General features: G+C 49.7%; 2 protein-coding genes across 4 annotated transcripts; both read right to left on the reverse strand.

Annotated features, from left to right (window-relative positions):
- Positions 1-16,050: 16,050 nt before the first annotated feature.
- Positions 16,051-21,099, reverse strand: PNMA8A (PNMA family member 8A). Of its 3 annotated transcripts, none has more exons than XM_025369264.1 (3): positions 20,872-21,099; positions 19,477-20,649; positions 16,051-18,186 (listed from the first exon to the last, which is right to left on the reverse strand). In XM_025369264.1, exons 2-3 carry the CDS (start codon positions 20,566-20,568, stop codon positions 18,148-18,150), a joined length of 1,131 nt encoding a protein of 376 aa, XP_025225049.1. In that variant the 5' UTR covers positions 20,569-20,649; positions 20,872-21,099; the 3' UTR covers positions 16,051-18,147. The 3 variants fall into 3 exon arrangements, with proteins under 3 accessions (XP_025225049.1, XP_025225047.1, XP_025225048.1); XM_025369262.1 differs by having other exon boundaries at positions 19,272-20,649; XM_025369263.1 differs by lacking the exon at positions 20,872-21,099 and having other exon boundaries at positions 16,063-18,186; positions 19,272-20,670.
- Positions 21,100-43,411: 22,312 nt separating this feature from the next.
- On the reverse strand, positions 43,412-48,057 carry PNMA8B (PNMA family member 8B). Its single transcript, XM_025365762.1, has one exon. The coding sequence runs from the start codon at positions 47,031-47,033 to the stop codon at positions 45,129-45,131; it is 1,905 nt and encodes a 634-aa protein (XP_025221547.1). The 5' UTR covers positions 47,034-48,057; the 3' UTR covers positions 43,412-45,128.
- Positions 48,058-71,119: the final 23,062 nt, after the last annotated feature.

Raw genomic sequence — 71,119 nt, forward strand, 5'->3', positions numbered from 1 at the left:
CCCCAAGAAAAGCAAATGTGAAGCACATCAAAGTCTTTTCTTTTAATTTATTTATTTAGAGACAGAGTCTCGCTCTATCGCCCAGGCTGGAGTGCAGTGGCGCGATCTCGGCTCACTGCAAGCTCCGCCTCCCGGGTTCACACCATTCTCCTGCCTCAGCCTCCTGAGTAACTGGGACTACAGGCGCCTGCCACCGCACCTGGCTAATTTTTTGTATTTTTAGTAGAGACAGGGTTTCACCATGGTCTTGATCTCCTGACCTCGTGATCCGCCGTACCTCAGCTTCCCAAAGTGCTGGGATTACAGGGGTGAGCCACCGCGCCCGGCCATTTTTTTTTTTTTTTTGAAACGGAGTCTCACTCTGTTGCCCAGGCCAATGTACAGTGGCACGATCTTGGCTCACTGCAACCTCTGCCTCCCAGTTCAAGCGATTCTCCTGCTTCAGCCTCCCAAGTAGCTGAGATTACAGGTACCTGCCACCACACCTGGCTAATTTTTTGTATTTTTAGTAGAGACGAGGTTTCACCATGTTGACCAGGCTGGTCTCAAACTCCTGACCTCAAGTGATCCACCTGCCTTGGTCTCTCAGAGTGCTGGGATTACAGGCGTGAGCAACCGTGCCTGGCCCAAAGTCTTAATAGTTGTAATTGCTTTTGTTTAAACTTATATATATGTGTATACACACACTCATACATATATACACAAACATATATACATTTATATATACACACATACACAAATACAACACACATACTTATGTACATATGTATATATCCACGCATATATACACATAAATGCACAGATATATACACATATACATATGTACATACATATATTTACATAGACATAAAAGCAAACATATACATAAATTTACACACATATATACACAAACACATTATACACTTAGACACAGAATTATAGACATACATGCAAATTCATGCACACACCCATAGACACAGATATGCATATATACATGCATGTATATGTCCGTATGGAGAGATCTATGCTGGAATATACAATAACATTGTTTCTCTTTTGAAGGAAAATGAGAACCTTCTTTGGTTTTTGTGGGAGGTTGGGGAGAAGCCGACGGGGCACTTTCCGTTTCTAATTTGGTACAGCTGGAATGTCTAACACTCTGCATATCTTATTTTAAAATGTCCATGTGGGCTATTTTGGCAGCGGGACAGTACGTCATTTCTTGTTTTCATCTTTTTTTTTTTTTTTTGAGACAGAGTCTCGCTCTGTCGCCCAGGAGTGCAGTGGTGACACGATCTCGGCTCACTGCAAGCTCTGCTTCCCGGGTTCATGCCATTCTCCTGCCTCAGCCTCCTGAGTAACTGGGACTACAGTCGCCCGCCACCGTACCCGGCTAATTTTTTGTATTTTTTTAGTAGAGATGGGGTTTCACAGTGTTGGCCAGGATGGTCTTGATCTCCTGACCTCGTGATCCATCCGCCTCGGCCTCCCAAAGTGCTGGCATTATAGGCGTGAGCCACCGCGCCCCGCCTTGTTTTCATCTTTATATGGCTCTTTATTCAATAAAAACAAAACCACTGCCACCTAAAAATAAAATTTGTTAGAAGCCAAGACCATGTTATAGGTTACAGCCACAGTCATTCTTTTTTTTTTTTTCTCTGGGTCTGGTATAAAGCTTGCATTTAACCTGATTTACTCTTGCCAGTCTCTCGCTGAATAAGCCATTCATAGCCCTATCTGCCGATCCAGGCCTGGGCACGTCTTGGCATGTCAGATTGTCCAAGCCGGCAGCTGCCACGGTTCCCATTCCTCAGGCTTCAAGAAATGACAGGAGCATCTGCCAAGGGTTCATCCAGCAGTGGTGACCTGAGAGCTTTATAACAACAAGTGGGCCGGGCGCGGTGGCTCAAGCCTGTAATCCCAGCACTTTGGGAGGCCGAGGCGGGTGGATCACGAGGTCAGGAGATGGAGACCATCTTGGCTAACATGGTGAAACCTCGTCTCTACTAAAAAAATACAAAAAACTAGCCGGGCGTGGTGGCGGGCGCCTGTAGTCCCAGCTACTCGGAGGCTGAGGCAGGAGAATGGCGTGAACCTGGGAGGCGGAGCTTGCAGTGAGCCGAGATCGCGCCACTGCACTCCAGCCTGGGTGACACAGCGCGAGACTCCGTCTCAAAAAAAAAAAAAAAAAAAAAAAAAATTAAAAAAAATTATAACAACAAGTGATTGTCTAATGAGTTTGAACACAAGGGTTTGCTGTTCTAGATGGCTTCACAGTGCTGCGTTCAGGGTATTTCCCGTGTGGTTTTCTTATTTGTGATAAGAAATAAGAGTTGTGCAATTCCACTCAGAAATATTTAAAAAATCCTCCACCAGGCCACTTTGAATCCTTCTGGATCTGTGTGACCAGGATTAGAACAGGCAGCTGTCTAAATGCCATTACTAGGTCTCTTGAGCTATGACACCGCTGGAAAGAAAGGGAGACTAACTCATTGAACAACCTACCAAATCCAAAAAAGAAATACAGTAAGTAAGGCTGGGCGAAGTAGCTCACGCCTGTAATCCTAACATTTTGGGAGGCTGAGTTGGGTGGATTGCCTGAGCTCAGGAGTTTGAGACCAGGATGGGTAAAATGGTGAGACCACTGTCTCTACTGAAAAAAAAAAAAAAAAAATTGGCTGGGCATGATGGTCCCAGCTACTTGGGAGGCTGAGGTGGGAGGATTGCTTGAGCCTGGGAGGCGGAGGTTGCAGTGAGCTGAGATCATGACACAGCACTCCAACCTGGGTTACAATGTGAGACCTTGTCTCAAAAACAAAACAAACAAAAAAACAAAAATTTAAAATTTTTGAAAATGGATAAAACCGTATGAATGGAATGAGTTCAAATACACACATTCATGGTTTTTTGTGTTTTCTTTTTTAATGTTTTTTTTTTTGGTCACATACAAACTTTAAACTTTAAATGCATGGCTGGGCACAGTGGCTTGCACCTGTAATCCCAGCACTTGGGGAGGCCGAAGTGGGTGGATCACCTGAGGTCAGAAGTTCAAGACCAGCCTGAGCAACATGACAAAGCCCGTCTCTACTAAAAATACAAAAATTAGCTGGGCATGATGGCCAGTGTCTGTACTCCCAGCTACTCAGGAGGCTGAGGCAGGAGAATCGCTTGAATCCAGGAGGTGAAGGTTGCAGTGAGCTGAGATCACGCCCCTGCACTCCAGCCTGGGCAACAGAGCCAGACTGTCTCAATTAAACAAACAAGCAAACTTCAAATGCATGACACTTGTCCTTCATAGCTTCTGAGATATATTTTTCTGCTTAGAGAAATACTCTCTGGCCGCCGGGCGCGGTGACTCACGCCTGTAATCCCAGCACTTTGGCAGGCTGAGGCGGGTGGATCATGAGGTCAGGAGATAGAGACCATCCTGGCTAACACGGTGAAACCCCATCTCCACTAAAAAATATAAAAAATTAGCCAGGTGTAGTGGCAGGCGCCTGTAGTCCCAGCTACTCAGGAGGCTGAGGCAGGAGAATGGCATGAACCCAGGAGGCGGAGCTTGCAGTGAGCCAAGATTGCGCCACTGCACTCCAGACTGGGAGAGAGAGCAAGACTCTGTCTAAAAAAAAAAAAAGAAAAATACTCTCCCTGCTTCTAAGAACATAGATTCAGTCACCATATACAGGGGAGGCCCTTGATGTCTTCATGCTTTGCACTTACATCTTTCATCCATCTGGAATTTATCTCAATGAAAGGAACATTGGAATAGTCCAACACACTCCAAAGAAATGTTTGGCCACTTGATCCTTGTCTCATCTGCTGGCCTGTAATGCTGCCTTCATCAACACTGAAAATCTCATATTTAGGGACGCCAAACTGTCAGAAATATTATAGATTCTTAATGCATTTTAGTGCCTGATAGGGCATATTCCTGCCCCACTGTGCATTTCAAAGTTTCTGGGTTACTTTCATATGGTAACACTTTTTTAGCCCCTCATCTTGCATTTATATGTCAAACTCCAGAAGCTGGACAAAGAGGAGGTGGGATGTTTTACTTTTACAGTTAAATGACTGGGCTAGGCACGATGGTTCACACCTGTAATCCCAGCACTTTGGGAGGCCGAGGAGAGTAGATCACCTGAGGTCAGGAGTTCGAGACCAACCTGGGCAACACAGAAACCCTGTCTCCACTAAAAATACAAAAAATTGGCTGGGCGCGGTGGCACATGCCTGTAATCCCAGCTACTTGGGAGGCTGAGGCACGAGAATCACTTGAACCCAGGGGTGGAGGCTGCAGTGAGCCGAGATCATGCCTCTGCACGCCAGCCTGGGCGACAGAGCAAGACTCCATCTCAAAAAATAATAAATAAAATAAAATAATCAATAATTGTTCACATTCACCCAGCACTCATCCGCCATAGCACAAGACCACAGCCTTACTTTTTACACATTTGCTTATTTTTTGTTGTGTGCGGTTTTTTTGTTTTGTTTTGTTTTGAGACTGAGTCTCGTTCTGTCGCCCAGGCTGGAGTGCAGTGGCGTGTCTCTGGTCACTGCAACCTCCGCCTCCCGGGTTCACGTGATTCTCCTGCCTCAGCCTCCCAAGTAGCTGGCATTACAGGCACATGACATCATGCCCAGCTAATTTTTGTATTTTTTGTAGACATGGGGTTTCACCATGTTGGCCAGGCTGGTCTCCAACTCCTGACCTAAGGTGATCCACCCGCCCCAGTCTCCAAAAGTGCTGGGATTATAGGCATGAGCCACTGCGCCTGGCCACATTCACTTGTTTTTCTAGAACTATTATGCAGGGATTGGAGCTTTTCCAAAGCAGCCATGCCTGAAGTTTACTTGTCATTGGACCTGAGCGTGACAAGGCATGCACTTTGCAAAAATCAATGGTAGAGTTTTTCAGTCACAGACGTGCCTGTGCCAGAAAAAATTTCAAACAAACCACCACAGGCAGCAATCCACCTTCCAAAACAAGGACGCTTTGTATAACGCACAAATATTTGTCCAGAAATGGCAAGAAACGCTTCCAAGAACTGCAGAAAAATCTGGTTAATTTAGCAATATAGGTGAATGTAATTTGGGGTAATGTAACTTTTTAAATTTTGTGTTTAAGTATAATGTTGTTGCTTTAATGTAAAGAAGCACAAAGAAACTAAAGAATGACCTACTATGTCTCCTGTCCACATCAGCATTCTAAAATAGAATGTGTTACCAAGTGTGAGGGTTACAGATGGGGACGTAATACAGTCCTTCCCTCCATTCCCCTCAGTTCCCCACCTCAGAAGCAACCTGTTTTCCATTTGTTGTTTTTCCTTCCATAGAAAGGAAAAAGATTGATACATATACTACCATATATAATAATATAATGTTTTTCATTGATAAAAGGGTGCCCAATCATATGTGCCCCAGTGCACCTTGGTACTTTTCACTTCATAAAATAATAAAATATTTCTCTCTCTCTCTCTCTCTCTCTCTCTCTCTCTCTCTCTCTCTCGACAGGGTCTCCATCTGTTGCTCTGTCTGGAGTGCAGTGGTGTGATCATATCTTACTGCAGCTTCAAACTCCTGGGCTCAAGCAATTCTCCCATTTCAGCCCCCTAAGTAGCTGGAAATACAGGCATGTGCTCGGCCTAAATCTCCCTTCCCCTTCCCCTTCCCCTCCCCTCTCCTGCCCTCCCCTTCCCTTTCTTTTTTTCTTTCTCTCTTCTTTTATTCTTCCCTCTGTCTTTTTCTCTATCCTTCCTTCCCTTCCTCCCTGCCTCCCTTCCTTCCTTCCTTCCTTCCTTCCTTCCTTCCTTCCTTCCTTCCTTCNTCTTTCTTTCTTTCTTTCTTTCTTTCTTTCTTTCTTTCTTTCTTTCTTTCTTTCTTCTTTCTTTCTTTCTTTCTTTCTTTCCCTCTCCCTCCCCTTCCTTCCTTCCTTCCTTCCTTCCTTCCTTCCTTCTTTCTTTCTTTCTTTTAAATGACAGAGTCTTACCCTGTCACCCAGGCAGTGGCATGAACATGGCTCACTACAGCCTCAACCTCCCTGGGCTCAAGCAATCCTCCCACCTCTGCCTCCTGAGTAGCTAGGACTACAGGTGTGCACCATCACACCCAGCTAATTTTTATTTTTTGTAGAGACAGGATCTTACTATGTTGCTCAGGCTGGTTTCCAGCTCCTGGGCTCAAGTGATCTACCTGCCTCAGCATCCCAAAGAGCTGGGATTACAGGTGTGGGTGACAGAGCGAGACCCTGTCTCTAAAACAAAAAAAAACCTAACCAAACACCCCACCAAGCATGAAATAAGGATGGGCATATAGATGAGTGCAATGGAGTTGATAGTCTAGAAAACAATCATGTGATACCATTTTCCACATTGCTGGCAAAAGTTCTAAGCTTTGTATAAAACCCTGTTCCAGGCCGGGTGCAGTGGCTCAGGCCTGTAATCCAGCGCTTTGGGAGCCGGAGGTGGGCGGATCACGAGGTCAAGAGTTTGACACCAGCCTGGCCGACATAGTGAAACCCTATCTCTACTAAAAAATACAAAAATTAGCCGGGCTTGGTGGCACATGCCTGTAATCCCAGCTACTCTGGAGGCTGAGGCAGGACAATGGCGTGAACCCAGGAGGCGGAGCTTGCAGTGAGCCAAGATCGCGCCACTGCACTCCAGCCTGGGTGACAGAGCAAGACTCCGTCTCAGAAACAACAACAACAACAAAAACTGTTCTGATGAGGGTGTGGTGAAACAATCTCACGCACTATTACTGGGAATGTGAACTGGTTTATGGGCAATTTGGCAGTAGCGGTGAATTTTATTTTATTTTATTTTTATTTTTGAGACAGAGTCTTGCTCTATCACCGGGTTGGAATACACTGGCATGATCTTGGCTCACGGCAAGCTCCGCCTCCCAGGTTCATGCCATTCTCCTGCCTCAGCCTCCCAAGTAGCTGGGACTACAGGCACCCACCATCACGTCTGGCTAATTTTTTATATTTTTAGTACAGACAGGGTTTCACCATGTTGGTCAGGATGGTCTCGATCTCCTGACCTCGTGATCCACCCACCTCGGCCTCCCAAAGTGCTGGGATTACAGGTGTGGGCCACTGCGCCCGGCCAGCTGTGAAATATTTTAAACGACTTTTGATTTTGATCCCTGGCATCCTGCTACTAGCAGTTTTCTCTAACGATATGCTCTCAGATGTATGCCGTGGTGCATGTTTGAGAAACATTGACAGTGAGTGTTTGTAAGAGTGAAAAATGAAAACCATCTAAGGGTTTGGAGCCTCCATCAGTATAGAGCTGGTTAAACAGATTGTGCTACAACCATAGGAAGATGAAACTCTCTAGAGACGATAAAAAGAGATTTGGTTGGAGGCCGGGCGCGGTGGCTCACGCCTGTCATCCCAGCACTTTGGGAGGCCGAGGCGGGCGGATCACTGAGGTTGGGAGTTTGAGACCAGCCTGACCAACATGGAGAAACCCTGTCTCTATTGAAAATACAAAACTTAGCCGGGCATGGTGGTATATGCCTGTAATCCCAGCTACTTGGGAGGCTGAGGTAGGAGAATAGCTTGAACCCGGGAGACAGAGGTTGTGATGAACTGAGATTGGCTCATTGCCCTGCAGCCTGGGCAACAAGAGTGAAACTCCATCTCAAGAAAAAGAAGTTAACTCAGGATGGTTGTGTGTGCCTGTACTCCCAGCTACTAGGGAGGCTGAGGTAGGAAGATCACTTGAGTCCAGGAGGTCGAGGCTGCAGTGAGCCATGATCATGCCACTGCACTCCAGCCTGGGCAATACAGCAAGACCCTGTCTCCAAAATACAAAAATTCTTCTGCTTCCAAAATTATAAGTAAACTCGTTCCTATTTTTCTTTAAATGATTATTGATTTCATTTTTCACATTTACATCTTTGATTCATCTGGAAGGTATCTGAGGACTCAAAGAAGGATCTAGGGAAACCAACTTTATTCTTTTTGTTCTGTCCAAATGGCTAGCCAGTTTTCAGAGCATTAGCTAAGTTTAGAAAATCTCTTTTCTCTCCTGCTGATTTAGAATAAATAGCACCATGGCTGGTCATAGTCTAAGTTCTCAGATGTATGAAGCTCTATTTCTGGATTCATGATTCTGTCCCACCGTTTTGTTGGCCTAGTTCCTCAACACAAGTAAACTACAGTGACATCGCATCCTCACAATTCATTCCTTGATCTATCAGTGGGGCTAATCTGCCGACATGAATTTTCATTTTCCAGAATATTCTGGCCATTAACAGAGGGTAGTTGATTTTTATTTTTTATTTTGTTTGTTTGTTTGAGACAGGGTCTCATTCTGCCGCCTAGGCTAGAGTGCAGTGGCAGGATCATAGCTGACTGTAACCTTGAACTCCTGGGCTCAAGTGAGCCTCCCACCTTAGACTCCCTAGTAGCTGGGATTACAGGCGTGTGCCACCATGATTTTGAATGCAGTAATTTGCTTTATAATGTCAGGATGTGGTTTGGTGAAACCAACCTAGATGCTTGTAAGTCAAGGATGAAAAACTTGGGTCACCTGGCATCACCAATATTCCCTAAGAGCTGAACACTTTCCCTCATAAATGTCAGGGTCACGGGATACAACAGGAAAACCTTCTCCAATGACTCTTCTGGGGTGGCTTGTTGCGCCCTCCCTCTGGACCACGCGGCCCCTAAAAGTCAGTCCCAGACCTTGAGCTCAGTGTAATGTCTAGATTCATGCTAGAGCCGTGAATCAAAGGCTCAATTTTATGAGAACGAATGTGTGGGGCTTGAATTTTAAACACAGAGCCAGGCTAGGCTGCAAACCGTCTTACACCACAGCGTGCTGATCAGAAGTGTAAATGAAACACACAGGGAGGGCAGGAGCACATTTATTACAAGATCCATAATCACACACAAGAAGTGTTAAACTGGGCCCATCGGTGACTGGCTTTGGTGTGCAGCATTGCTATAGCTTTGGCTCAGTGCACAGGATTGTATAGATGAAAATAAAATAGCCACCCCATTGCTTTTTATTTTATTATTTTTTTAATTAATTAATTAATTTGAGACAGAGTTTCATTCTTGTCGCCCAGGATAGAGTGCAATGGTACCATCTCAGCTCACTGCAACCTCCACCTCCTGGGTTTAAACCATTTTCCTGCCTCAGCCTCCCAAGTAGCTAGCATTACAGGTGTGTGCCACCATGCCTGGCTAATTTTTCTATTTTTAGTAGAGATGGGGTTTCACCATGTTGGCCAGGCTGGTCTTGAACTCCTGACCTCAGGTGATCTGCCCACCTTGACCTCCCAAAGTGCTGGGATTACAGGTGTGAGCCACCGTGCCCGGCCATTTTATTATTACTTTTTTAATAGAGATGGGGGTCTCGCCATGTTGACCAGGCTGATCCTGAACTCCTGGGCTCAAGCGATCCTCCCACCTCGGCCTCCATAAGTGCTGGGATTACAGGAACCACTATACCCGGCCCAGTTACTTTTTTTTTTTTTGAGATGGAGTCTTGCTGTGTCACCCAGGCTGGAGTGCAGTGGCCAGATCTTAGCTCACTGTAAGCTCCACCTCCCAGGTTTATGCCATTCTCCTGCCTCAGCCTCCCGAGTAGCTGGGACTACAGGCACCTGCCACCTCGCCCGGCTAGTGTTTTTTTTTTTTTTTTTTTTTTTTCGTATTTTTTAGTAGAGATGGGGTTTCACCATGTTAGCCAGGATGGTCTTGATCTCCTGACCTCGTGATCCACCCGTCTTGGCCTCCCAAAGTGCTGGGATTACAGGCTTTAGCCACTGCGCCTGGCCCCCAGTTACTTTTTAAAAATAGTTTCCATTCAAGTATAATTTGCATGCGGCGAAATGCGCGTATTTAAAGTATATGTACAATTTGATGATTTTTGACAGAAATTCATTTTGACACCTGTGCAACCACCAACCCAGACACAGAACCTTCCACCACTCCAAAAAGTTCCTTCTCAAAGTCCTTCTCCTTACTGAGACAACCGCTGTTCTAATTTTTGCCATCATGAATTAGTTTTTCCTATTCTAGAATTTCTTAGAAATGAAATCATACAGTATGTGGGCATCTTTTGCTCCTGGCTTCTTCCCCTTAGCATAAAGCCTTTGAGGTCCATCAATATTGGTGGGTTTTTGTTTGTTTGTTTGTTTGTTTTGGTTTTGGAGTTTAATTTGTGGCATATATTCCCAATCCCAATGATCAATAATGTCTGTATATCATTTATATTAGTACACAGATTCAGTGGTGGCTGTTTCGTGTGGTCTCTGAATTGTGCCTTTATATAGTGTAGGTTCTGTCCTATTTGGCTCGGTAAACTTACACAGAAAACAAGAGGTGTTAATTGCACACAGAGGCCTCCTTGTTGTATGGTTAGTACATCTAGAATGATGTGGTGGTGAGCACTGCTAAAACCAGATAATTAGCTTCTGCCTGGAGATTATGTAAGGAATCTAGAGTTGTATATTTGGACTGGACTCTGTTAGTCTGGAACTCTTTCTTTTACTGCCTACTTTTTTTTTGAGATGGAGTCTCACTCTATCACCCAGGCTAGAGTGCAATGGTGTGATCCTGGCTCACTGCAACCTCCGCCTCCTGGGTTCAAACGATTCTCCTCCCTCAGCCTCCCCAGTAGCTGGGATTACAGGCACCCGCCATCATGCCCGGATCATTTTTGTATTTTTTGTAGAGAGGGGGTTTCACCATGTTGGTCAGGCTGGTCTCAAACTCCTGACCTCAGATGATCCACCCACCTCGACCTCCTGGAGTGTTGGGATTACAGGAGTGAGCCACGGCGCCCAGCCACATCAATATTGTATCAGTACTGCATTCCTGTTTATTGTTGGGTAAGGGTCCACTGAAGGGTTGCACTGATGCAGGATGGGCAAGCCCCCAAATTGAGGCTTAGTCCAGGAGGGTTCTTGGCTTCACCCTTGAAATAATTCAAGGGCAAGCTGGTGGTGGTAGCAACTTTTCTTGAGGCCGCGGTGCACACCCACAGCAGAGGGACTGCCCCTTGCAAAGCAGGGCTACCCCATAGGCAGTGTGCCCAGAGGAGCAGCTCAGAGGCAGTGCTGCTGTCATATTTATACATACTTTTAATTATATGCAAATTAAGGGGTGGTTTCTGCAGAAATTTCCAGGAAAAAGGTGGCAACTTCAGGGTTGTCAAGAGCATTGCCATGGAAAGGGGCATAACGTCCAGGTGTTACCATGGCAACGGTAAACTGGCATGGTACAGTGGTGGCCATGTCTTCTAGAAAGCTGCTTCCACCCCAGACCTGTTTTAGCTTAGACAGTTTGGTCCCGTGTCTAAGCCCTGCCTCTAGAGACGAGCCCCACCTCCTACCACAGTACCACTCCTAGTTATATACAAGAGAAATCTATGCCCACACAAAAACTGGTACACCCATGTTCATGGTGGTATTATTCAAAATAGTCAAAAAGTGGAGGCAACCCAAACGTGCGTCAACCAATGAATGGATATATAAAATGTGGTACAACATTTGGACTGCTTCCATATTTAGGCTATTATGAATAAGTATGCTATTATGAACATTTGTGTACATATCTTTGGCGGATATATATTTTCATTTATCTTAGGCAAATACTTAGGAGTGGAATGGCTGGGTCATATGATAAGGGTATATATCTAACTTTTTTGTTTTTTTGAGACAGAGTCTCACTTTGTCACCCAGGCTCAAGTGCAGTGGCGTGATCGCGGCTCACCACAACCTCCACCTCCCAGGTTCCAGTGATTCTCCAGCCTCAGCCTCTGAAGTAGCTGGGATTACAGGAGCCCGCCACAATGACCAGCTAATTTTTTGTATTTTTTTTTTTAATAGAGACGGGGTTTCACTGTGTTGACCAGGATGGTCTTGATCTCCTGACCTCGTGATCCGCCCCCCTTGGCCTCCCAAAGTGCTGGGAGAGAAACACTAAATCTTACCCTGAGCACTCAGATGATGCCTCATGTCATGTTGCCAAGCTGAGACCTGCCACGCATTCTCTTGCTATTATGTGGCTATCAGGCCTGAACAAGAGCCAGGACCCAAGGGGTTTGCAAGAGTCACGCCTGAGTTTAATTAAGTGGGACAGATGTGCTCTTTAGAACCAGGACACCTGGGAGCAATTTTAAAAGTGCAGACATGCCCTGCCTGTGATGAACTTCAGCACAGTCCCCTAATCCTCTTAATTGTTCATATCATCACAAAAAGTGCAAATCTAAAAACAGAGATGAACTGAAAAAATTATTGCATTATCGTTAATCTGACCACAGTGGCTAATGTTGCTTGAATAATGCATTTGGGTGCTTTTAAAAGTCTGCAGTCAGCCTGGGCAACATGGCAAAACCCTGTTCCTACCAAAAAATACAAAAATGAGCTGGGCATGGCGGTTTGCAACTGTAGTCCCAGCTACATGCAGAGTGGCTGATATGAGAGGATGGCTTGAGCCTGGAAAGTCAAGGCTACCGTGAACCAAGATTGCGCCACTGCACTACAGCCTGGGTGACAGAGCGAAGAGATCCTGTCTCATAAAAAAAAAAAAAAAAAAAAGTCTGCGATGTTTTATTTTTTAATGTGAGAAAATATTAAAAAGTACATTGGCCGGGTGCAGTGGCTCAGGCCTATAATCCCAGCACTTTGGGAGGCCTAGGCAAGGCAGATCACGAGGTCAGGAGATCGAGACCATCCTGGCTAACACAGTGAAACCCCGTCTCTACTAAAAATACAAAAAAAAAAAAAAAAAAAATTAGCCAGGCAGGTGCCTGTAGTCCCAGCTACTCGGGAGGCTGAGGCAGGAGAATCACTTGAACCCGGGAGGCGGAGGTTGCAGTGAGCCGAGATCAGGCCATTGCACTACAGCCTGGGCAAAAACAACAAAACTCCCTAAAAAACAAAAACAAAAACAAAGCAAACAAACAAACAAAAACCACTATGCTGAGGAAAAGAAGCCAGACACCAAAAAAACCATATGCTATATGACTCTACTTATATGCAGTCCTGGGACAGACACACTGAGCTTTGGCTGGAAAAATCATTACAGGGCTCACCTCTGACAGCTGGGGCGGGGACCGACTGGGAAGGGGCACAGGGAGGCTTTCTAGGATGATGATATTGTTCTGTATCTTGTTGCAGGCGTGGGTTACACAGGTACCTGTCTATGTCCAAACTCATCAGACTGTTCACTTAAGATCTGTCCATTTCACTGTATGTAAATGTTTTATTTTACCTAAAAAATGAAAATGTAAAAAAAAGGAATAAATGAATAAGTAAATCAACACAAACCAGGTCTTTCTCCTTGGCAGCTCTGCTCACCCCAAATGGGTGGCTTTTTCTTGGGCCTCCAGGGCCTCCCGGGTCCAGCCACAGTCACCTCCCCACTAGGTTCCCAGCTGCCACCTCACCCTCTGCAGTCTGTTCCCCACCAGGCTTCCAGAGGGAGACTGGAACCAACCTACGTAGGATCATGACGCTGTGCTCAACACCCTCCCACAGCTGCCATCTCTCAAATTAAAGCCAGAATACATCCGGGCTGCACCTGTGGGGCCTTGCACACCAGCCTGCAAAGCCCCCGGCCTCTGCTCCTCACCTCCTCCTTGCTTTCTTCTTTTATTTATTTTTTTTGGAGATGGAGTCTTGCTCTGTTGCCCAGGCTGGAGTGCAGTGGCGCAATCTCAGCTCACTGCAGTCTCAACCTCTCGGGTTCAAGCAATTCTCCGGCCTCAGCCTCCCAAGTAGCTGGGACCACAGGCACGCACCATCACACCTGGCTAATTATTTTGTATTTTTAGTAGAGATGGGGTTTTACCATGTTGGCCAGGCTGGTCGTGAACTCCTGACCTCAGGTGATCTGCATGCCTCGGCCTCCCAAAGTGCTGGGATTACAGGCATGAGCCACCGTGCTTGGCCTTACTCACTTTCTCAAACAGATCAGAGCCTCCCTCCATGATGACTGCTCCCTCTGCCCAGGAGGCTGTCCTTGGCCAACTGCTTGTTTCACGCCTCACCCACTTCAGGTCTGTTCAGACATGGAGATCCCAGAGAGGCTCCCCCAACCGCTGTAGGCGACAGCCAGCTGCTCCTGCACACTCACCTTGCCTGCCTCTCTTCCTGCTTTATTTTTCATGGCAGAGCTCTCCGGCCCCTCCGCCTGTATCTACATAAGGTCTGTCCTCACTTGAACTTCAGATTCCAGACCAGGACTTGGTCTTGCTCCTGGCTGTCATACAGCAGATTTTCAATGAACCTTGCTTGAATGACAGCATGGGCGACCAGGACACTTTGCTCTCCAGCCCTGCTGGTTGCATCCACAGCTCTCCATCTCCCTGCAAACACTCCGGGCCAGCCTCTCCCCAGACACACCCCTGAACAGAACACCTCCACCCGGGGCGATGAGGTTTCCTTGAAGACAGCTTTCATGTGCCCCAACCTTGGATTCCCCCCATTTTTAGGGCACGTAGGCCTTTCATACTTTACTAACAGCCCGGGTGTAACCAGTGAGTGACTATTATTGTGGGAGGTACTTACATATCTTGGCCAAACAGGGCTTTTCCCATTGTGGGGTGTGGGGGCACCCAATAAATAAACCATCCAGATGCTTCTGAGTACACAGCAGTTCCTAACGAGCCACCTGTCCTCAAATCCCAGCTTCCCTTTTGATCTCTTTCGCATCTTTCCTCACAATCTCCATTCACTTTCACAAAACCTCAACCTGGACCCTGAAGGACACTTCCCTTTCCCCAAGCCTGAATTATTCCACCTGAAGCTCTCCAACCTGTATTATTATTATTTTATTATTTTTTTTTTTTTTGAGACGGAGTCTTGCTCTGTCGCCCAGGCTGGAGTGCCGTGGCCGGATCTCAGCTCACTGCAAACTCCGCCTCCCAGGTTCACGCCATTCTCCCGCCTCAGCCTCCCGAGTAGCTGGGACTACAGGCGCCCGCCACTTCGCCCGGCTAGATTTTTGTATTTTTTAGTGGAGACGGGGTTTCACCGTGTTAGCCAGGATGGTCTCGATCTCCTGACCTCGTGATCCACCCGTCTCGGCCTCCCAAAGTGCTGGGATTACAGGCTTGAGCCACCGCGCCCGGCCCAACCTGTGTTATTAATAGAATTCTTGGCTGGGCGCAGTGGCTCATGCCTGTAATCCCAGCACTTTGGGAGGCTAAGGCAGGTGGATCACAAGGTTAAGAGACCGAGACCATCCTGGCCAACATGGTGAAACCCCATCTCTACTAAAAAAAAAATACAAAATTATTAGCTGGGTGTGGTGGCACACACCTGTAGTCCCAGCTACTTGGGAGGCTGAGGCAGGAGAATCGCTTGAACCTGGGAGGCAGAGGTTGCAGTGAGCCGAGATCATGCCATTATACTCCAGCCTGGCGAGAGCTAGACTCCATCTCAATTTAAAAAAAACGAATTCTCAGGAGAAACTGTTTAAGATGGAGATTCCCAGGTACAACCCCCAAGAGATCCTGAATCAGCAGGTGGGAACACGAAATGGTACCTTGAACAGATTCCAAGCTACTGACGTAGTGGCCACCCTGGTTCAGGAGTTCTTGGAGAGGGGCAGGGAGAGCCAGAAGAAAACTAAATTTTTAGCGAAAAGACCTCAGCTTCTGGCCTGGCGCGGTGGCTCACGCCTGTAATTCCAACAGTTTGGAAGGCCGAGGCGGGCAGATCACTTGAGCCCAGGAGGTAGAGGCTGCAGTGAGCTGAGATCGTGCCACTGACCTCTTGGCTTCTGTGTGAGGGAATAGGAGGGGAGCGAAAGGTTTTCATCTTCCAGCTGTTTATAAAAATATAAACTGGCACTTTGAGGTAATTTGCATCACCCAATACCTCTTCTAGAAACCCCAAGATCTGTGGGACGTCCTTCCACATCGGTGGAAAGCCATTCGCAAAGAGGACAAACGGTTTCTCCTCTCGTGGATCATTAACAGTTCTCAAAGCTTGAACCCGTATCTGATAACCAGTCATGTCTGGCTGGGGGCACTGTTTGAAGGGGGAACCCTTTCCTCAAATTTAATAGTCCATGCAATCCCCACCTACAAAAGAGAAAACTTAACAGGACACAATTTGCTAAACTTTATTTTATACATACACGTTTACATTTACTAGTCATGGTGTCAGCCTGTTAACACAATGAAGCCGTAATGGACCCGTTTTGAAATTAGAAGTTGGACAGTTGCAGGCTTTGGTCTCTTCAAGAGTGCAGTTCACCCCTGGGTTTCGTTTGGCACACACCCCAGGAGCACCTCGATGCACACAGCTGCGTAGCTGCTCTCTTTTCTCTTGTATTTTTCAGTCAGACTCATTCAGGATTTTGAAATGAATCACCACGAGAAATGTGTTTTAAAGCTGAATCACTGAGAACATCTAACAACTGTTCACATTCTTTAGCACAAAAACTGAAGTCGGAAAAGATGCCCTGAAAACTTGCAAGGGCTAATACTCTATGATAGAATATTACTACTGTTCACCATGTTAACACGTTTACTTGCTACCATACAACTGAAGCATCACGGCAGAACAAGAGCATGTGAATGACGAAAGGAAACTTGCTTTCAGGGCGTCAGATTATAGGACATGCACAGGACTGAATTTCTTCCACTTCTAACCTCGCTTATCAGTCGCATTTACAAGAAACTCAATTTTAAGCAAAGAGATGCCAGAAATAACTAACTCAAGATGTGTACAAAAACAAGTTAGCCTATAAACACAAGGTAATATTCTGATAGTCTTCAATGTGACTGGTTTGCTTTCCAACATATCTGAGTAGTCACTTTTGAGTTTTTTAAACACGTGAAAAAAATAAATTCAGATTACATCTTTGTGGACATCTAGGATACAGTCTGGAAACCATTAACTCAGGAACCCTGCCCTCTCCCCTACACATGGGCACGCAACCACACACACACACACACACAAATAATGACACGTGGTGGTCTGGTCTAATATAGTGTGTCTAAATTCAGAGGGCAGACATTAACAGCCTCGATCTCTGATCTCTTGACCTGGTTTTGGTTGGTTGTTTGAGACAGAGTCTCGCTCTGCCGCCAGGCTGGAGTGCTGTGGCGCAATCTCAGCTCACTGCAACCTCCGCCTCCCGGATTCAAACAATTCTTCTGCCTCAGCCTCCTGAGTAGCTGAGATTACAGGCGCGCGCCACCACGCCCGGCTACTTTTTGTATTTTTAGTAGACGTGGGGTTTCACCATGTTGGTCAGGCTGGTCTCAAACTCCTGACCTTGTGATCCACCCACCTCGGCCTCCCGAAGTGCTGGGATTACAGGCGTGAGCCACCACGCCCAGCCAACAGCCAAGTTTTAAAATATTCTTTCCCCTCTTACTTATATATAACGTGAGCAGTGACCTTCTGCTACAAAGATGGTGACAGTTTGGTGCAAAGATGGTGACAGTTTGGTAGATGGATGGAATTACAGCTGAGGACCTAGGAATACCTGCATCCTTCCCTACAATCACCCCGCTTCCCCACAGGATTCCTGAGAGGGCTCATCCCAAATGGGAATCAAAGTGCCATTTTTACTAACAGACTCTAAAACTCAAAGACTTCGAGGTCTAAGCAGACATTCCTTTTCTCTAAAACTAACTCTTGGGACCTCCTGGCTAGATAACTGGAGGATGGAAGCTGGAGACTGAAGGGGCAATGAAGCCACGTTTGCAGTGAAGGTCCTGGCTTAACTTACCCCACTGGTTACACGAGAGAAAGGCGGGAGGGAGAATACGGCAGGGCCACCCAGCTCTTCCAAACGCCAGGGCCTGCAGAGGTCGCTGACCATTCCGAGTAGGGAGCGAGGCATGGAGGAGAAAGGCTGAACATGGATGAGTGTAACAGTGACCCTGCTCATGCATAAAGGGGAATGAATGTTCTAGAATTTTCCCAATCTTCTTACCAACTCTCCTGACTCCAAAGGGAAGGTAAGTAGAGGAGGTGGTGAAATGGCAGGCCTGGTAGAGAAAAGGGCATAGAGGTCTACCACCCTTCCCCAACTCCCTCCCACCCAAGACCTCACCTATCGTTTACCTCAGAGCCAGATCTCTATCAACAGGGTCCCTAAGAGAGTCCAAAGTCTTATTTTATTCAGTGACAAGAGAAAACTTGGTTGACTTGGAACTTCTTCCTTGTTCTTTCAACTCCTCAGTACTGGTGGTCCCCCAGATCAAACCTTTCTGGATTCTGCAAATAAATGAGAGAACAGCTCAAGAAGGGAAGCAGAGAGGTGTCATTAGGAAATGCATTACTTCCAAGAAACTTCTGGGTCCCTGAACATTTCTATTCCCCATCCAGGCCTCTAGAAAATTCCACCCTTAAAGCCACATACCCTGCAAACACCATAACTCCAAAGGATTTTTTTTTTTTTTTGGGGGACAGGGTCTCTCTCTATCGCCCAGGCTGGGGTGCAGTGGTGTGATCTTGGCTCCCTGCAACCTCCACTTCCCAGGTTCGAGCAATTCTCACGCCTCAGCCTCCCCAGCAGCTGGAATTACAGGTGCCCATCACCATGCCCAGCTAATGTTTGTATTTTTAGTAGAGATGGGGTTTCACCATGTTGGCCAGGCTAGTCTGGAACTCCTGACAACAGATGATCTGCCCACGTTGGCCTCCCAAATCATTAAATTCTTTTTTTTTCTTTTTTGGAGACAGAGTCTCACTCTGTCACCCAGACTAGAGGGCAGTGGCACAATCTAGGCTCACTGCAACCTCCGCCTCCCGGGTTCTAGAGATGCTCCTGCCTCAGCCTCCCCAGTAGCTGGGATTACAGGCGTATGCCACCACGCCCAACTAATTTTTTTTATTTTTAGTAGAGACGGGGTTTCACCATATTGGCCAGGCTGGTCTTGAACTCCTGACCTCAGGCGATCTGCCCACCTTGGCTTCCCAAAGTGCTGGGATTACAGGCGTGAGCCACCAAGCCTGGGCCCAAACCATTAAATTCTCATCAAGGAAGATGGGTCAGATGTAGTGGCAAATGACCACAGTGACACTCATTGATAAACAACCAGTCGGTGGGTTTGCTCTGTCATCTCCTGCCCACCGAATGTTCCCAGCATCAGCCTTCAGGGGCTCCTGGGAGGGCAGTCTGGGCTCTTACCCTCCTCAACTGGTGTGTCATCCGCCTCCCACCATGCACCAGGGTCCTCCTCATCACCCGCTTGACCCACCACCTCCTCAGGTTCCTCTGCCCCACCTGCCACTCCTAGCTAGTCCTGCCTCATCCACTTGCTGGATGACAGCCCAGTCACTTCTGCTGTCATTCTCACCATTGGTGGCATGCCGAGGAGAGCCTTCTGGCTTGGCCTTCAGATCCCTAGAAGTTGAGGCTGTTGCCCCGGCAGACTGCTGGCCTCGAGGGGCCTTCTGAACTGATGCCTCCCTTCTTGAGCCCGGCCCTTTCTTTGGCATCACCGGCTTCTTCCTGCCATCTTCCGAGTCGACCAAGACGTAAGAGACAGGGCCCAAGCTCACCTTCTTCTTCTTCCTCATGGGGTTCTTGGCGGAGACCCAGGCCATGGCCTTCTTCTTTGGTGGGCTTTCATGGCCACCATCTTGGTCTGACTCAGAGGCGCCTCCTGGGCTCTCGGCTTCTGCCCGGGCATCCTGAGGTGGCTCTCTGGGACCCTTCCAGGCACATTTCGCCATGGGCTTCTTCAAAGCCAACTCCTCCTGCTTCACACAGGGCTTTCTGCTGCCCTTGATCGGCTCTGAGATTGCCATGCTTTCAGCATCACCCGCCTCAGGATCCTCCAAGTCGGCTGTGCTGTTGGAATTGATGCCTTTGGGTTTTTTCCAGGGCACTGCTTCCTGCTTGGGGTTCTTCCTCTGCTTCTTTCTCCTGGAGCGAGTCTTAGCTCCAGCCTTGCGAACCAAAGGTTTGGGAGGGTCATGCTGGTCTTCCGTGGCATTCCAGTTGTTGGGGTTCTCCGTCTTTAAGGCAGAACCCACCTCTGCTGCAAGCCCCGGTTCTTTCTTGACCTTCCTCCCTGCTGCTAAAGCCCAGGCTGTCATCTCCTCGAACTCAGCGGCCTCGTGGGCCCTGGCTTCCTCCCGGCTGCGGATCTCAGCATCCATGCAGAAGATGATCTGTACCACCGCTCCCAGAAGCACCCCCAAAGCTTCTGCCCAGTTCTCTGGCGGCTGATGCTGGTTCTGGGACAGTGTGGGGTGGTTGAGCTGGAGCAGGCGGACCACATCCTCCCAGGTGCGTCCCTCGGCATCCAGGAATTCATTCAGATTTTTTAAAAACTCAGCATCCTGGGTAGGGTCTCTACAGACCACTCTCCAGACACCACCCCTTCCTGGGAATTCACGGGGGATGGTGCTCAGATTCACACCTTCACCAACCTCAATGAGGGCAGCTTTAACATTCTCTTCCCTCACAAAAATCTTGTTGAGCACGCGGTACGGGCCCAGTGGGGAGAGGACCCCATTCAAGGTCTCCTCAATTTCTGCGTGGCCACAGTCCTCTGGGATGCCTGTGACCAACAAGGACCTGTGGATGTCCACTTCCATTCCCCTGCACCAATCCTCCAGAAGGTTCATCGCCATGGTCTTGGACATTTAGCGGCTTTGACCCTACTACGTGTAGTAAAGAGTCTATTAGGTGGGCGTGGGCTGCAGCGGTCCCCAAAAACAGTAATCCTGCAAGGTGAAAAGGGAGCGAGGTCAGGTTTCCAGAAAGATGGCCAAGCTCACAGATCCTAGCTGCCCCCTCCGCGGCTGGCCTGCAGGAGGCCTCGCGCTTTCCCAACACCCTCCTCCCCAACCCAGACCCCGGTGCTCACACGTGTCCCAGAATCTGCAGCAAAAGGCTCTCGGTCCCTCCCCGGGGCCTGACGCTCCGCCTGCCCAGCCGGGACTTACTTGGCAGCCCAGCCTCTGACCGCCCAGCCAGGCCAAGGAGGGGCAGCCGGAATGCAGCTGTTTCCCAGTCGCTGGCTCCGGCTACCCCAGCGCCGCTGTTAGAGGCAAAAAGGACCAAGAAGGCGCCGTCCGCCCCCACTCAGGCCCGGGCGGGTCACGCGGCGTCCAGCCTCGATCCTGTTAGCTGCGCGGAGCCAAGGCTGGCGTCGCAGCGCGCGCCTGCGCACTGGCTTCCGCACCGCCGCTCGGGGGTCTTGGGCTGCGCAGGTGCCGACGTCTCCATGGCAACCGGGCGTGGGTTGCTAGCCCTCAGCCAGGCCTGTGTGCCGCCGCTGCAATTGGGCCTGGGGAGCCGGGTGCAAGAGTGGCCTTTTCAGGTTGCAGAACAAGGGGGTCTGGATACATTCCGGTGGCGCCTCCACGGAGGCCCACTCTTTCCACGCAACTGGCCCTCGAGAACGGGGATTAGGTCGCTGAGAAGCGCTAACATCTATGGGTGCACCCACTGACTCTATTATCCTCTGCTCCACTGTTGGATTCACCCAACGCAACTCTTGGGAGACACTAGAAATCAAGGAAGGAGGGAAACGAGGCTTTAATCTTCTTGGGTTCCTCTAAAAAAAAAGCCACAGCTCCTGTTGGGCTTGTAGCCTTCTCTGATACAAGCTCCTGAGTTCTTCTAGGAATTTCCAGAAACTTCTAGAAATTTCACTCTCCTCCCCGACCCCTTCTAGCATGAGGATAATGCCTCTCTTTTTCTTTTTCTTTCTTTTTTTTTTTTTTTTTTTGAGACGGAGTCTCGCTCTGTTGCCCAGGCTGGAGTGCAGTGGCCGGATCTCAGCTCACAGCAAGCTCCGCCTCCCGGGTTTACGCCATTCTCCTGCCTCAGCCTCCCGAGTAGCTGGGACTACAGGCGCCCGCCACCTCGCCCGGCTAGTTTTTTGTATTTTTTAGTAGAGACGGGGTTTCACCGTGTTAGCCAGGATGGTCTCGATCTCCTGACCTCGTGATCCGCCCGTCTCGGCCTCCCAAAGTGCTGGGATTACAGGCTTGAGCCACCGTGCCCGCCACCTCTCTTTTTCTTGTTTCCTCAGCGTGATGCAGGGCAGGTTCTTGGCGTCCTCCAGGCAGGGGACAATGTTACAGCTTAGTGACTGCCCCTACAGATAAGTGTTAGTCCAAACTGCAACCATTTTGTAAGCCCCCCACTATTTTGCAGGTCTTTGTCAAAGTGAAATATTCCACGAGGGTGCCGGCTGTGAGAAACATCCTGCCTAACCACCTGACCACAAGGTGGACAAAGGGCCAACTAAATAAACATCCCGATGGTATTCTGCCGGGAGAAAGTGCAAAGAACACCACATTCCACCAGAACAAGGGCCAGAACCTCCTCAACATGGAACCACCTTATCAATATCCTGCTGGGCAGCAAGCCATACTGCCCAGACCCCTCCAACCCATAACTATAAGTACCCCCAGCCTATAAGCAGGGGTGGGCTCTGGCGCTAGGCTCGTTCCCGACTCCCACAGGTGTCTGCAGTATACCTGGGTTGCTGTTGAGCCTCCTTCTGTCTGTGTCTTTCTTTAACCCTCACCTTCCCTCCAAAATCTAACGAGGAGGGCTACCCTCTAGGTAGTGTGCTGAGAATAGCAGCTCAGGGGCAAGGCTGCAGTCACATGTATACCCACTTTTAATGACATGCTAATTAAGGGGTGGGTTTTCAGAATTAGCTAGCAAATTGGCAGTAACTTATGGGTGTTGCCATGGCAATGGTAAACTGTCATGGTGCTGGCGGGCATGTATTATGGAGAAGGGCTTTTGGTGCCTTTTCAAGGTTTTGGTCAGTCTTCAGTGTGGTCCTCAGTGGTGTCCCCTGGGCCTCCTACCTCAACCTTGCTGCCCATGAGCAAGAACTTGGTTAATAGTATATTAAAGCCGGGCGCTGTGGCTCACACATGTAATCCCAACACTTTGGGAGGCTGAGGAGGGCGGATCACTTGAGCTTGGGAGTTTGAGACCAGCCTGGGCAGCATGGCAAAAGCCTGTCTCTACCAAAAACGCAAAAAATTAGCCAGGTGCAGATATTTATTTGAGAGCTTCAGCGTATGAGCAGTGAGTATTCAAAGCGGTGGGACTCCATGTAGCTACCTAGGGAAAGGCTTAGAGAAGGAGGTCACAGACAGTGCCCTGGGAACTCTGTGCTGAAGAAGAGAAGGAGGCAGCGAAGGAGACTGGGAAGGAGTGAACAAGGAGTTGGGAGGTGACCCAGGACAGTGTGGCTGGAGAAAGTTTGTCCAGAGGGATAGAGGGGTCAGCCATGTTAAATGCTACCAAGAGAAAGAGCAAAATGAAGTCAAAGATGTACTATTCACTTTGGAAAGATGTAGACCATCGGTGACTTGGATAAGAGTTACCATAGAGGGCTGGGCGCGGTGCTCACGCCTGTAATCTCAGCACTTTGGGAGGGCGAGGCGGGCGGTCACGAGGTCAGGAGATCGAGACCATCCTGGCTAATACGGTGAAACCCCCATCTCTACTAAAAATACAAAAAAAATTAGCCGGGTGTGGTGGCGGGTGCCTGTAGCCGCAGCCACTCGGGAGGCTGAGGTAGGAGAATGGCGTGAACCTGGGAGGCGGAGCTTGCAGTGAGCTGAGATGGCGCCACTGCACTCCAGTCTGGGCGACAGAGTGAGACTCAGTCTCAAAAAAAAAAAAAAAAAAAAAGAATTATTCTAGAGAAGTAGTTGGGACCCCCATGGGAATGGGAAGAGGAACCTCTGCATCCAGGACATCTGGGTCCAGGAATGCTAGTAGAAGTGAAGGTAGGAAAACGAAGACAGGCCAGGCATGGTGGCTCACACCTGTAATCCCAGCACTGTGGGAGGCCGAGGCAGGCAGCTCACCTGAGATCAGGGGTTCAAGACCAGCCTGGCCAACATGGAGAAACCCCGTCTCTACTACAAATACAAAAATTAGCCAGGCATGGTGGTGCATGCTTGTAATCCCAGCTACTTGTGAGGCTGAGGCAGGAGAATCACTGGAACCCAGGAGGTGGAGGTTGCGGTGAGCCGAAATTGTGCCATTGCACTCCAGCCTGGGCGACAAGAGTGAAACTCCGTCTCACAAACAAACAAAAAATAAGTACATTATTTTAAAAAAATAAATAAATATAGGTTAAAATAGTGAATTTTATGTTACATATAATTTACTACAAAAGTGAACAAATAATGCGTTACAGAATGGAGAGATGGGGGCAAGGTAGGGAGAGAAACGCCTTCAGCTTTGCCTCAAAAGCCAGGTGTCAGCTTCCTGCAGAACCAATACGCCTAACAGTCCTGGCTGCCCCTTGAGGAATGCCACTCAACCCCAGTGCGTGCACACAGAATCAAAGTTCTGGAACTTTCTCTTCGAGGAGAAAAGAAGATATCTCAGTGTGTTTGAAAATTCTGCTAAGTTGTTGTCAGACCAAAAAATAAATAAATAAATAAATAAATAAATAAATAAATAAACGAACCAATAAAAGAAGAAGAAAATCATCAATCTGGATGGGATGAAAAGTAAATTTGTACTAGCAGTGGATTGTAAAACGTCATAACTAAAATGAGATGGAATGGATGTTTGCTGAATCTCAGAGGCTTTTGCTATGTTTCCCAAGTAGTTTTACAAATGCGGGCGCTTGTTTGTGATGCAGGCGCTTGTTTGTGACGCAGGCTGCAGACAAAGTTGCTGCAGTGGAAACTGAGTCACACAGTGGGGTGTTGGAGGAGGAATGTGACCCTCAGGTACAGGGAAATTAGACACTCTCCGTTTTTTCTTATCTCTTTTTCAGTTATTTATTTTGGCATGCAAGGGAATGATAGACATTGAGGTTTGATAAATATTGGATTTTTAAATGCAGTGATCCTCAAAGTGACTACCTCTGGGGAGACGAAGAGGGCAAATCATATGGGAGGTAGGACACAGCCTGTTTAAACAATAATTTTGTTTAAAGATGTGTAAATAAATTTAGTATAGTATTAAGATTTGATAAAGAATGGCAAGGGATACATAAGGGTTAATTACATAAATCTCATTTTTTTTTGTTGTTCTGAGACAGAGTCTCACTCTGTCCCCCAGGCTGGAGTGCAGTGGTGCACTCAGCCTCCACCTTCCGGGTTCAAGCGATTCTCCTACCTCAGCCTCCTGAGTAGCTGGGATTACAGGCACGCACCACCACACCAAGCTAATTTTTGTATTTTTAGTAGAGATGGGGTTTCCCCATGTTGCCCAGGTTGGTCTCAAACTCCTGACCTCAAGTGATCCACCTGCCTCAGCCTCCCAAAGTGCTGGGATTGCAGACATGAGCCACTGAGCCCAGCCAATAATGCTAAAAAAAAAAAAAAGTGTAAATAAATTTAGCATAGTATTATAGTATTAAGATTTGATAAAGAATGGCAGGGGATGCATGAGGGTTAGTTATATAAATATCTTTTTTTTTTTTTTTTTGAGACTGTGAGTCTCACTCTGTCACCCAGGCTAGAGTGCAGTGGTGTGGGTAGCCTCTGCCTCCCAGGTTTAAGCAATTCTCCTGCCTCAACTTCTCGAGTAGCTGGGATTACAGGGACCTGTCACCATGCCTGGCTAATTTTTGTACTTTTTTTTTTTTTTTTTTTTTTTTTGAGACAGAGTCTCGCTCTGTTGCTCAGGCTGGCGTGCAGGGGCATGATCTCGGCTCACTGTAGGTTCTACCTCCGGGGTCCATGCCATTCTCCTGCCTCAGCCTCCCAAGTAACTGGGACTACAGGCGCCCGCCACCACGCCCGGCTAATTTTTTGTATTTTTAGTAGAGACGGGGTTTCACTGTGTTAGCCAGGATGGTCTTGATCTCCTGACCTCGTGATCCACCCGCCTCAGCCTCCCAAAGTGTTGGAATTACAGGCATGAGCCACCGCACCCAGCTTTTTTTCTTCTTGAGACAGGATTGCTCTGCCTCCCAGGCTACAGTGCAGTGGCAGGATCACGGCTCACTGCAGCCTCAACCTCCTGGGCACAAGCGAGCCTCCTGCCTCAGCCTCCTGAGTAGTTGGGACCACAGGCATGTACCACCATGCCCAGCTAATTTTTAAAATTTTTTCATAGGGACAGGGTCTCACTATGTTCAGTAAGATGGTCTCCAACTCCTGGCTCAAGTGATCCTCCTGTCTCAGCCTCCCAAAGTTCTGGAATTACAGGCATGAGCCACTGTGGCCAGTCAATTCTCTATTCTTGACTTTGAGTTTGGAATATTCCACAATTTTTATTTTATTTTATTTTATTTTATGAGATGCGGTTTTTTTATTTTATGAGGCTGGAGTGCAGTGGCTCAATCATAGCTCACTGCAGCCTTCATCTCTTGGGGTCAAGCGATCCTCTGAACTCAGCCTTCCAAGTAGCTGGGACTACAAGCATGTGCCACCACACCCAGCTAATTTTGTATTTTTAGTAGAGACGGGGTTTCTCCATGTTGGTCAGGCTGGTCTCGAACTCCCGACCTCAGGTGATCCGCCCACCTTGGCCTCCCAAAGTAGTGCTGGGATTACAGGTATGAGCCATTACACCTGGCTTCTTTTTTTTTTTTTTTTTTTTTTTTTTTGAGACAGAGTCTTGCTCTGTCTCCCAGGCTGGAGTGCAGTGGCACACTGCCTCCCAGGTTCAAGCAATTCTCCTGCCTCAGCCTCTCAAGTAGCTGGGACTGCAGGCGTGCACCACCACACTTGACTAATTTTTGTATTTTTAGTAGAGACGGGGTTTCTCCATGTTGGCCAGGCTGGTCTCAAACTTCTGAGCTCAAGTGATCCTCCTGCCTCGGCCTCCCAAAGTGCTGGGATGACAGGCATGAGCCATTGCACCTGGCCATGTTTTTGTCATTACTTTCAATGGCAAAAACTGCAATTAATTTTGCATTAGCCTAAATATTATAAAGGTACAATTATGTGTGTATATGTGTGTGTGTGTGTGAAGTGGAGTCAGCTGCCTGCCTGCTTTCCCATTAAAGAGCCACCGTGATTGCTAGCTGATTTAAAAATAGTTGAAGCACTCTTAAGAGGAATCATTACAGTGGTTTCCATGACAACATGAGGTGCTGTGGTTTCCAAGGCAACAGGTGGCACTGTGGTTTCCATGACAGAGCATCCCTGCAGCCCCAACCCTCCCCTCCATCTCTTCACTTCCAGTTTAGGGTTCTCCTTCCATCCTCTTCCGCTGTGTTTCACCTTTGGGTTTTTGTTTTGCCCTGCTGTGTATTTTCAATGAGAACCCACAGAGTTTCCATAAACACTGAATCCAAAGAAAGTCCAGGGGGCTCTAGATGTTTCCTCCTGAGTCAGTTGTAACAACCCACCATGGTGGTTCTGTGACCTACCCTGGCTGGCTCTGTCCCATTGGTTCTGTGAGAGCCCCTTCTTGCTCCAGAGTTTCCTTTTTTAAATTATTTTTTTCTTTTCTTTTCTTTTTAATTGAGGCAGAATCTTGCTCTGTCACTCAGGCTGGAGTGCAGTGGTGCGATCTCGGCTGGGATTACAGGTGCATGCCACCACGCCCAGCTAATTTTTGTATTTTTAGCAGAGACGGGGGTTTCACCATGTTGACCAGGCTGGTCTCGAACTCCTGACCTCAGGTGATCCACCCGCCTCGGCCTCCCAAAGTGCTGGGATTCCAGGTGTGAACTACCGCACCTGGCTTTATTTTCTATTATATATACGTGTGTGTGTGTCTCCTAGGTCACAGCAAAATGTATTTCTTGTCATGGATCATGATCAGACATGCATGACAGCCACTGCCATAGGTTAATTACCTAGTCCCCTATGGATGACTATGCTGGTTGTTTTCTATTTTCTGGTATTTCAAATGAAAAGCTGAAAAGGGCTGGTGGCTGATGCCCTATAAGGCGGCTATGTTGCTTGGATTCAGGTGTGACTTGTTAATTTGTTTGAAAATACAGCCGGGTGCGGTGGCTCACCCCTGGAATCCCAGCACTTTGGGAGGCTGAGGTGGGCGGATCACAAGGTCAGGAGATCGAGACCATCCTGGCTAACACGGTGAAACCCCTACTCTACTAAAAATACAAAAATTAGCCACGCCTGTAGTCCCAGCTACTCGGGAGACTCAGGCAGGAGAATCGCTGGAACCCAGGAGGTGGAGTTTGCAGTGAGCCGAGATCACACCATGGTAGTCCAGCCTGGGCGACAGAGCAAGACTCTGTCTCAAAAAATAAAAATAAAATAAAATAAGAAATGAAATGAAATGAAATGAAATAAAATAAGCCCGGGACGGGAGGATTGCTTGAGCCCAGGAGTTCAAGGCTGGGCAACATAGGGAGACACTCGCCCTCCCACCAACCCTGTGTCTATTTGTAAGATAAAAAATTAAGAACGGCCGGGTGCAGTGGCTTACGCCTGTGATCCCAGCACTTTGGGGGGCTGAGGTAGGCGGATCACGAGGTCAAGAGATCAAGCCATCCTGGCCAACATGGTGAAACCCAGTCTCTACTAAAAATACAAAAATTAGCTGGGCGTGGTGGCGGGCGCCTGTAGTCCCAGCTACTCAGGAGGCTGAGGAAGGAGAACCGCTTGAACCCAGGAGGTAGAGGTTGCAATGAGCCGAGATCGCGCCACTGCACTCCAGCCTGGGCAACAGAGTGAGATTCTGTCTCCAAAAACAAACAAACAAACAAAGGCCAGTGCTTTTATACCACAATCCTGGCAACTCTATCCTGGGCCATTCTGAGTTTGTTCTCTCTCTCTCTGGAAATAACCGGTAAAACCTTAGGATTATGCCACAGGAGGGGAGATGTGTTCTCATCTGAGCTGGGCGGTGGAGGGGGCGGGGTCGGGTTACAGCCACAGCTGCAGGCCCTGAATTTCTTTCTGACAGAAAAAACACTGGCAGCTGTCTCCACCCTCTGCAGTGAGGGAACAGCATTCCAAGTGAGGAATTGTGGCCAGGAAACCGAGAGGCCCCATGTCCTTTTTCTTTTTTTAATGTATTTTTTCTAAAACACACACACACACACACACACACACACACACACACACACAGCTAGAGCAATCCACCAATAGGATTGCATTCATGTTCAAACATAATCAAATCTACTGTGTTGAGAAATTCATAGTTGGTTAATAAACAAAACGGAATATTATTTATCCCTGGGGCAGGGAGGGATTTGGAATGGCCAGAACACGTGAGGGGCTTCTGGGAGGACAATGATTTCTAGATGAGATGACAGTAACGTGGGACTTGCTATGTAATTATTTGCCAAATCATATGTTTGTGTTTAGGGCACATTTCTGGATGCATGTTACGTGTTCTAAAATTGTAAAAAATGTTTTTTGAAAAAACACAGCTGCACATTCAGGGTTAGAGCGGTGAAATAAATGTTATCACTGTTTTTTCTAGAATATTCTATGGCTGAAAAGCTGAACCCAGCAGTACAAGTACATGTTTTTAAAAAGACTAATAAACCAAATGCACAGAACACAGTCAGGTGAAGCTTCTCTCATTTGTTATGGAGGTTGGTTGTATTTCTTCCTGGTGCCTGGAAGACATCACATGGTCAGAACACAGTCTTGGCTGGTGACGATTCCTGATTTTTGTCTGAAATCCTTGGCCAAAGAAAAGAAAGAAAACGAATGAGTCTCTTTATTTTTTTAAAAAAGAAGGTTTGTATCATATTTCTCGAATTCTAAATGTACATTTGTGTTTGACAAAAGTGATAAATATCTACTTAAAGAGATAACACAGGAGAAAAACAGCTGGCAAACCAAACCAAATTTAATAAACGTAATGAAGAGTTTACATTGCGTTATATGGGAGGAGATCATATTCTCTTGTTATGGGGGAATCATATTGTCTTGTGGGCTTGAAGAATGTCACACAAAGGAAATAAGAATCACATACATTTACAGACAGGCCTGACCAACATGATGAAACCCCGTCTCTACTGAAAATACAAAATTAGCCGGGCATGGTGGCAGGCCCTTGTAATCCCAGCTACTTGGGAGGCTGAGGCAGGAGAAACGCTTGAACCCAGAAGGCGGAGGTTGCAGCGAGCCGAGATTGCACCACTGCACTCCAGCCTGAGAGACAGAGTGAGACTCTGTCTCAAAGAAACAAAAACAAAACAAAACAAAACAAGAAAAGAATCACATAAATTTAAACCCTAAATGCAAGGAAATAGGTTAGGTAGGACATTAGGACCGAGGGGTCACCCTAATTAGGAACAGAAACGTATGATCCAAGAATAGAGAGATTTCTTTCCAACTGAAACAAGATTTCTGCAGGAATGAGGCCATCTTTCAGGCCCACCCACTCACCCTGGGGAAAGGTTTTTAGCTTAGAGTTGGAAGAGAAAAATGAATCATTTGGACATTGTTTCTCTTTTTCCTTCCCCTCGGCTAGAGCTGATATTTCCATTAAAATGCTCCACGTCCATCCCACCCTACTTCGTCTACTTGCTTTTTTTTTTTTTTTTTTTCCCCTAGCACCATTTATATAGATATTCCTTTTCTTTTTTTTTTTGAGACAGAGCCTCACTCTCACTTTGTCACCTAGGCTGGAGTGCAATGGCATGATCTCGGCTCACTGCAACCTCCGCCTCCCAGGTTCAAATAATTCTCCTGCCTCAGCCTCCTGAGTAGCTGGGGTTACAGGCATGTGCCACTACACCTGGCTAATTTTTGTATTTTCAGTAGAGACTTGGTTTCACCATGTCAGCCAGGCTGGTCTTGAACTCCTGACATCAGGTGATCCGCCTGCCTCAGCCTCCCAGAGTGGTGGGATTACAGGTGTGAGCCACCGAGCCCAGCCATAGGCATTCTTTATCTGACCACAAAAGTGATGTATGATTACTGTAGAAGAACTTGATAAATACGGGGGGAAATCACCCATCATTTTGCTGCACATACATCATTACCATTTCACTGTAGAACGTTTTGCTTATTAAAGTTAGAATATTGGAGTTCGAGGCTACAGTGAGCCATGATTGCACACTGCACTCCAGCCTGCATGACAGAGTAAGACACTGACTCGCACACACACAAAAAAGAATGTCATATCAGAAGTCAGACTCCCTGGGTGTCAACACTTCCTGGTGGTGTGGCTTTGGACAAGTAATTAACTTCTCTGTGCCTCAGTTTCCTCGTCTATAAAACGGTCATTGTTAGACTAGCACCAAACTCATAAGGCGGTGAGGATTAAAGAAGTTAATTAGAGTAAAGGTCTTAGAACAGCGCATCACAAGTACCCAATAAATGTGAGCTATAATTATCATCCATGTGAGGATGCTGTAAGGATGAAATGAGTTCATTCATATAAAGTGTTTGGAACAGCCTCCTATAAAATGGGACACCTCGTTGGCTCTCTGTAAAGATTCACTATTAAAATTAAGGAAAATGTTTTAATTGGGGGATGCAAGCATTTCATAGCTTTATTTCATATCGTTACAAACTTAAACTAAGGCTAGATACTAAAAATATGTCTGTTCATTCAAAGCACATAAAAAGATGCTCAACATCATTCATCATCAGAGATATGATTAAAACCATGATGAGCTGGGGGCCAGCCCCATTGGCCTCCTTGCTTTCTTTTAAACACAGCAACTCAGGCAGGACACGGTGGCTCATGCCTGTAATCCCAGCACTTTGGGTAGCTGAGGCAGGAGGATCACTTGAGGTCAGGAGTTCGAGACCAGCCTGGCCAACATGATGAAACACCATCTCTACTAAAAATACAAAACTTAGCTGGGCATGGTGGCACGCGCCTATTAATTCCAGCTACTCAGGACGCTGAGGCAGGATAATGGCTAGAACCTGGGAGGCAGAGGTTGCAGTGAGCCAAGATCACACCACTGCACTCTAGCCTGGCGACAGAGCAAGACTCCATCTCAAAACAAAACAAAACAAAACAAAAAACAAGAGAAAAGATAGAGAAGAACCTGAATGTCCAATAATGGGACTGATTTCAAATATGGTTGATTCATACAGTGTAATACTACACAATTGTAATTAAAAAAAAAAAAAAAAGGCATGAGGAAGGTCTCAATGTGCTGATAAAGATGTCCAAACTACAATGTTAAGTGGAAAAAGCAACGTAAGGATCATTATGTATAGGATGCTACTATTTGTGTAGAAAGTAAGGAAAAAATGCATATATTCATATATACTTTACATGCATCAAAAATACCTGGAAGTAGCGGGGTGCGGTGGCTCACACCTGTAATCCCAGCACTTTGCAAAGGAGGCCGAGGCAGGCAAATCACTTGCGGTCAGGAGTTCAAGACCAGCCTGGCCAACATGGCGAAACCTGATCTCTACTAAAAATACACACAAAAGGACCAGGCATAGTGGCTCACGCCTATAATCCCAGCACTTTGGGAGGCCGAGGTGGGTGGGATCACTTGAGATAAGGAGTTCAAGACCAGCCTGACCAACATGGTGAAACACTAAAAATACAATACTAAAATACAAAAATTAGCCAGGCATGGTGGCGTGTGCCTGTAATCCCAACTACGTGGGAGGCTGAGGCAGGAGAATCCATAGAACCCAGGAGGTGGAGGTTGCAGTGAGCCAAGATTACACCATTGCATTCCTGCCTGGGGGACAGGGAGAGACTCCGTCTCAACAAAACAAAACAAAACAAAAACAAAAACAAAAATACACACAAAAAAATCAGCCGGACGTGGTGGTGGATGCCGGTAATCCTAGCTCTTCAGGAGGCTGAGGCAGGAAAATCGCTTGGACCTGGGAGGTGGAGGTTGCAGTGAGCCAAGATCGCACCACTGCACTCCAGCCTGGATGTCAGAGCGAGACTCCATCTCAAGAAAAAAAGAAAAGAAACAACACCTACCCGGTAACAGCATCTCCACCAATCACACCAACTCTGGTTTTGAGCCTCTGAAATCAATAAACTCTGCTTTCAAGCAGCTTATGTGAGCTTCTCTTTTTGCTCAAAAAAATCCTCCCTTTGTCCCCGCTCCTCAGACGCATCTGTGGCTTGCCATAGTCCTGCATCCTGGATTACAATCCCTTGTGCTTGCTCCTGAATACATTCCTGCTATCAGAAGATATTTTTCTCTGATGTCTTTTTCTCAGGTTGACACAATAGATAGCTTATTTCTTTACCCCGTTTATTGTCCATGTCTTCTCAATAGACCATCAGCTCTGTGGGTGGGGACTTTCTATCTGTTCTGCTCCCTGGTGTGCCCCCAGCTTCTAGAACAGGGCTGTGCTGTGTTGAATTGCGTTCAATTGTGTCTCTCAAAGTTCATGTCCACTCAGAACCTCAGTGAAGATGAGATCATGCTGCATTGGGTTGGGCTGTAGATCCAATGACTGAGAAAAGGTACAACCAGTTGCGGTGGGTCACACCTGTAATCCCAGCACTTTGGGAGGCTGAGACGGGCGAATCACCTGAGGTCAGGAGTTTGAGGCCAGTCCGGCCAACATGGTGAAACTCCATCTCTACTAAAAATACAAAAAATTAGCCAGGTGTGGTGGCACAAGTCTGAAGTCCCAGCTACTCAAGAGGCTGAGGTCGGAGAATCACCCGAACCTGGGAGGCAGATGTTGCAGTGAGCTGAGATTGTGCCACTGCACTGCAGCCTGGGCAACAGAGTGAGGCTCTGTCTCAAAAGATAATAATAAATACTAATACAGACACCTATGCAGATACTTACATAGGTTGTTGGGAGTATTTTATTTTTTATCAAATAAAGGGGAACGGGTCATAGTGTATGAGCTTTTCTTGTATCTCACTGTGTTCACTCAAATGTCCCAGTGGAAACTCTCCAGTCCATCCTTTTAAGACTGCAGAAGATCCCTTGTGTGGTTGGACATTGGTTCACTTAGCCACTCTCCTGTCCGTGGACATTTGCAGGGCCCAGGCTCTTTCGCCAACACAGTGAAGCCGCCCTGATGCTTAAAACTTGAGCCTGTGCCAGCCTGTGGTGTGTGAGAAATCCTCACTTTTTTTTTTTTTTTTTTTTGAGATGGGGTCTGGCTCTGTTGCCCAGGCTGGAGTGCAGTAGCCGGATGTCAGCTCACTGCAAGCTCCGCCTCCCAGGTTTTCATCATTCTCCTGCCTCAGCCTCCCGAGTAGCTGGGACTACAGGCGCCTGCCACCTCGCCTGGCTAGTTTTTTGTATTTTTTAGTAGAGACGTGTTAGCCAGGATGGTCTCAATCTCCTGACCTCGTGATCTCCCTGTCTCGGCCTCCCAAAGTGCTGGGATTACAGGCGTGAGCCACTGCACCTGGCGGAAATCCTCGCTCTTTAACAACCCAATCATCTCGTGCACCACGGTGGTTATGTCGCTCTACATTTTGTGTGTATTAAAGCCATCATTTGCTAAATGTCACTGATTAAATTATACCACCGTTCAGTGGTGTCACTGAAATGCTGTGACACATCTTCATTTTTTAATGAACCAGGAGACTTTTCTAAAAAGCAGACTGGGCCAGGTGCGGGAACTCACGCCTGTAATCCTAGCACTTCGGGAGGCCGAGGCGGGCGGATCATGAGGTCAGGAGATCAAGACCGTCCTGGCTCACACGGTGAAACCCCGTCTCTACTAAAAATACAAAAAATTAGCCAGGCATGGTGGCGGGTGCCTGTAGTCCCAGCTACTTGGGAGGCAGGAAAATGGCGTGAACCTGGGAGATGGAGCTTGCAGTGAGCTGAGATCGCTCCAGTGCCCTCCAGCCTGGGTGACAGAGCGAGATTCCGTCTCAAAAAAAAAAAAAAAAAAAGCAGACGTGATTGTGAATTATCTGAGGGAACAGGGATCCTCTGTACAGAGAGAAGGCTACGAGCCCACAAGGGAAAACGTTCTCTGTGAAAACTGTAAGATGGAAGGGTTTCAGGCAGCACCTCTTTGTGGTCATGGAACCAAGGGAACAAAGACTGAATAAGGGTTTCTTCCCCTTCTTCACCGCCTTCCTCTGCCCAGATCTGAAATCCTACCTGTGTTTTCCTCTTAGAACCAACAAGGGATTAAAGAGACACAGGCTTGAATTCCAGCTGTGCCCACTACCAGGCATGAGTTTGGGCAGATGGTGTAGGGAGCTCCCCCAAGACCACCCAAGATTCACAGAACTCAGAAAAGCAGCTGTGCTCATGGTTACAGTCTATTACAGGGAAGAGTAGAGAAGGGAAGAGACGCATAGGGCAGGATCCAGGAGAGATCCGGCGCGAGCTTCCAGTTGTCTTTTTTCAGTGGAGTTGTGTGGACAGTGCTTACGTCTCCCAGCAATGACGTGTAACAACACACTTGGGCTATTGCCAGTCAGGAGGCTCACCCAAGCCTTGGCTTTTATTGGGGGTAGATCACATAGGCATGGAATACCTGGGGGCTGACCTTAGGTATGCAGTCTCTAGCCCCTCTGGAGGTCACACTGACATCACATGGCCCAAGGCACCCAGGCAAACAAAAACAGGCATTCAGCATAAATAAAATCATTCGGACAGGTGTGGTGGTTTACATCTGTAATCCCAGCAATTGGGGAGGACAAGGCAGGATCATCTGAGGTCAAGAGTTCGGGACCAGCCTGACTAACATGGCAAAACCCTGTCTCTACTAAAAATACAAAACCTAGCGGGGCATGGTGGTGGGTGCCTATAATCCCAGCTACTTGGGAGGCTGAGGCAGGAGAATCGCTTGAACCCGGCAGGTGAAGTTTGCAGTGAACTGAGATCACGCCATTGCACTCCAGCCTGGGCAACAAAGCGAGACTCCGTCTCTAAATAAATAAATAAATAAGTAACATTAGCCCAAACTACCTGGTGTGGCCCAAGGTCCCAGGTAAAGATATTCTTATCAGGCAGGATATTCTAGAGGTTAGAATATCCTGGATCTGGGCAAAGGGTTAGTATCCCTCCACCCCCACTTTTTTTTTTTGGACTGTGCAGGGTTTGATCAGTCCAAGCCCTTTTTTTTTTTTTTTTTTTTTTTTGAGATGGAGTCTCGCTCTGTTGCTCAGGTTGGAGAGTGCAGTGGTGCAATCTTGGCTCACTGCAACCTCTGCCTCCCAGATTCAAGCAATTCTCCACCCTCAGCCTCCCAAGTAGCTGGGACTACAGACTTGTGCCACCACGCCCGGCTAATTTTTTGTATTTTTTTTTTTTTTAGCAGAGATGGGGTTTCACCGTGTTAGCCAGGGTGGTCTCTATCTCCTGACCTCATGATCTGCCCGCTTCGGCCTCCCAAAGTGCTGGGATTACAGGCGTCAGCCGCCGCGTCTGGTCCCAGATCTTCTGAGTGAAGCCTTGACTGCACAGGTGATACGGCTTGCATTTGTGTTCCCTTCCAGATCTCATGTCGAATTGTAATCTCCAGTGTTAGAAGAGGAACCTGGTGGGAGGTGATGAGATCATGGGGGAGGATTTCCCCCTTGCTGTTCTCCTGATAACGAGTGAGTTCTCATGAATCTGGTTGTTAAAAAGTGTGTAGCACCTCCCTCCCCTCCCCCTGTTAAGCCCATATAGGACGTGCCTGCTTCCCCTTGCCTTCCTCCGTGATTGTAAGTTTCCTGAGGCCTCCCCAGCATGCTTCCCATGCAGCCTTGCAGAACCATGAGCCAATTAAAGCTCTCTTCTTTATAAATGACCCAATCTCAGGTAGTTCTTTACAGCAGTGCGAGAATGGACTAATACAGCAGGGAACATCTCTGGAGCCGTCTGTGGGGGAGGCTCTGGGTGCCAGGCTGAGTGTGGGAGGACTGCTTCCCATAGACCAAGGAGGCCTCATCTTGCTGGGGATCTGCAAGGTGGGAGGATATGGGAGAAGCGGAGATGGTGAGAGACATTAGGAGAGGTTCAGACAGCTGGGACAGGGGAGCCCTGTCTCAAGGGCTCAGTTAGGAGGCATGCTATGGCCTTTTCCAATAAATCCTGCCGGAAACCAGCTGAATGTATCTCTCTGTCTCTTGGTCCTGGAACCAGGGTGACTTGGGTAGGAAGGAAGACAGTGGGGGTAGGGCTGGGCCCTGAATGACGGAACCAAATCAGATTCAAAGTGAGGGGTGTGGATTTAATTCATATCTGCCCACCCCGTGAGAGGACTGTTCTCTCTCCCTCAGTGACACACACACACGCACAAGCCATGGCCCGTACAAGGGCTCACAGATGCACATACAGACACAGACATGCACACACATTATGGCCAGAGACTCCTCCCCATCAATTACAAACATACATGTGCTGGCATGCCACAGACACGTACATTCACAGAGTCACAGATACGCAGACACACAGCAGCACACAGAAAAGTTTTCACAGGCCGGGCACCAAGGCTCATGCCTGTAATCCCAGCACTTTGGGAGGCCGAGGCAGGTGGATCACCTGAGGTCAGGAGTTCGAGACCAGTCTAGCCAACATGGCAAAACTCTGTCTCTACTAAAAATACAAAACTTAGCCAGGCGTGGTGGTGGGCGCTTGTAATCCCAGCCACTCAGGAGGCTGAGGTAGGAGAATTGCTTGAACCTGGGAGGCAGAGGTTGCAGTGAGCTGAGATTGCACCATTGCACTCCAACCTGGGCGACAAGAGCAAAATTCTGTCTCAAAAAAAGTGTCTACAAACTCCTAAACCCACAATTTTAAACACCATGCTCCAAGACTCATCAGTCTAGATGCACACATGCGTACAAGCCTATGTACAAACACAGATCAATACAGACACCCACGCTGTGTGCAGACATATACACCTACTCATGCACACACACATTCACTCACACAGACACAGACACCCATATACACCCTAATGGCCGAGGGGCAAGCACACAACTGTGTGCACACTGGGACTCTCAGACATGGATTCACACACACACCCCTAAGTGTACACACACACATACTCTCAGAGACACGCGTGTCAATCACACACAAGGTTTTGATCCTCCCACCCCCTCTGAGTATCCGCGACACTTTGGGCAAATCTGTCTCCCACTAGAGCCTCTGTTTCCCCCTTGAGTGGACATAACATTTTCTGCACTCCATTCCCAGCATCTTCAGTGTGACATCCAGCAAGGCCCCAGGGGTGCAAGGAGCTCTTGGGTAACTTGAGGTGAGATGGTAACAGAGGCGCCAATATTTTCTTTTTTTTTTTTTTTTTTTGAGACGGAGTCTCACTCTGTTGCCCAGGCTGGAGTGCAGTGGCCGGATCTCAGCTCACTGCAAGCTCTGCCTCCCGGGTTCACGCCAGTCTCCTGCCTCAGCCTCCCAAGTAGCTGGGACTACAGGCGCCCGCCACCTCACCCAGCTAGTTTTTTGTATTTTTTTAGTAGAGATGGGGTTTCACCGTGTTAGCCAGGATGGTCTCGATCTCCTGACCTCATGATCCGCCCGTCTCGGCCTCCCAAAGTGCTGGGATTACAGGCTTGAGCCACCGCGCCCGGCCAAGGCGCCAATATTTTCAAATCAAGGGGGTTTCAAATGGAGTCTGCAGGGCCAGTTCCCCCGAGGTAGCCAGTTGATGCCTCTGGGGTATGGTTTCAAATGCCCCGGAAAACCAGAGACTTGACTCCAGGTCAGCCTTCATCTGGACCAGTCCAGCCACCCCTCACTGTCACTAAAGAGAAAAATGAGAGGCCACAGGTGATTCCAGAACACAGACATGAAGGGGAGAGATGCTACCCTGAGACAGGGATTGGGGGTGCTTTCTGGCTCTTCCTCCCAGGCTCACAGGGTGTGACAAGAGAAGAGGAAATGTGTTAGAGATGGGAGGACGGGTTTGGAGCCCCGCTGCCTGACTCCCCCAGCACTGCCCCTTGCAAGCTGTGTGACTTTGGGCTGATTACTTGACCTCTCAGTGCCTCCACATCCTCATGGGAAATGGGGATCATAGCAGAACTTTCCTCCCAGCACTGCCCAGGGGACTGAAGAGGGTGTGATGTGTTTGTGAGGTCATCTCGTCTTATTTTTGCTACGTATCAGCGGCGGCCAGCTCTTCACGGCACACCTCAGCCCTGACAGGGACCCCAGGGCAGCGGTCCCCACCCCGGCTGCCCCTGGAAAGACCCAGAGCCCATGTCCAGCCTGCACACGGGAGCCGCTCTCGGAATCTCTGAATGGTGCAGGGCACGGCTGGGGCAGCAACAGTCCCTAAAGCTTCCCGGGTGATTCTAAGCAATGGGCAGCCGGGACTGATAACCGCGACCCTAGGGGTCCTAGAGACCATCAAACCCCACAGCCGTGGTTCTCAAACTGGTCCCGCATCGCAGGCACCTAGGGGTCCTTTGAAAATGCAGCTTGCTGGGCCCCACCCCCAAAGGGGTTTTGTAGGTCTAGGGTGGGCCCGAGAAAGTGTATCTAGTTCCCAGGAGACGTTGACGCAGCTGGACCAGGACCTGACTTTGAGAACCGCTGTCCTGCAGGAAAGTCCGCTTTCCCCAGCCTGGCGTTCAAAGACCAGGGAGACCTGTCCCTTTAAGGCGCTGTGCCAGTGGCCAGAGCACCCCGAGCGCTGGGGAAGCGCCAAGGCCCGCACGATTTTAAACGGCGGAACTGGGGTGCCCCCTGGTGGAATCAGCGGGCACCGCAACTCGCGCGGATTCTTCGCCCGCTGGAGTCGTAGGTTGTGGGGGCAACCGGAAGGGTCGTCGTCTGCGGCCCCTCTTCCCTCCTGGCAGTTCTAGGACGTGGCCACATTCCCAGGAGTCTGGGGATCGCTCATCTCCCGCTTAAGCAGGCGGAGGGGCCAAGACACGTTCAGCCTCTAGAGGAAATGATCTTGACCCCAGGATGCTTCGCGGTGGGATGGGGCGGGGGGAGGGGAAAAAGGGAAGGAGTCAGGGAGGGTCTGGGGTCTGGACCCCAGGATACCTTGGCCTCACCCTCGGGGGGGGACCATTCTGTCCCTCCCCTGGGATCGGGAGGGCCGATTTTTCGAGGGGGCCGTAGAGTAAGACAAACGTGGGTTGGAGCTCCCTTCCTTGCCTCTCTGAGCCTTGGTTTCTCTATCTGGGAAATGGGGGTGAAAACCTGCCTTCATCCTCTTCCCTCCTTCATCCTGCCCTCCTCTCTACAGAGCCAAGTAAAGACGCACAGACATATACATTCGAATGTGTCCACCCCCAGATCCAGATCCACACAGACACACACACACACACACACACACAGACACAGACACACACACACACAAAACCTCAGCCTGCCAGTCACCTGGTCAGCTGAAATCACCCTCCTGAAAACTCTTCACCCACTTCCTGCCATCCCCACTACCCTGAGCCGGTCCAGCCTTAGGCCTGTCCGCCAGGTTCCTGCCCCAGCCTCCTCCTGCTCCAGCCTTGCACCCTGCACACGGCAGACCTAAAGCACAAACCTCTCCCTCTCCTGCTCAAATCCCTTCCATGGCTCCCCAGCGCTTAACGAGACCCTAAGGCCCTGCCAGTCTGCACGCCCTACTCCAGCGACCTCTTCATGCTCATTTGCTGCCTCAGGTGGAAAATCCAGCCAGACAGCACCACCATGGGGGCAGGCGGCCTTCTTTGGCGTCACTGCCTCCGCTCCACGGGAGGGGCAGTAATTACACGCTAATAACCCCCTATAGTCATATTCTTGGCCTGGGGTTTTTGCCCTGGCTCTTCCTACACCTGGGTCATGCACTTCCCCCAGGCAACCGCGGCCGCACCTCCTTCGGGTCTTTGCACCTCCTCCGTCTCTACAAAAAAACACAAAAAGTAGCGAGGCTTGGTGGCGCGTGCCTGTGGTCCCAGCTACTCCAGAGGGAGGCTGAAGTGGGAGGATCGCTTGAGCCCAGCAGTTCGAGGCTGCAGTGAGTCGTGATCGCGCCACACTTGTCATCTTCTCAGTGAGGGCTTCCCAGGCCACCCCGTTTATGACGACTGTAAACCCTCTCCTGTCCCGGTCCTCCTCGGGCCCCTGCTTGCCGGACTTTTGTTTCAGGTCTCATCCCCTAATGCATGGATTTCGTCCTCATCTAGGGAGCATAACCCCAACATCCCCACCGCATGCTCCCTGCGGGAGGGTCCTGTTTCCTACACCTAGAACAGGGCCTGGGACGCACCTGCCCTGGATAAATCTCATGGACTGCGCGGATGGCGCTGCGGGCTCCTCCCAGACTGTCGCCTTCTCTCCCAGGAGGGGGCAGCCGCGCTCCGCTCCACCCGCCGCCAGAGGCTCCACGAGCGGGACAGACCGGCTGCTGACGCCTGTGCTGGTCTCTGTGCGCCGGGACCCTTCCCTGCCGGACCTCAAGGCCTTTACGCAGCTGCTTCTTCGACCGCAAACGCTCCTCCCCATCCCCTCGGGAACACTCCCTCCAGGAATGAGGGAATGAAAACAATATTTCTTTCCAGCACATTCCCCACCAGGCGTGTCTGGGGTCTGACTCCCCCAGTCCACGTGGTTCATTCCGACCCTCAGTCATTCAACAAGGAACAGCAGCCGCCTCGTGCCAGGGCTGTGCTGGGGCTGTGGACATGAACGGGACAGGCCAAGACACACTTTCTCCCTACGGAGCTGGCCCTGAGCCGCTCTGCGGCGCCTCTCCCCGCCACGCCCACCTGCCCCCATGCCGCATAGGTCCCCACAGTCACAGCTCAAGGTCCTCTGCAGGGGCTGCGAGATCACGGGGCGCTGGGGGCAGTTGGAAAGCAGGAGGAAAGGGACGCCATTTGGGGTAATGTTAGGGCTGCAGTGGCCCTAACCAGACTCTGACCAGCAGCATTTCCCACGTGGCTCCTCCAGCCCTCGGGAGGGAGCAGCTCCCTGCATTGCTAATATTGGGACAAACCGACCTCCCTGTTTTTGCACTTCCTGATTGCAATACCCCAGTCACCAATTTCCTCTATTAACCTCCCTGACAAGTACAGTCGGCCCGCTACTGAGAAACAAATGAGTGTGCCGGGGGCAGTCACAGCTCTGAAAAATAAAGGGAGGAAGTGCAGAAAGGGTTACTTTTTTTTTTTTTTTTTTTTGAGACGGAGTCTTGCTCTGTCACCCAGGCTGGAGCATAGCAGCCCAATCTCGGCTCACTGCAACTTCTGCCTCCCGGGTTCAAGCGATTCTTCTGCCTCAGCCTCCCAAGTAGCTGGGATTACAGGTGTGTACCACCACATCAGACTAATTTTTGTATTTTTAGTAGAGACAAGGTTTCACCATCTTGGCCAGGCTGGTCTTGAATTCCTGATCTCATGATCCATCCGCCTCGGCCTCCCAAAGTGCTGGGATTACAGGCGTGAGCCACCGTGCCTGGCCTGCCAGAAAGAGTTACATTTTTATAGGTGGTCAGGGAAGCCCTCCCTGGGAATGTGACATTTGAAGAAAGGTCTGAATGTCTCGAAGGTGGGAGCCACGCCTATAGCCCGAGGAAAGGCACTCCAGGCTGCAGGAAGAGCAGTGCAAAGGCCCTGAGGCAGGAATATGCCTGGTGTGCCCTGGAGACCTGGGTGGCTGAAGCCACAGGAGACACAGAGAGGGCAGGGGGAAACGAGGCAGAGGGTGAGATGGGGGTAGAGTGTGTAGACCTGAGCTGTGCAGGAGAGCTGTGTGCAATGGTGGCAATGTCCCGCACCAGCACTGTACAATGTGGTAGCCACTGGCCACGTGTGGCTCTTGAGCACTTGTGACGTGGCTGGGAAGACTGAGGACATGCATGTGTAATTTTATTTAATCTTAATTACATTTAAATCCAATTTGTCCCGTGTGATTACCTAGTTGAACAAAGCATGGTTTTTTTTTGTTTTTTTGTTTTTTGAAATGGAGTCTCGCTCTGTTGCCCAGGCTGGAGTGCAGTGGCCGGATCTCAGCTCACTGCAAGCTCCGCCTCCCGGGTTTACGCCATTCTTCCGCCTCAGCCTCCCGAGTAGCTGGGACTACAGGTGCCCGCCACCTCGCCCGGCTAGATTTTTGTATTTTTTAGTAGAGACGGGGTTTCATCGTGTTAGCCAGGATGGTCTCAATCTCCTGACCTTGTGATCCACCTGTCTCGGCCTCCCAAAGTGCTGGGATTACAGGTTTGAGCCACCGTGCCCGGCCCAAAGCATGTTGTTGAACAGACCCCAGTTGAACAGACCCCCAGGTGTGACTTCTGAGAGGACTCCTCTGGCAGCCATGTGTGGTAGGGGGGTACACGGGATGGAGGGAGGCAGAAAACTCAGGTAGGATGGAAGGCTGAGGCTGAGGTCCAGGGCGCAGGCTAGGGGTGGAGGCTGGGGGGTGGGTACATGCAGCTGTGGCCTCGCAGAGTGTATCTGGGTGGAAGCTATGGTGGCGATTGGCTGGGCAGGGTCTCCATGGATGTCCAGGGGCTTCTGAGCTGAGGCTGAGGCCTGAGGCTGGAAGTGGGGAGGTGTCAAGGGTGGGAGTGGAAGCTGGCTCAGATCTGCAAGGGGTGAAATGCTGCTGCTGGGTAGGGAGAGTCAGGCAGGGAGCCTGAAGCAGCAAAGGACAGTGTATGTAAACTAGTGACAGGACAGTTCCCAGGTATTCTGGGCAAACCACAGTCAAGACCGTGGACATCTGTGGCCCACGCTCCCACATTCCCCCTGTCCCATCGCCCAGAGCACAGAGAGAGCACAGTGCTGAATTTCACTTTACTGGATGATCCAGGTGACACAGTGCACAGGGACAGAAGTTTAGGACCGCTACGGGAGAAGCACACCTGGGGCCCTCTCCACCCACAGGCAACACCACAGGCTGCTGTGCCCAGCTCTAGGCGCACCTGGCCTGGTCCTCAGTGGGTGGGTCGCCATCCAGGAACAGCCTCCAAGCAGGGAGGAGCACCCACGCCCTGCAGCAGGTCTCAGACAGCATCTGCATCTGGGTGTCCCTGACATGGGACTGGGACAGTCTGGTCCGGGCTCTGAGGTCACACCCAGGCCCCCCATTCCTTCCCAGGGACAAGCAGGGCAGGGCCCCCTGGCACGATGGGCTCCTCACTGCCAAGGGATAGAAATTGGGACGAGGAAACACACACATTACCCTAGGGACAAGAAGGCATGAACGAATGTGGGGTCCCGTGGAGACTGATATTTAGGGAAAAATCAAGCTCAGCAGGGGTTGGGGGAGCTGAAGCATATGGTACAGGACAGCACGGCGCGGACTCACACACAACTCAAGCTTGCTTGGGACAGCAGGTGGTGAAGCCTCACAGTACTGGCCGCCTACTCTGGAAGCTCCGGGGAAGGGCTGGGGTTTCCTCCCCAGGTCATTTCATCCCCTGTAAGGAGGGACACGTGGGTGGCTTCTGCACTGCCCAGGCGAGCCTCTGTCTCTCACAGTGCCCTTCAGAGGCCCCTCTGGCTTTAATTCACTCAGGGGGTGAACCCAGGCATTTTCAAGGCCTTTAGTAAGTGCTGCAAGGCCAGTGCTGAGCGATGGGCCAGCTCCAGAGGATAGAGAGGACCAGGGGAGCCACAACCTATGGGAGGGGGCAAGGGCCCACGCAGCCCAGAAGAGCCAAAACTCTGGATTTTATGTGAATTACCCCAAATGGAACACCTCCACAAATAATTAGAATGTTGGGAAACACTGCAGTTTGAGTGACAAATTCAACTTGTGGTCGGGGCAGGTGGCCTTGGCCTGGAGCTGGTTCCTGTGTGTCAGGGGCTTCCCGGTGGGCAGGGCTGGCATGGTCTTCCCTCTGCTCTTCCTCCTCCCACTCCTCCTCCTCCTTCCCTTCCCCCACCGTTCCTCTCCCCTTTCCTCCTCCTCCCCTTCCCAACCACCTTCTGTCTCTCAGCCTGTCCTTTCTGGAATCATCTCTTTCCCTGGCTGGGAGCTGGGGCCTCCCCTCGCTGAGAGTTGCGCCCTGGCACGCGCTGCGCAGCTGGTGACCAAGCCTCCACCACAGACCCAGGGCAGAGTCAGACTGGGGTAGGGGCGACAGCGGCCGACAGTCCCTGCCAGGCGCAGGCCCCGAGAGCGCCACGAAGAGCCCTGCTCGCCTCTGCAGGTGCCTGGCGTCCACACACACACCCTGCGGGGGCGACCCGGGCCCCCCAACCCTGGTCCACTCAGCGCGTCCCCATCTCGGCCCTGGGCTGCTGCCTCAGGGGCCCACTTCTCCTTCCTCCTCCCATTCGGGCTTCCTCCGTCGGGATCGCTGGCGCTCCGAGCCCACTAGGGCCCGAGAGGGAAACATGACGCCGGCAAAACGCGGCCCGGGCGTGCAGTGAAGCGAGGAGATCCCGTCTGCGGAGGGCAGGAAAAGGGAAGGGGAGGGCGGGGGCCACACTCGGGCAGGCGCCCTGCGGGGCCTGCTCGCAGCCTGGGCGGCTTCCTGGGGGGCCACTAGCGGCATTTGGGGGGCAGCCTCCGGCCCCGACGGGCCTTCTTCCCGCGTGCGGCCTTGGATCCAGTGGGCGCCTGGCCCTTGGCCTCGCCTGCCCTGGCATTGGCCCCGGCGCCCGCGCTCCCCTTCTTCTTCCGGCTTCCCGCGGCGTCGTCCTGGGCCGAGCCCCGGCTCCCGGCTTTCTTCTCGGGAGTGACGCCCCGGCCTCGGCCTCGGCCGCCCCCGCGGGTTTTGCGGGCCCCGGACGCGGTGGGGGGCGCGCCGGCCGGAGTCAGGCCCCTGGGGGCGGTGCGCGCCCTCTTGGCCCGGGGCTTCCTGGACGCCCTGTCCTCGGGCTCCGACGCCTCACTCTCGGTGTCCTCCGACTCCTCCTCGGACTGTTCGTCCGAAGCCTCCTCTGACCCCTCGTTGGACCCCATGTTCTCCCGGGCGGCCAGGAGCGCCAATACCTCCCCCAGTTTGCCTTTGGGGTATTTGTACTTCCCGCCTTCCCAGGCGTTTTCTTTTTCCTCCTTCATCACCTCCGCCATGTCCTGGGCAGCCAGGAGCGCCACCAGCTCCAGAAGGCCCCCCTCGTCCTCACCGTGCTCGCTCCAGCCCCCGAAGAGGCCACACCCAGCCTTCTTCGCCTGGGGAGGGAGATCTGGCTGCGCCAAGGTGGAAATGCACTCCCGGAGGTCCCCGTCGTCCCCGGCCTTGCGCAGGACCACGGCGTCCACCTCGCGGCCCGCCTCCTCCACCTTCACGCGGGTCCCGTTAGTGTCCTTGGACATAACGGACAAGACCTGTCGGAGGGCGTCTCGCTTGTCTTTCTCGTCGCTCCAGCCTAGAGACTCGATGACAGAAGCGATTTTCAACATCTCCTCCCGGGCCCAGGGGTCCGACGGGTCGGTATAGGCCACAATGGCCACGAACTCAGGATTATCCAACCCCTCTGTTTCTTGGTCCTCACTTTCCTGCGAGTCGCTCTCCGAAGCGTCGCTGTCCACCGGCTCCTCGTCCGGGGTGTCTCTCACAGCCAGCAGGGCCACTAAGTCGGGGACGCCATTTTTGTCTTCTTTGGTGTTCAAGCGGATGGATTCGGCCCCAGCTGGCTCCTTCTCTGCCTCTTCTTTCTTCGCTTTGTCGGTGACAGTGACCAGAGCCAAGAACTCGCGGGGACCATCTTCCTCCTCCAAGCTGCAGGGCGCCCACTGCCTAACCAGCTCCCTGGCAGCCGCCTGGAGCGTGGCGTACAGCGCACTCTGGTCCTCGTCTCCGCTCAGGTCCCCCTGGTCGATCTCCTCGATCACGATGCCCAGGCTCTCATCGGAAGAGTCCTCAGCCTCACTCCTCGCGGAAGCAGACGGCCGCCCTCCTCGGCTTCTCTTCTTGCCCTTCTGGGTCAACCTGTTGCGTCTGGTTCTGTTTCTACGACCCCGACGGCCCCTCCTTGCGTTCCTGGCTGCCCCAAGAGGCGAGCCAGCCTGCCCTGTCACCTCCCCAGAATCCTGGGCCTGGGTCTCCGAAGCTGGAGGGGTGGGCGCCTCCCCGGGGGCCCCAGCCTCCGCGGCCTGCGTGGGTCCGTCATCCAGCAGCAGGCGTCTCATCTGCCTCAGGACCCTCGTGTCCTGCGCACGGTCCTTCCACAGAACCCTCCAGACCCCGTCCTTGCCTGGGATCTCCCTGGGAATGGCAGCGTGATTGACGTCCTCCACAAACTCCACCAGGGCGGCCTGGGCCTTCTCGTTCATCAAGCCCTTCATGTGTCGCAACCTGAACGTGCCCAGGGGCAGGAGGGTCGGCTGCAGGACGGCTTCAACGTCTGCCTGCTCCAGGCCCTCCGGGATGCCGGTGACCAGCAGGGCCCTATGCGCGTCCACGTCCAGGCTCCGGCACCAGTCCTGCAAAATGCTCATGGCCATGGTGCAGCCCCCTCGGCGCTGATCTTGGAGCAGCAGGGAGCCCGAGATAGGGGTGGGCTGCAGCGCACGGTGTCAATGCAACCCTGGCAAGCCACCCGCAGGGCTTAGAGTCCCGGTTCCGGTGAATGTGGCAAGGCTGGAGTGGGGCTCGGGCCTCGGGGGTTCTAGCTACCTGCTGGCCGGCTGGACGCAGTGACCCTCCCTCGGGACCCCTCTCCAGAGCTGTCTGAGGATCCGTAGGGGGCTTACGTGTCTGCTTTCCAGGGCAGCTCCCTCCCTCTCTGACAGAGGCCTGAGTGACTCGGCACCGCGACCAGGTGCAGGGGGGCGGCGCCGAGTGCACCTGGAGGGGCGTGGGAGGTGGGAGCCGCCGCTTGCCTGGCGCTCGCGCGGCGTCTGAGCGCGTACCCTGGACCTCAATCTCAGCAGTTCCGCTGCGACGCGGCTGCTCCGGCCTGCGCCTGCGCAGACGGATCCGCACGCCCTCCCCTGTCCCCCGCCCAACCGTCTCCATGGCAACGGTGCAGCCTTGAGCTGGGGTCTGCGTCGCTGTGGCCTGAGACGCTTCTCTTAAAGGTCCCAATGAGAAGGACTTGGGGCCTGGAAGCACCACTTTCATTAACCAGCAAAAAACGCCGAAACCACAGAGGGCCAGAAATCATTCGAGGAGACCCGACCTCATTCAGGGGATATGAAGCCTCCTTCCAGGGGGTACAGGCTTCACTGGGGGTTACAATTCCCCCTTCCAGTGGCCAGGTGGAATTCAGGATTATATAGGCCTAAAACAAGGGGCACTGGCCTTGTAGCGTGGGACCACGACTTACTCAGGATACTGGCCTCATTCACAGTATACGGGTCTCAGTATCAAATGGGGGGCCCAGGCGCCATCTGTGAGCAAGACACCATTCAGGATATATGGGCCTCACTTGCAGGGTACAGGCCCCACTCAATGGCACCCGCCCTCACTCCCACACACGTTCCTGTATTCTGAACTATGCATGCACAATAAATCCTGTGGTTTTGCACACGCTTTGAGCATATGCATGATTGTTAGACCTGCCATGAATTTTGCAAGAAAGCATTTCCCGTGACAGGGACAGCAGACTGGGGCCTGTGAACGTCAGTCATAGCTACTGTAAACATGCATTTGCTTCTCTGTCCCTTGTTGGCCATGAGGCTGTCCCCTACTCTATATGAATCTGGCTCTGTAGCCCAGCTGGTAGGTTTATATCTCAACCATCGTCCCTACCTCAAAGGGTTTTTTTGTTTTGTTTTTGTGGTGTTTTGTTTTGTTTTGTTTTGTTTTTGAGATGGAGTCTTGCTCTATCATCCAGGCTGGAGTGCAATGGCACAATCATGGTTCACTTCAACTTCCACCTCCCAGGTTCAAGCGATTCTCCTGCCTCAGCCTCCTAAGTAGCAAGGATGACAGGCCTCCCAAGTAGCTGGGATTACAAGCATACACCATCACATCTGGCAAATGTTTGTATTTTTTGTAGAGATAAGTTTTCACCATGTTGTCCAGGCTGGTCTCAAACTCCTAACCTCAAGTGATCCGCCCACCTCAGCCTCTGAAAGTGCTGGGATTACAGGATTACATGGTGAGCCACCATGCCTGGCCTCAAAGGGTTCTCATGAGGATTAAAGGGAATAATCCAGGAAAGCATTTGGAAGAGAGGCTGGCCCACAGCTAGTGCTCCATGAAAGATGGCTAAGACAAGTATTTACTGAGAACTTACCATTATAAAAGCATCTGTTCTGTTCGTTTGTTTTTGAGATGGAGTCTTGCTCTGTCGACCAGGCTGGAGTGCAATGGAGCAATCTCGGCTCACTGCAACCTCCACCACCCGGGTTCAAGTCATTCTCCTGCCTCAGCCTCCCAAGTAGCTGGGACTACAGGCATGTACCATCATGCCCGGCTAGTTTTGTTTTTTGTTTGTTTGTTTGTTTTGAGACAGAGTCTCGCACTGTCACCCAGGCTGGAGTGCAGTGGCGTGATCTTGGCTCACTGCAATCTCCGCCTCCTGGCTTCAAGCCATTCTCCAGCCTCAGCTGGGATTACAGGTGACCACCACCACGCCCAGCTAATTTTTTGTATTTTTGGTAGAGACAGGGTTTCGCTATGTTGGGCAAGCTGGTCTCAAACTCCTGACCTCGTAATCCGCCCACCTCAGCCTCCCACAGTGCTGGGATTACAGGTGTGAGTCACTGCGCTCAGCCTAGTTTTGTATTTTTAGTGGACAGGTTTTCACCATGTTGGCCAGGCTGGTCTCGAACTCCTGACCTCGGGTGATCCGCCAGCATCGGCCTCCCAAAGCACTGGGATTACAGGCATGAGCCACCGTGCTCAGCCCAAAGCATCTGTTAATAAACAAATAAATAGGAAACCAAAACACCTCGTTTTGTTTTTTTTTTTTTTTTTTTTTTTGCCACCAGACCCACCCCCCTACTGTTGTGTTTGGATTTTTTTACGTTTAAGGACAGTTTAATTGCAAGGTTACCATGGCAACTGGGCAAACTGCTTACTCACTCCCATTTTACACCACTTGTTCCTCCTCTGATCTTCCTGATCCACAGATGGATGTGATGTGACTGTTGTCTCCGGAGCAGCATTGTTCAGCAGGAATGGAAAGCCAGCCCCAAATTCGAACTGCATGAGTAATGTTAAAATTTCTAATTGCAGCCAGCCAGCACTGACCTCAGGTGATCCACCCACCTCAGCCTCCCAAAGTGCTGGGATTACAGGCGTGGGCCATCATGCCCAGCCCAAAATGTCATTTTTGACATGTGAATCTCCAATCTAGGCTGGGCACGGTAGCGCACGCCTGTAATCCCGGCTACTTGGGAGGCTGAGGCAGGAGAATCACATGAACCTGGGAGGCAGAGGTTGCAGCGCGCTGAGATTGTGCCACTGCGCTCCAGTCCTGGGAGACAGAGGGAGACGCTGTCTCAAAAAAAAAAAAAAAAAAAAAAAAATTCGAGTTGCTTTTTCTACATCTATTGATAGGAAGGAAGGAAGGAAGGAAGGAAGGAAGGAAGGAAGGAAGGAAGGAAGGAAGGAAGGAAGGAAGGGAAAAGAAAGAAAGAGAAAGAGAGAAAGAAAGAAAAACAGTTTCCTAGGGGGCTATCTTCAATAAATAAAAAAGAAGCAAGAAAAGTGAATTTTAAGAATGGATTTTGGCTGGGCGCAGTGGCTCACTCCTGTAATCCCAGCACTTTGGGAAGCCGAGGCAGGTGGATCTCTTGAGCCCAGGAGTTTAAGACCAGCCTGGCCAACATGGCAAAACCTCATCTCTACAAAAATACAAAACTTAGCCAGGAAGGCCGGGCGCGGTGGCTCAAGCCTGTAATCCCAGCACTTTGGGAGGCCGAGACGGGTGGATCACGAGGTCAGGAGATCGAGACCATCCTGGCTAACACGGTGAAACCCCGTCTCTACTAAAAAATACAAAAAACTAGCCGGGCGAGGTGGCGGGTGCCTGTAGTCCCAGCTACTCGGGAGGCTGAGGCAGGAGAATGGCTAAACCCGGGAGGCGGAGCTTGCAGTGAGCTGAGATCCGGCCACTGCACTCCAGCCTGGGCGACAGAGTGAGACTCCGTCTCAAAAAAAAAAAAAAAAAAAAAAAAAAAANCTGAGGCAGGAGAATGGCTAAACCCGGGAGGCGGAGCTTGCAGTGAGCTGAGATCCGGCCACTGCACTCCAGCCTGGGCGACAGAGTGAGACTCCGTCTCAAAAAAAAAAAAAAAAACTTAGCCAGGCTTAGTGACACACATCTGTAGTCCCCGATACTCAGGAAGCTGAGGTAAGTGGATCGCTTCAGCCCAGGAGATCAAGGCTGAAGTGAGTGATGATCATGCTACACTGCACTGCAGCTTGGGCAAGAGGGTGACCCTGTCTCAAAAAAAAAAAAAAAAAGAAAGAAAAGAAAAGAAAAGAAAAAAAAGGAAAAGGAAAAGGGAAAAAGGAAAAGAAAAGGAAGAGTATATATTATTTATCCCAAAATATACAAAGTGTTGTCATTTGCACAGTCGTCAATATAAAACAATTATTAATGAGCTATCAGACACTCTCTTTTCATAATGAGTCCCTTTGGAGTAGCCGTATTTCAAGGGCTCGGCAGTCACACAGGGCCATCAGGAATTTGTTTGCAAGAATTAATTAGGGAGAGTGTGTGCACGTGTGTGTGTGTGCGTGTGTGTGAATACACTCAGCACAACCGTTATCTATAACTGCAAGATTGGAAAACACAACAAAAAGAGAAACAGGAAGCTTGCACTTTTTGTGTGTGTGTGTGTGTGTGTGTCTCTGTGTGTATTTTAGAGGCAGAGCCTTGCTCTGTCACCCAGGCTAGAGTTCAGTGGCATGACCATTGCTCACTGCAGTCTTGAACTCCTGGCTTCAAGCACTCCTCCCACCTCAGCCTCCAGAGTAGCTGGAACTACAGCACACCACCACGCCTGGCTAATTTTATTTTTTGTAGAGATGGGGTCTTGCTATGTTGCCCAGGCTGGTCTCAAACTCCTGGGCTCAAGTGATCCTCCTTCCTTGGCCTCCCAAAGTACAGGGACTGCAGGAGTGAGCCATCATGCACGACGAAGCTGACACTTTTCTAAGTCGTTGTGGATAACCACGGGTGAAATTCTTGTAAAAATGAAGATTCATATACCCACCCATTTGAAGTGTACAACTCAATGGCTGTTAGTTCATTCACAGAGTTGTGTGACCAACACCACGACTGATTTTAAAACATTTTCATCACCTCAAAAAGAAATCCCACACTGCTTAGCCATCACCCTCCAACCCCCTAATTTCCCCCTAGCCCCTGGCAACCACTAATCTGCTTTCTGTCTCTATGGACTTCCCCATTCTGGACGTTTCATGTCAATGGAGTCATACAATATGTGGTCCTTTGTGTCCGGCTTGTTTCACTCAGCATCCTGTGTTCAGTGTTGTGTGGTATGTGTCATCCAATGCTCTGTTCCATTTATTTAGAGACAGAGTCTCGCTCTGTCACCCAGGCTGGAGTGCAGTGGCACAATCTCAGCTCACTGCAACCTCCACCTCCTGAGTTCAAGGAGTTCTCCGAGTTCTCCTGCCTCAGCCTCCCGAGTAGCTAGGATTACAGGCACCCACCGACACACCCAGCTAATTTTGTATTTTTAGTAGAGACAGGGTTTCACCATGTTGGCCAGCTGGTCTCAAACTCCTGACCTCAGGTGATCTGCCCATCTTGGTCTCCTAAAGTGTTGGGATTTCAGGCGTGAGCCACTGTGCCCAGCCTCCTTTTTTTTTTTTTTTTTTTTTTTGAGACAGAGTCTCTCTCTGTCGCCCAGGCTGGAGTGCAGTGGCCGGATCTTGGTTCACTGCAAGCTCCGCCTCCCAGGTTCACGCCATTCTCCTGCCTCAGCCTCCCGCCTGTATTCTTTTTTATGGCTGAGCAATGTTTCATAGAATGGATACATTTTCTTTATCCATTCATCAGTTGATGGACATTTGGGTTGTTTGCATTTTTTGGCTATCATGAATATGCTATGAACATAAAAACATGATGAATATGCTGTGTGCAAATTTCTATGTAGATATATGTTTTCATTTCTTTTGGGTAGACATGTTTAGGAGAGGAATCCCGGGGCATATGGTAATTGTTTTTTTGTTGTTTTTTTTTTTCTTTTTTTTTTTGAGACGGAGTCTCGCTCTGTCGCCCAGGCTGGAGTGCAGTGGCCGGATCTCAGCTCACTGCAAGCTCCGCCTCCCGGGTTTACGCCATTCTCCTGCCTCAGCCTCCCGAGTAGCTGGGACTACAGGCGCCCGCCACCTCGCCCGGCTAGTTTTTTGTATATTTTAGTAGAGATGGGGTTTCACCGTGTTAGCCAGGATGGTCTCGATCTCCTGACCTTGTGATCCCCCGTCTCGGCCTCCCAAAGTGCTGGGATTACAGGCGTGAGCCACCGCGCCCGGCCGGCATATGGTAATTCTATGTTGAGTCATTTGAGGGGCTGAAAGGATGTTTTAGCAATGGTCAGTGCAGAGCACGAGTCTTTCTGACTTGCCACAAAGGCGCTATGAGGGCTAAAATGGAGTTAGGTTCTGGACCCAGATCATTGTAGACTGATTTTTCAACAGTGTCACAGGCTGGGTGGCTTAGATAGCAGAAATCTATTTTCTCCCAGTTCCAGAATCTGGAAGTCCAAGATCAAAGTGCCACCTGGGTTAGTTTTTACACTTGCCCAATAACCAGGCAGGTCCCTTTGTCTCTTCATGGCTGTGTGGCCCCAGTTTATCGTGAGGTTGTGAGGATTTAAGAGGGGGGTGTGTGTGTGTGTGTGTATGTATGTGTGTGTGTTGGAACAGTGCCTGGCCCTGAGTGTTACTGGAATGAAGATTGCATTCTCACCATGGGACAGGATGGGGCGGCACGCTGGAATGCAAAGGGGACTCCCGAGGAGAGCGTCTGGTTTATAGAAGGACCCAAAGGTACAGGAGCTGAATTATGTCTCTTTAAAATTCATATGTTGGAGCCTGGATGTGGTGGCTCACACGTGTAATCCCATCACTCCGCGAGGCTGAGGCAGGTGAATTGCTTGAGGTCAGTAGTTCGAGACCAGCCTGGCCAAGGTGGTGAAACCCCGTCTGTACTAACAATACAAAAATTAGCCAGGTGTGATGGTGCGTGGCTGCAATCCCAGCTATTCAGGAGGCTGAGGTAGGAGAATCGCTTGAACCTGAAAGGTGGAGGTTGCAGTGAGCTGAGACTGCACCACTGAACTCCAGCCTGGGTGACAGAGCAAGACTCTGTCTCAAACCAAACGAAACCAAACCAAACTAAACTAAACTAAACTAAAATAAAATAAAATTCATATGTTGGGCTGTTGAGCGGTGGCTCACACCTGTAATCCCAGCACTTTGGGAGGCTGAGGCAGGCAGATCACTTGAGGCCAGGAGTTCAAGACCAGCCTGGCCAACATGGTGAAACCCCATCTCTACCAAAAATACCCAAATTAGCTGGTCATGGCCGGGTGCGGTGACTCATGCCTGTAATCCCAGCACTTGGGGAGGCTGAGGCGGGTGGATCACGAGATCAGGAGATCGAGACCATCCTGGCTAACATGGTGAAACCCCACCTCTACTAAAGATACAAAAAATTAGTCAGGTGTGGTGGCGGGCACCTGTAGTCCCAGCTACTTGGGAGGCTGAGGCAGGAGAATGGTGTGAACCTGGAAGGCGGAGCTTGCAGTGAGCCGAGATTGTGCCACTGCACTCCAGCCTGGGCAACAGAGCGAGTGAGACTCCATCAAAAAAAATTAGCTGATTATGTTGGCAGGTTTCTGTAATCCCAGCTACTCAGGAGGCTGAGGTGGGAGGATTGCTTGAGCCTGCCAGGTCGAGGCTGCAGTGAGCCATGACTGAGCCCTTGCACTCCAGCCTGGATGACAGATTAACACCCTGCATCAAAAAAAAAAAAAAAAAAAAAAAGGATAGACCATGAACCCCAAGCCCTGTGCACAGAAGATCTTACAGGGACCAGCCAGGCAGGGACATCAGGAGCCCCAACATGTCCTGCCCAGTCCCACCCTGGGCTTTTCTCCTGGAATCATGATATCTTCTTAGGCAGAGATGAGCCTATGACTCACCAAGCCACTGCCTCTAAGGTTCCAACGGAAACAGCTGGAAGAAAGGACGTAAAATGTTCAAGGCCGGGCGCGGTGGCTCACACCTGTAATCACAGCACTTTGGGAGACCAAGGCGGGTGGATCACATGAGGCCGGGAGTTCAAGACCAGCCTGGACAACATGGTGAAACCCTGTCTCTACTAAAAATAGCTGGGCCTGATGGCATGCATTTGGAGTCCCAGCAACTCGGGAGACTGAGGTGGGAGGATCGCTTGAACCCAGGAGGCGGAGGTTGCAATAGGCCGAGATCGCGCCACTGCACTCCAGCCTGGGTGACAGAGTGAGAGACTCTGTCTCAAAAAAAAAAAAAAAAGTTGTTCGAAATTCTTCTCCCCCTCATTTTGTGTTTGAGAAAAATACAAGTGAATCTGCCTAACTGGAAATGGCACTATTGGAGCAAGGGTTCTCAAAGTGTGGTCTGGGGACCTCCAAGGGTTGTGAGGACATTCCAGGGTATCCATGAGATAAAAACCATTTTCAAAATACTAAATCATTATTTGTCTTTTCACTCTTACTCTCTTACCAGTGTTCAGTGGAATTTTCCAGAGGCTACATGCCATACCATATTGCAGCTGGCTGAACCAGGAAGCAGGTCAAGGATTGTTGAGCCAGACATAAAAGTGAGTTGAAAAAACACCAAAATACTACAGTGCCACTCTTCTCACTAACTTTGTTTTGTTTTGGAAAATATATCTATTTTTAGGGCCGGGCAAGGTGGTTCACACCTGTAATCCCAGTACTTTGGCAGGCTAAGGCAGGAGGATTGCCTGAGTCCAGGAGTTTGAGACCAGCCTGGACAACATAAGGAGACTCCATCTCTACAAAAAATAAAAAAAATTAGTCAGTTGTGGCGGCCCATGCCTGTAATACCAGCTACTGGGGAGGCTGAGGTAGGAGGACTGCTTGAACCTGGGAGGTTCGAGGTTGCAGTGAACCATGATCGTGCCACTGCACTCCAGCCTGGGAGAGAGAGTGAGACCCTGTCTCAAAAAAAAAAAAAAAAAAAAAATCCTAGTTTTATATATATATATATATAAAATCTACATGAGTGTGTAACATGTTTGCTACTAGGCAGGACATTTTTGGGTTCCAGATGCCCCTACTTGGGCCTGGGGCTCAAGGTCTATTCTTTTCTCTCTCTCTTTTTTTTTTTTTTTTTTTTGAGACAAGGTCTTACTCTGTCACCCAGGCTGGAGTGCAGTGGCTCAATCATCATGGCTCACTATTTTTGAAAGGGTTAATAAATACCATATTCTTTTAATTTATGAGGGGAGATTCCTAGTAAATATCGACAGATACAACCCACATAAACAAACGCTCTTTAGGGTCCTTGATAATTCTTAATAATTTGAGAGGTCCTGAGACCAAATAGTTGGAGAATATACATACTAGAGAATATAACACAATGTTCCCTAGGGCCCCAAATAGAAAAAACGTTTTTCAGCCGGGCATGTGTGTGTGTATGTGTGTGTGTCTGTGTGTGTGTGTTTCTCCAGCAACTTACAATTGAATCATGGGAGTTAAGTGCACTGCAGACTCATCTCCCCTCCGTTGTCTTTCTGCTCCTCTCTTTTCAGCCTCACCAGCAGTGTTGCCAGGGAAACCAGATCAGCACATCCTCAACACAAAATCAATTTATCTCCCGTGTGTCTGGAGGGTGATGGCAGTTGTGCCTTTCAACACGTTTACATTCAAGGAGCTGTCGACTCCGCCTGCCTCCACGTCTTAAAAATGCTGTTTTATCTTCATCCCCTCTCCCATTCCTTCCCACTTTTCATTTTGTGATGGCTGTCCTTTTATTTTCATGTGTCTTGCAAAATGTGTATTGCTGTTTGGGGGCACCTAGGCTAAATTTGCATAACTTGTTTTCCATGATCTATCTCTTTTTGTTTCTCATGGTTTATTTATTTATTTTTATTTTTGCACTCAGCAGTAAGGTGTCTTAAGATTGATCCCACTTCTGGCCGGGCGTGGAGGCTCACGCCTGTAATCCCAGCACTTTGGGAGGCCAAGGCGGGTGGATCTGGAGGTCAGGAGATCGAGACCATCCTGGCGAACATGGTGAAACCCCGTCTCTACTAAAAATACAAAAAAACTAGCCGGGCGAGGTGGCGGGCGCCTGTAGTCCCAGCTACTCGGGAGGCTGAAGCAGGAGAATGGCATAAACCTGGGAGGCAGAGCTTGCAGTGAGCTGACATCCGGCCACTGCACTCCAGCCTGGGTGACAGAGCGAGACTCTGTCTCAAAAAAAAAAAAAAAAAAAAAAAAAAAGAAAACAACAACAACAACACAAAAACCCACTCTTGGGAGGAAACAGGTAGTGACCCAAGTTGACCAGGATCTGCTTTAAGACAAGGAATGAAGAGGTATCCAAAGACCTCCAAAGACCAGAGTATCCCAGGGGACCACATAAAAAAGTCTTTCGTTTTTAAAATATTTTGCATAATTGGACCCTCGGGACACTGGCCTGAGAAGGAATTAATCAAGAGATGGCTGATGCCAGAAAAACCTTTTCCTTGGAAAAATACCTTGGTTTAAGTTCAAGATCAGCCTCACGAGTAAAGCAGCAAGACACAAAAGTGTACATCTTTTTTTTTTTTTTCTTTTTTTTTTTGCTTTTGTGGCCCAGGCTGGAGCGCAATGGCGCAATCTCAGCTCACCGCGACCTCTGCCTCCCAGGTTCAAGCAATTCTCCTGCCTCAGCCTCGCAAGTAGCTGGGATTACAGGCAGGCGCCTCTATGCCCGGCTAATTTTGTATTTTTAGTAGAGACGGGGTTTCTCCACATTGATCAGGCTGGTATCGAACTCCCGACCTCAGGTGATCCGCCTGCCTCAGCCTCCCAAAGTGCTGGGATTACAGGCGTGAGCCACTGTGCCCGACTAAAAGTGTAGATGTTTTTACGATTCCATTCGTATGAAGTTCTGGAACAGGCAAAACTATAACCTATGGCGGAAAAAAATCAGAGCAGTGCTTGCCTCTGGGGTTCAGGGACTGGCTGGAAAGGAACATGCAGGAACTTTCTGGGATGATGGGGTGTTCTCTGTTTTTTCCTTTTCTGGGACAGGGTCTCACTCTGTCACCCAGGCTGGAGTGCAGTGGCATGATCTTGGCTCACATTGCAACCTCAGCCTCCTGGGATCAAGCAATTCTCCCACCTCAGCCTCCCGAGTAGCTGGGATGACAGGCACACCACCACACCCAGCTAATTTTGGTATTTTTTTGTAGAAACAGCTTTTACCATGTTGCCCAAGCTAGTCTCAAACTCGTGGACTCAAGCAGTCCTCCCACCTCGGCCTCCCAAAGTGCTGGGATTACAGGTGTGAGCCACCACACCCAGTCTGAGTTCTGTATTTTGATAGGCATTTGGTTTTTCAGAGGTATGTATTTGTCAAAACTCAGTGAATTTATACCTGAGATCTGTGCATTTTGTGTGTATTTTACATTCTTCTGTCAAAAGAACAAACAATTAAACCTTAATGATATGAAGCATTAAAAGGGCAGTGGACAGATAATCTGCAATTTATTTTGAAATGCATAAAAAAAGATGGCTTCATGGATATGGGATACAGACACACCTGTGATATAGCAGGCATGATAAAATGTCAATGGTAGAATCTAGACAGTGTTTTGCTCTGTCGCCCAGGCTAGAGTGCACTGGCATAGTCATAGCTCAATACAGCCTCAAACTCCTGGAACTTGTATCGCATCATTTGTGCTGAATTCTATTGGTTCAACCAAGTCCTAAGGCTAGCCCAGATTCAAGCTGAGGAGAAACAGATCCCATTTTGATGGGAAAGGTAGTGGGCTCAAAGGGGAGGAGAACTGATGGCAATCATCTTGGATACCATGCCCCACAGTGTGCCCTGTGGCAACAGCTGGCAGAGAAAAGACCTGAAGAGTCTAAATCTGTGTTTCTCTGGAATGGACAGAACCATCTCTGCCCCCACACACCACAAGAGTATCAGCCAAGGACTCAGCTACGAGATGGGCACTTTTGTAACCCAGAGATGGCAGCAACAATGTTCACTATTTTTAACTCAAGGAGGATTAAATTCAGTTCCCAAATTCATGGTTATGGTTTCAGACAGCAAGAATTTTTTTTTTTTTTTTTTTTGAGATGGAGTCTCGCTCTGTTGCCCAGGCTGGAGTGCAGTGGTGCAATCTCGGCTCACTGCAAGCACCGCCTCCCGGATTCACGCCATTCTCCTGCCTCAGCCTCCCGAGTAGCTGGGACTACAGGCGCCCGCCACCATGCCCAGCTAATTTTTTATATTTTTAGTAGAGACGGGGTGTTACCGTGTTAGCCAGGATGGTCTCAATCTCCTGACCTTGTGATCCGCCCGCCTCAGCCTCCCAGACAGCAGGATTTTCTTTTCTTTTTGTTGTTGTTTTTGTTTTTTTTTTGGCAGAGTCTCACTCTGTCACCCGGCCTGGAGGGCACAGTGGTGTGATCTCGGCTCACTGCAATCTCCGCCTCTCGGTTTCAAGCGATTCTCCTGACTCAGCCTCCCAAGGAGCTGGGATTACAGGTGCGTGCCACCATGCCCGACTAATTTTTGTATTTTTAGTAGAGTTTCGCCATGTTGGTCAGGCTGGTCTCAAACTTCTGACCTCAAGTGATCCACCCACCTCGGCCTCCCAAAGCACTGGGATTACAAGCATGAGCCACCACATCCAGCCCAGACAGCAAGATTTTCCAGGAAATCATCCCAGAAAACTGGAGTTTTGACTCCAAATTCGCCTCTACCTATCCCAGGGAGAGGACGAGGGAAGACATTCTTGGTTCTGAAGTGGCGAGCTGTGGGGTGGGGCAGGGGCATACAAGAGCTGGGGATGGGGTTGGGTGGGGGAGGGGTATTTGCAGTGCTGTTGCCTGGTCTCACCCCACCCCCAGCCCCCGCTGTCACTTACAACCTTCGGCTGGTTAATTACCAGTTGGTGCCTTCATTTATGTACCTGAAAATAGGGATCTCATTCTCTTAGCATCGTCAAGAAGATGGAAGGCTTGTTGCCTCCTAGAGCAGGCCTCCCAGCGAGGCCTGCATGGAACTCAGCAAGTCCAATAAACTTTTATTAATCAGCGCTAGTCACCGCCAGCCCACCTCGCACCTGACTGTGACCCCCTCGTGGGAGAGGGGAGGTGTAGAGACCACTGCAAGCCTCAGGACGGAGCGCTCTCCCAGGCCAGCACCTCAGGCCCCTAGCGATCCATTCCACTCACTCCCATTGTTCTCTCGGCCCTTGCTCCGCCACACCCCGCTTTCCCCCTGCCTGGGGCTTGTAGGGTGGGGGAGAGGGGGCAACAATTGGCAGTCGCCCAGGCACAGACTCTAGAGTCACATGAATGGGGTTTGAGTCAAGTCAGACTGCCTGTGTTCAGATTCCAGCGCTATATGACCCTGAGCAAGGCATGTACCATCTCTGGGCCTCAGTTTCCCCCACCTGTAAAATGTGCACAGTAAGAGCACCTAAATTTGTGTTAAAGCCATCTCAGCACTTCAAACAGTGCCTGTAATATAGTAAGAGCTACAAAAATAATAGTTATTGTTGTAATGAATACGGGGGAACCTTTTTTTTTTTTTTTTTTTTTTTTTGAGACAGTCTCGCTCTGTGGCCCAGGCTGGAGTGCAGTGGTGCCATCTTGGCTCACTTCAAGCTCCGCCTCCTGGGTTCACGCCATTCTCCTGCCTCAGCCTCCCGAGTAGCTGGACTACAGGCGCCCGCCACCACGCCCGGCTTTTTTTTTTTTTTTTTCCCCTGTATTTTTAGTAGAGACGGGATTTCACTGTGTTAGCCAGGATGGTCTCGATCTCCTGACCTCGTGATCTGCCTGCCTCGGCCTCCCAAAGTGCTGGGATTACAGGTGTGAGCCACTGCGCCAAGCCAAGTATCTTTGTATCTTTTGTATCTTTAGTAGACAATTTTAATATATTTTGTATCTTTAGTAGATACAAAAGATATCTCCTCTATCTTTAGTACCTAATCCTTTAGTGGAACCCGGGTTTCACCATATTGGCCAGGCTGGTCTCCAACTCCTGATGAGTGATCTGCCCGCCTTTGGCCTCCCAACGTGCTGGGATTACAGATGTGAACCACCGCGTCCAGTCACACTGTACATATTCTTCTGCATCTTTTCTTACTTTGTCATGAAAACCCATAGTCAGTGGTTCCCAATCTGGCTGCACTTCTGGAATCACTTAGGGGAAGCTTTGCAAAACACTGATGCCCTAGCTCCACTCCCAGGGACTCTGATTCCGTTGTTTTGGGGTGTGGCCTGAAGACTGGGGTCTTTCAGCACTCCCAGGTGATTCTAACATACAAGCCAGGCTGAGGACAACTAGGCCGAGCCACAGGACCAGACGGTTCTGGGATGATTTGATTCTCACCCGGAAAGCACAGAGCTGGCGCTTTAGCTAGCGGCCCTGCAGCGCCCCCTGGTGGAGAACACCCCCGCCGCGGCTCTCGCGGGTCTTGCCCGGCTGGGGGTGGCGGGGAGGAGGTCGCCTGTCGTCTGCGGAACTCTCCTTCCTCCCTCCTAGCTGGGTGTCTCGGGCGTTCCTCTCCCTGCTTGAACTACCGGAGGGGCTTGAGCCCCTGGGGATGATGTTGTAGGGACCAGCGCGACATCGGGTCTAACCCGCCGGAGGGAAAAGAGGGTGGCGATCAGAGGGCTCGACAGACAGGGTTCGCGCTCTTCCTCACCTCTGAGCCTCAGTTTTCTCCTTTGAGAAATGGGACGAAAATTTGACTTCATGTTGGTCCTCAATGTCAGCCCCCGGAAGGCGCCCACCCGACTTCCACCAGGGGCCAACCTGAACAAGAGTGGGGACAGTTAAGTGAGGAAGTGTGATTTATAAAAACGTAAATGTTTTCTATTTATTTATATATGTATCTAGAGACGGAGTCTGGCTCTGTCGCCCAGGCTGGAGTGCAGTGGCCTGATCTCAGCTCACTGCAAGCTCAGCCTCCCAGGCTCAAGTCATCCCCCCACCTCAGCCTCCTGCCCCACTGGAACTACAGGTGGGCGCCAACAGGCTCAGCTGATTTTTGTATTTTTAGTAGAGACGGGGTTTCACCATGTTGGGCAGGCTGGTCTCAAACTCTTGACGTCAAGTGATCTGCCTGCCTTGGCCTCCCAAAGTGCTGGGATTACAGGCGTGAGCCACCATGCCTGGCCATGTTTTCCATTTAAAATCCTCGTTTTAGTTTGCAATCCTCTCCCACTCTTTCTTTGGTTTTACGTTTTCCTTTCTTTACATTGGTTTCATTTCTGTGTTTGTTTTTACTTATTTTGCATTTATTTGGTTTTGGCTATATGAGAAGATGGCGAACCTGTATTTGGAAGTCCCCAGTATGTGACGATTATACTGAAGGTGACATCCAAAATTTGGGAGCATGCTGAGGATGGGTCCTTGCAGAGACTGAGAGCAGGGGTTGTCAGGTTCAAGGTGTGGCCGGGGGCTCCTGTCAGTTAGTGTCATAGTCACACTAATATGCACACACCTACACACACAGACTTACACAAGAGCCAACACACTCACAAAACACACACTCGATCATTGTTGCAGGAAGTCAGGGATCCCGAACAGAGGGACCAGCTGAAACCGTGGCAGAAGAACATAAATTGTGAAGATTTCATGGACATTTATTAGTTCCCCAAATTAATACTTTTATAATTTCTTACGCCTGTCTTTACTGAACATAGATTGTGAAGATTTCATGGACACTTATCACTTCTCCAATCAATACCCTTGTGATTTCCTATGCCTGTCTTTACTTTAATCTCTTAATCCCATCATCTTCTTCGTAAACTGAAGAGGATAAATGTCGCCTCAGGACCCTGTGATGATTGCATCAACTGTACAAATTGTTCATAGAGCATGTGTGTTTGAACAATATGAAATCTGGGCATCTTGAAAAAAAAAAAAAAACAGGATAATAGCGATGTTCAAGAAACACCAGAGATAAGACTTCTGGCTGCCGGTGAGCTGGACAGAATAGAGCCATATTTCTCCTATTGATTATGCTCACACTCCTAGTCACACTCTAACACACACATCCAGATACACCCACACGTTCACACACAGACACACTTGCACATCCAGCATACCCAGATTCACACACCTTTGCATACTCACACACGCCACACCCATTGAAACCCTCTCACATGTCCACACACCGTCACCCCTGACGCTGACACTCACACACACACACACACCCTCCCCTAGTCCACCTCTAATCCTGGCCACACAAATGCCCATTCTTTCTCCCCAGGATGGGGCCAAATGGTGTTTTCTTGGTCATCCTTGGCCAACCTGGTGGCCTGTCCCAGGCAGCAGGACTTACCGGAATCTCTGGGCTGTGGTGTGCACATGGGCACTCCAGATGGGGCCCCCAGTGAGGAAGGCCTGAATGAGGTGGGGCATCTGGCTGGAGACCACCCTTTCCTCCCTTAGACCATGAGCGGGTGAGGCCTTCCCTCTCCTCCGAGCCAGGGGCTTCACTTTGGTATTCCCCCTACACCCATGGCCCCACCCCTTATCCAGGCGCCTCCTTATCCCCCTCTCAGCCTCAGGTCTCCCATCCCCAGTCTTCCCCCATCCCACACATTTCGCCCATGGCAGCACAAATTTGCCCCTGCTCCTCCCCCTGCCCGGAACCAGCCATGGCTCCCCAGTCCCCTCAAGACAACGCCCAGCCCTTCACCACGTGCTCCAGATCTGGAAAGAAAGCTCTGGCCAACCCTTCTCCCTGGTTTCATCCAGCCTCAAGCACCTGGACTGGGCCGGGTGCCCCCCTGGGGTTGTCAGTTCTCTCCCCCTCACTGGACTTTGAGTCCCAAGAGGGCAGGTCCAGTATTGTCATGGTCACTGCTGGGTCTCCAGCATGGAGAAGGATCTCGAGAAGGTTTATTAAACAAAAGAATGGGCCGTGCGCCGTCGCTCACGCCTATAATCCCAGCACTCTGTGAGGCATAGGCTGGTGGATTACCTGAGGTCAGGAGTTTGAGACCAGCCTGGCCAACACGGTGAAACTCTGTCTCTACTAAAAATACAGAAATGAGCCGAGTGTGGTGGCGCACACCTGTCATCCCAACCACTCGGGAAGCTGAGGCAGGAGAATCGCTTGAACCCAGGAGGTGGAGGTTGCAGTGAGGCAAGATCAAGCCATGGCACTCCAGCCTGGGTGGTGACAGAGCGAGACTCGGTCTCTCTCTCACACACACACACACACACACACACACACACACACACACACAAGAATGAATTCACGTAACTCTGTTTAACAAAGGGTGAATGCATTTTCCTTTTCCCGGAGCGGTGGCTCCTCATGCCCACTAGAGGGCAGAAAAAATCTAGAATTCAATGCATCTGCCACATGTCCTAAACCATCCCCCCTCCACCCCCACCTAAGGAGAAAGGAATAACAGCAACATGAATAACTGCTAACGTCAGCCCTACTGCATGTCAGGCCCCTGCTAAGTGCTCCACACACCTGATCTCTAAATCAACCGCTAGATGAGACCTAGCCAAGGTAGAGGAGGAGGAAAGCAAGGATCAGGGAGAGTGTTTAATTTTCTCAAGTCGCACAGCATCCAAGCTGCAGGTAAACTTCCAGCTCAAGCCTCTGTGGCTTCACAGCTCTTTGTCCTGTTTTTGGTGAAGTTTCTCAAAACAGAGAGTGGTGACTGGGTGTTAGACTCCTTGATGAGGATGGAGGGGGGCAGCTCGTGCAAAGGGGGCCTCTAGCCAGGCAGCCCTCCCCACTGCCACTGCCCGGGGAGCCTGCCCGCTTTAGGGCAGATTCTTCATAGCTCTAGGGGCTAACCTCTCAAAGTGTCACAGCGGCCCAGGAATGCGGGTTCTATTAATTTATCCCTGTGATACAGATTAGGAAACTGAAGCTCAGGAAAAGTGAGGGAGCTGTCCTGGGTCACGAGGCATGGGGGTGGCAGAAGTGAGATTTACCCTGCCTTAGCCAGGGCAGGACACAGAGACTTCAAATGCCAGGAGGAAATGGAACTCCTTCCCCAGAAGGGAAAGGAACTACAGGGTGAGGATCTGGGAGGGGCGAACAAGACCCATTTTCTGATGAGGAAACGGCAGGCTTTTGTAGGTCTGTATCCCAGGTTCAGGGGCGCCCAGGGAACCTCAAGGTCTTGGAAATTCTTATTTTAAAAAGACCCTGAGGGTCAGGTGCCACTGGCTCACGCCTGTAATCCCAGCACTCTGGGAGGCCAAGGCAGGTGGATTGCCTAAGATCAGGAGTTTGAGACCAGCCTGGCCAACACCGCAAAACCCCATCCCTACTAAAACTACAAAAATTAGTTGGGCATGGTGGCACACACCTGTAGTCCCAACTACTGGGGAAGCTGAGGCAGGAGAATCTCCTGAACCTGGGAGGTGGCGGTTACGGAGAGCTGAGATCACGCCATTGCACCCCAGTCTGGGTGACAGAGCAAGACTCTGTCTCAAAAAAACAAAAACACAACAAAACAAAACTGAAGGGTGCAGACTGAGGAAAAGGGAAGGAACAGTCTAACTGTGCACCTATTAGAAAAAACAATCTAAGTCCCTTTGGGGAGGCTGGAAAAAATGTCCAGGTAATAGTAAGTGAAGAAGAAAAAAATCATTGGAGAAATACGTACATAGAATGAGTCCATTTTGGTTACATAAATAAATTCATAAAGCTAACATTTATTGCCTCCTAAGACAGGCCAGGGATTGTCTGAATATTTTACAAGGGCTTTTGTCACTAATCCCATAACTCTGAACGATTCCCATTTTACAGGCGCAGAGGTTGCACGGAGCCCAAGAATGGTGAAGTGAGGTGGCAAATCAAGGTCTTCTGACCCCAGAGCCCAGGCTCTCAACCCCGTGCCCTGGTGCAGATCGTCCAAACTTGCTCAACGCACCAGCCATCATTTTTCTTTTTTTTTTTTTTTGAGACGGAGTCTCGCTGTGTCGCCCAGGCTGGAGTGCAGTGGCGCGATCTCGGCTCACTGCAAGCTCCGCCTCCCGGGTTCACGCCATTCTCCCGCCTCAGCCTCCGAGTAGCTGGGACTACAGGCGCCCGCCACCACGCCCGGCTAATTTTTTGTATTTTTAGTAGAGACGGGGTTTCACCGTGTTAGCCAGGATGGTCTCGATCTCCTGACCTCGTGATCCACCCGCCTCGGCCTCCCAAAGTGCTGGGATTACAGGCTTGAGCCACCGCGCCCGGCCAACCAGCCATCATTTTTCCATAGCACCCCAAATAAATACCTAACTGTTCAATTCCTCATCGGGTGAGGTCTAAACAACCTAAGTATTTATGTCCTAAGAACGTAGTAGCCATGGCTGGGTGCAGTGGCTTGGCCTGTAATCACAGCTCTTTGGAAGGCAAGGCAGACGGATCACTTTAGGTCAGTAGTTTGAGACCAGCCTGGACAACATAGTGAAACCCAGGTGTGGTGGTGGGCCCTGTAATCCCAGCTACTCAGGAGGCTGAGGCAGGAGAATTGTTTGAACCTGGGAGCCGGAGGTTGCAGTGAGCCAAGAATGTACCACTGCACTCCAGCCTGGGTGACAGAGCGAGACTTCATCTCGAAAATAATAATAAACTTTTTTCAATTTATATGATGCAAATATTTGATATGATGAGGAGACAAGTTTTCAAAAACACTTCTGGTGGCATCAAAACAAAGTTTGAAGTCCTCTATCCTGGCGCCTTGTATTTTTTTTTTTTTTTCTTTTTTTTTGAGATGGAGTCTCGCCCTGTCGCCCAGGCTGGAGTGTAAAGGCACAATCTCAGCTCACTGCAACCTCTGCCGCCCAGGTTCAAGCAATTCTCCTGCCTCAGCCTCCCAAGTAGCTGGGATTACAGGAGCACACCACCACGCCCAGCTAATTTTTTTGTGTGTCTTTAGTAGAGACGGGGTTTCACCATGTTAGCCAGGCTGGTCTCAAATTCCTGACCTGGTGATCCGCCCGCCTTGGCCTCCCAAAGTGCTGGGATTACAGGTGTGAGCCACCGCGCCCGGCTGGGCCTTGCATTTTCTATAAATGTTCTTACTTAGTTTAAAGTGAGACGGGAGCGCAGGACCCAGTCCTGGGAGGAAATGAAGTCTCAGAGGGAACTGGCAGGAAAAGTTTATAAAGACCACAGTTATTAAGCCAAGGTCACGGAAAGGGTTGGGGAGGGCGGGGCAGGCTCCACCTTTTGAGCAGGGCAGTGGGGAACTCCCCCAGCCATCTCTGCACCCCACAGGGATAGTCACACACGAACACGCATGTGTACAATGAGACCGTCTGCCATACGAATGGCATCGTATTCTACGCGCTGAGGACTACTGTAACAAACTATCACAGAATGGGAGGCTTCAATGACAGAAATTAACTTTTTCACAATTCTGGAGGCCAGAAGGCCAAAATCAAGGTGCTGGCTAGGTTGGTGTCTCCTGAGGTCTCTCTCCTTGGCTGTGCAGACAGTCGTCTTCTCCCTGTATCCTCACATGGTCTTCCCTCTGCCTGGGGCTGTGTCCTGGTCTCCTTTTCTTATAAGGACACCAGTCAGACTGGATTAAGGGTCCACCCATGGGACTTCATTTTACCTTTTTGGGTTTTTTTTAGCCAAAGTTTTGCTCTTGTTGCCCAGGCTGGAGTACAATGGCATGATCTTGGCTCACTGCAACCTCTGCCTCCCAAGTTCAAGCAATTCTCCTGCCTCAGCCTCCCAAGAAGCTGGGATCACAGGCATGCACCGCCACACCAGGCAAATTTTGTATTTTCAGTAGAGATGGGGTTTCACCATGTTGGGCAGGCTGGTCTCGAACTCCTGACCTCAGGTGATCCGCCCACCTCTGCCTCCCAAAGTGCTGGGATTACAGGTGTGAGCCACCACCGCACCCGGCCTCATTTTACCTTAATTGCCTCTTTAAAGACCCCCATCTCCAAATACAGTCACATTCAGAGGCACTGGGGGTTAAGACTTCAACATATGAATTTGGAGATGGCGATAGCATAGTATATGGTAGCTCTACGTTAAACTTCCAGAGGAACTGTGGCCACAGGTAACTCTTTAACAGAAACTTGTCTGTGTTTTCTTTGTACTCATTCTGCCTTCTGGAGAATTCCTAGGAACCAGGACAAAGGTAGCTAGGCACAGTGGCACATGATTGCAGCCAAAGCTACTCAAGAGGCTGAGATGAAGACTGCCTTGAGCCCTGGAGTCCAGCCTGGGCTACACAGCAAGACCCCACCTCTAAAAAAAAAAAAACAAAGACGAAGCTAATCTACAAACTGTTCTCAAATGTAAAAACATGGAGGCTGGGCATGGTGGCTCATGCCTGTAATCCCCAGGCAAGGTGGGAGGATTGCCTGAGGCCAAGAGTTTTAAACCAGCCTGGGCAATGTATGGAGACCCATCTCTACAAAAATGAAAAAAATTAGCCAGGTGTGGTGGCGCATGCCTTTGGTCACAGCTACTTGGGATATTGAGGTGGGAGGATCACATGGGCCCAGGAGATTGAGGCTGCAGTGAGCTCTGATCGCACCACTACAGCCTGGGTGTTTGAGTGAGACCCTGTCTCAAAACAAACAAACAAACAAAAGACATGATAGAAATATTTAATAATTACTTGACTTGATTTACTATGAAATATTTAATGATGCATTAGTTAACTATGATTTTGCCAGTTTCTTCTGTATTTTGAAACCGATACTTTTTTTCTAGCTCAAAAATTTTTGGAAGCTGCTTAAGAAATAACTGTTCCTCCCCACTGGGCTTGTGGAGACTTGTAGACAAAGTACTAAAGTAACTCAGCACAAATGTGCAAAGTCTGTAAATTTGGGTCTTTGATTTTCAAAGCTATGAAGAGCTCAGCATGACTCTTGGTGGTGAAGAGGCAAATTTTGCTATATTTCCTCTTCCTGCTGCAGCTGAACTATTAATAAAATCATCCTAAACAGCTTTCCTGAAATGTAAAAATAAGCCAAGATGTCTATTTTGTGGATTTTAAAAATTATTATTATATGTATAAGCACAGGAAAAAACAAACCTGGTAGGACCTGCACCAAAAGGTTAGCAGGATTCCTCTCTGGGCTGGGGGCTTAAGGGAGGGGTATCTGCTTCAGCCAAATATTGCTGTTCACAACCCTCTTGAGTTTAGTGGCTTCCAACAATGACTTACTAGGATTCAGAGGGCTGACTGCATGGTTCTGCTGCTAGTCTCTCCCTCGGTCACTTGTGTGGCTAATGTCGGCTGCTAATGGGCTGGTTCTCCCCGACGTGGTCTCTCTGCATTCACCTGGGCTTTCACTATTTCGTAACCCAACTTTAGCTTCCTTGCAAGATGGCGGCTGGCGTCCAAGTGAGTGAAAGTGGGAGCCACCTGGCCTCTTAAGGCCTAGGCTTGAAATTGACACATCACTCTGCTACATGCTATTGGTCAAAACAAGTCACGAGGCCTGCCCAGCATGAAGGGGAGGGGAAGTAGACGCCCCGGTGGTGGGAGGAGTGATGCGTGTGTAGAGGGAAGGGAGGAACTGTTGGCAGCCATCTTTGAAGGCCACTGACCTCCGTGTCTTTCTTTCTGTGTTCGCTAGTATGCCTAGAATAATAATACTGCCTAGAATATTACATAATAATGCTTAGAATATTATAGAAAAATAATACTAGACTTTTTTTATGATGAAAAATATATTTTAAAAAATAATGTAATAAATTGTGGGAAACTTGGTGGTTGGACCAAGAATCTACAGAAATAAGTGAAAGCTGGCTGGGCGAGGTGGCTCATGCCTGTAATCCCAGCACTTTGGGAGGCTGAGGTGGGCAGATCACTTGAGATCAGGGGTTCAGGATCAGCCTTGGCCAACATAGTGAAAACCGTCTCTACTAAAAATACAAAAATTAGCCAGGCATGGTAGCAGGCACCTGTAATTCCAGCTACTTGGGACGCTGAGGTGGGAGAATCGCTTAAACCCGGGAGGCAGAGGTTGCAGTGAGCCAAGATCGCACCACTGCACTCCAGTCTCGGCAACAGAGTGAGATTCTGTCTCCAAAAATAAAAAATAAAAAAGTAAAAACCAAATTCTTGAATTAAGGCTTAATTGGGCTGAAGGGTTTGTGGAACGCTGAGGTCAGACTGTACCAATCCTTTCGGGCTCTGTTGGGGGTTTATGCTGAGAACATCGGGGGCAATGGAACTTCCTAGGAGAGGGGAAGGGCACATCCACCCTCCGTCTGGGAAAGAAACCTCTGCTGGTGTTCTAGGGTGCTGAGCTTTAGCTGGGGTAAACGTGGGGAAGATGAGAGGACTGCAGGCTAGCGAGCCACATGAGAGGGAAGGGAAAGCCCAGGACAAGGCCTCCACCATGAGAGAAGGAGGAGGCTTGGGATGAGGGGACAATGTCACAGTGTTAGATCCAGTGAAGGTTTTCGTGTAATCCCCAATATGGCAATAGATTTCTCTCTTTTTTTTTTTTTTTTCTTTTTTTGGTTTTTGAGATGGAGTCTCGCTCTGTGGCCCAGGCTGGAGTACAATGGGATGATCTCGGCTCACTGCAACTTCTGCCTCCCAGGTTCAAGGGATTCTCCTGCCTCAGCCTCCCAAGTAGCTGGGATTACAGGTATGTACCACCATGCCTGGCTAATTTTTGTATTTATTTATTTATTTTGTTTTGTTTTGTTTTATTTTATTTTGAGATGGAGTCTCACTCTGTCGCCCAGGCTGGAGTGCAGTGGCGCGATCTCGGCTCACTGCAAGCTCCGCCTCCCGGGTTCAGGCCATTCTCCTGCCTCAGCCTCCCAAGTATCTGGGACTACAGGCGCCCGCCACCACGCCCAGCTAATTTTTTTGTATTTTTAGTAGAGATGGGGTTTCACCGTGTTAGCCAGGATGGTCTTGATCTCCTGACCTCGTGATTCGCCCGCCTCGGCCTCCCAAAGTGCTGGGATTACAGGCGTGAGCCACCGCGACTGGCCGATTTCTTATTTTTTATTACAGTAGTACTATATGCTCCTAGAGAGAATTCAGATCTAGATTCATCATAAAACCATTATGAAGAAAATAAGAATCAGCTAGAATTCTTCAAGCCAAAATATGGTCGCCCCTGTTGTTATTTGGTCGTATACTAATAACCTTCTGTTACATAGACACGGATTCAGATGTGGATAAGGATACAGATATGGATATAGATGTTGATAGAATACAGATATAACTGGGAATATAAATACCAATGTACATAAGGACATAGACAAATGGAGACATAGATGTGTATCTGCATATAGTCAAGGATGTAAATGTAGATGGTAGTAGACATATATGTTATAGTGAGTTGAATGGCACCACTCCTCAAAAATATGTTCTATGTCCTAATCTATGGACCTGAGTGTGACCTTATTTACAAAAAGGGTCTTCGCGCCAGCCATGGT

Source organism: Theropithecus gelada, chromosome 19, assembly GCF_003255815.1.
Source record: "Theropithecus gelada isolate Dixy chromosome 19, Tgel_1.0, whole genome shotgun sequence".
Lineage (NCBI taxonomy): Eukaryota > Metazoa > Chordata > Mammalia > Primates > Cercopithecidae > Theropithecus > Theropithecus gelada.

Coding starts and splice junctions, on each gene's coding strand:
- PNMA8A (XM_025369262.1), bottom strand. CDS start 20,568: ATGTCCAAGACCATGGCGATGAACCTTCTGGAGGATTGGTGCAGGGGA.
- PNMA8B (XM_025365762.1), bottom strand. CDS start 47,033: ATGGCCATGAGCATTTTGCAGGACTGGTGCCGGAGCCTGGACGTGGAC.